Source organism: Tachysurus fulvidraco, chromosome 24, assembly GCF_022655615.1.
Source record: "Tachysurus fulvidraco isolate hzauxx_2018 chromosome 24, HZAU_PFXX_2.0, whole genome shotgun sequence".
NCBI classification, from domain to species: domain Eukaryota; kingdom Metazoa; phylum Chordata; class Actinopteri; order Siluriformes; family Bagridae; genus Tachysurus; species Tachysurus fulvidraco.
The window spans coordinates 17,005,085-17,077,173 of NC_062541.1; the positions used below are offsets into that span (position 1 = coordinate 17,005,085).

Sequence of the window (72,089 nt, forward strand, 5' to 3'; positions counted from 1 at the left end):
TTATTATATATTTATTTCTTTTCTCTTTCTTCTGTTTCCATACTTCTGTAAAGCTGCTTTGAGACAATGGGAAATTGTTAAAAGTGCTATACAAATAAATTGAATTAAATGTAATTAAATGTAATGTAATGTAATGTAATTGAATTGAATTGAATGGGGGGTGGGGGGTGGGGGGTGGCTGGCTTTGTGGTTAGCACGTTCGCCTCACACCTTCAGGGTTGGGGGTTCGATTCCCGCCTCCGCCTTGTGTGTGTGTGTAGTTTGCACAGGCTCCCCGTGACCGGAGCTGTTCGGATAAGTGGTAGAAAATGAATGAATGAATGAATGAATGAATGAATGAATGAATGAATGAATGGATTGAATTGAACCGCACAGCTGCTGATTGCTACCAACAGCTAACGATGAATCTCCAACCTTTATAAATAAAGTGTCTATAAATATCTATAAGTGAGCAAAACTACAAGCTACCAAGAATAAACAGCTAACTACATTGTGTTGTGGTTTCATTGTATTGATTTTTTTTTACTGTACAACAAAAAGCATCAAATAATCAACTGAAACTGAGAGAAATATGAGTCTAAGAGAAAAATAAAGCCACTTTTATATGTTGTCCAGGATCCAGTGGGTATGTGATGCCTGGTCATTTAAACCCTATCAGAAAGGTCAGATCCAAATCCATGTGTGTGTGTATTTTAATGTCATACTTCACTGCGCATGTTCATATTGTTGCTATGCTCTCTCCCACACATCACTTGACACACAAATTCATGTAATGGCTGCATGAACAGCAAACACTTGGTTTTTTTTTTTTTTTCATTTTCACCTTAATCATGAAATCATAAACTGCCATAACAAATAATTTTGTGATGCAGGTTTGTACAGTTTAGTTGCAACAATAATGATAGATTACAACACAAAATATTATATTTTATTTTCTACAATGCACATTCATTCATTCATTCATTCATTCATTCATTCATTCATTCATTCATTCATTCATTATTTGTCAGTCATTATTGACATAGATTTCTCCATGTATTGACATAGATTTCTCCATGTCAGGGCTGTAGTGGATCTAGAGCCTGTGAACACTGAGTGCAAGCAGGATTACACTCTAGGGACCAGACTTGTGTTGTATTTCAACTGTACTTCTTTTTCCCTTTTATTCACACTCATACACTGTGTTTTTATTCTAAGTGCACTAGACCCACAATAACAGTATTCTTCTCCCAGGACATCACACTGCTGCAATGTTCTCATGCACCTGTGGATCAGATCATTAAAGCTACTGGCTGTAGTGCAAAAATGCCTTTCTTTTTTTGCCCTGAAGCAAAGGGGTCATTGATGAATAAGGAATCTAAGAGAGCAATAAATCAAGAATATGTTTGTCAAGTGTTGAAAGTGAAAGCAATGCGGTACATGTATATATATATATATATATATATATATATATATATATATATATATATATATATATATATATATATATATATATATATATATATATACTGTATATTTATAACATGGAATGATCAGAAGTACTGCTTTTTCAAAATCACTTGGTCATGGTCTTAAAATTATTTACCCTCCAAATGTTTCCTCAACGTGATTATAAATACCAAATGTGACACTGAAACAACCTGCTTAGTATTGTGTAGGTTTCCAACTCTGAGGTATAGAGTTATGAACTCCACCAGACCTTTGAAGGCGTGCTGTGGTGTCTGGCACCAAGACGTTAGCAGCAGTGGTGTAAGATGTGAGGTGGAGCCTCCATGGATTAAATTCGTTTGTCTAGCACATCCCACAGATGCTCCATCAGATGTCAACCTCACAAGACCAGCTCTTATAGAGATGCTCTCGCCCAATCGTGGCCTTTGTCAAAGTTGCTCAGATCCTTACACTTACAGTACACATCGACTTCGGACCTTAACCCGATAGAAACCTTGTGGAAGAGCCAAAAACTGTCAGAAAACGGGTGTCTTCAGGCCCAAATGCAGATATAACTTAATAAGCAGGATTTATTAAGGAAAATGAGAAACACAGACAGGGAAAGAAAAATCACAAGAACTGGGGAGAGGCACAGTAAATATCCCCTAATGGTCTGACAGAGAATGTCCAAGCAAAGATCCTGGCAGCAGTTTGTGTAATACAACAAACCAGTGATTCTGAGATGTTTTGTAATGAGGAATGGGCATAAATTCCTCCAACGCCTTGTGCAGGATTGGCAGTAACAGGAAACCTTTGCTGTTCAAGAAGGTCACAGGATTTACTGAATGCAAAGGTTCACATACCTTTTTAATGTTGGATAATTTAACTGAGTAAACAAATGTAAAATATTGAATGTTTTTTCCTCTTTTGTTTAAATGGGTTCTCTTTATCCAGATTTAAGGTCTAATCACATATCAGATCAAATTTAATCAGAAATCCATGCAATTCTAAAGGGTTCGCAAGCGCACTGGACATTATCTGAGAGGTACTAGATATGTATTATGTCTTATAATGTCTGTATTTTTTTTTTTTAAATAAAAAAATAACTGGACAGAAAATGACCGCCTCAGACGACCAACACCAAGGTTTTTAATCTGTGTTGTTTACATACGACCCTTTATGTAGACATCCTGATGTCTTTACTTTCATTTGGTCAGATACTGTATAGCCAAGCCATGTAATTCTGACTATGTCATTCTGCGGACATTTTATAATGTAATCATTCTGTTGCCTGAAAGATTAAACGCAGCTGAAACATCTGCCAACTCTTACATATGCGCTCATATCTACATTCTTATGACGGAGGTCTTGTCCTGCTACTGTGCTAGAAAAGTATCATAGTTCCTAAACAGCTTTGCTCTGACCTTAATTACCAAAGGGCTTTAATCAGCTACCATAATGAGGCCACAGCCTGGGCAGGTGAGAGACTTTTGGCAACAGAAGCAATGCATCATGGGAAAATCAGAACCGTCTTTGTCGCCAAAGAGGAAGACTTTGAAGATTACAACAGACAGTCATGCTGTTGATGTGATCTTACCTTCATATCTAGGTTAATACTTCAGTGTCTGATGCGAAAAATAGCACTGCTTCAGGACAAAAGTGTTCTTTTACTTAAATATAGACTAGATTTCACAGCTCATCCAGGCCTTTGGTTTGGATCAGGAAAGAGAAATGCTGTTATTGACCAGTCTCTCTACAGCACAGCACTTCAATACACTTGATGGTAATGACAGGAATCTGTGTGCACATGACCGCAGTCAGACTCCCGGTAGGATGTCCTGCCCCTAAGGCTTCACAATGCTACCTAGTTGGAAAAAATAAAAATCAATTTGCTCCGTCTGTCTGAAGAATTATCTAGAATGATCAATAGAACATCTCACCTTTTGCTCAGATATACTGTACATTAGAGCTAATACTTTCTATTTACAGATGCTGTTTATACAAATTCAATATGCTGCTTCAGTCTTGCTCCATTTTTTTTGGCAAACAAACGACTACTCGTTTTACAGGACAGTTGTAGTATTGTCCCCATACCTAGAAGGTGAGACGATTTCTTTGCTTTGCTTAATTAACCAATAACAGCGATAGATAATTAACATCAAATTAACTCCAAATTATTATAGCAAAACAGGGAGCTGTGTATTCTTCAACCCCTAGCATAAACTGGTGTAAATTAGCATCTATCTGGGGCAGTGGTGGTTTGGGGCAGTGGTGGTTTGGGGCAGTGGTGGCACAACTGTTTAAGGCTCTGGGTTGTTGTTCAGAGGATCGGGGTTCAACGCCGAGCACAGCCAAGCTGGGCCCTTGAGCAAGGCCCTCAACCATCCCTGCTCCAGGGGTGCTGTATCATAGCTGCCCTTGCACTCTGACCCCAACCTCCTCAGTTGGGGTATGTGAAGAAAAGTATTCCACTGTGCTGTAATGTGTATGTGGCCATAATAAAGCCTTCTATGCCCCAGTTCCTATTTATACACAAACACAGAGAAATGAATAACCTGACTTCAATTTGACAAACAAATTCACAGAAAGTTGAGAAGACAACTTTATTGTAAAGACATATTATAACTGGAACAGTACAACAGGGCTTTATTAAACACATAGAAATGGTACATGTATTATTGTAAAAAAATAAATAAAATAAAGGCTTACATTCTGTATAGAACATGGTAGGATTAGCTAAGAAGTTTTATGGTTCCATGATTGTCCGAGTTTTCCAATCGTGAACACGTTTAAGACAAAAGAAGAGAGTGAGTTATTAAATCATGGTCAAACATTTGTAACAGACATTGATTACATAATAATAGTATTCCATTATAGTACAGCCAATTACATAGTCTGGGTCCACTAACTGGTTTGTGTTGGTTTATTGTGTTGCCTACTACTATGTTTACTCTCGACGCTTCTGTTACTGAACTATTCTTCAAATAGCATCACGTTTGATATATAAATTACAAAACAGACAACTAAATTTGACAGTTAACGCTGTTTAGCAACCATTAAGCTACTCTGTGGTGTGTATTTACTGTATCACTAATCCATTTTTTATCCGTTATTACTATACAGTATTTTTTTACATATTTATACTTTGCACAGCCAGCGCTTTTTTCCGCAACCATTACCTGAGATATAAAACCATTTGCCATCTGTCATTGTACAAACTTTCTTTAGTGTAAATGATCCACCAAGAACTGGGTCACAGATCTGGTATCCTGTAGAAATATCAGCCCTTTTGTACAACATCATAATACGGAATCGATCGCATTAATATCGTTAATGTTCGTACTCTTCTGGCTTCAGAAAATAAAATAAGACCTGATTAGTAGATGAAATTTGTACAATATGTGATACGTTAACCTGGCGGATCCTCTGGGTTGTGGAACTGTTTGAGCTAATGAATGATAATGAATGCTAAAACATTCAAACACAATGCAATTAAATGATAATCAGCTTTCACTGGAGCTGTTTGTATGACCAAAGAGACTCTTACCTTTTAGCTAACAAGTTTTAACCTGATTACTTACATTAGCAAGGACTGTAAAACATTTTTTTTTCTTTTGTATTAAGAATACACATGTCCCAAAAAAATTGCAGTATAATACTTTTCAATTGGTTTTGTCCAAATCATCAAATGAGGACTTTTAAAATTTGATGCTCCTTGTCATTTGGTCACCATTCACAATAATACGTTTTAACAGACATTACGTGGACTGAGTGAGCGTCAAACCAGCAGCCATTACTGTACTTCACCTTTTCACAGTCGAGGTGGCAGTGACGCAGATCTGAGGGATGAGCGGCATGATGAATGATGAACACATGCAGTTAAAATGTTGGCCAGACGTGCATCATTTGGCAGGATGGCCGTAATGCAACACATGGCAAATTGCATAAGTGTTTCTTTATATAACATGGGAAAACATTTGAACATGTGGAACTCATCACAGGGAGCTTGTACTGCAAGCACATACTAGGTAAATACAATGAAACATCGTATTTCCACACGAAATCATGAACATTTAGCTCACTGTTTTTTTTTTAAATATATATATATATATACACACATACAAAAATAAAACTACACAGTCTTCAGATTTAGAGTCTAAGTGCTAAAACTCGTGAGTTGGTAGTACTTTGGGTGACTTTTCTAATCTGTGGTTCTAATATTTTAATGAATAGATGGAGACTATACACAATGTCATTACACCTCATATCATACATATATCATTCATTTAAAAAAAAATTATAATCCAACTTCTCCAACTCCAACTTCTAACAAACAAATGTAGTCAGTGATCCGTATAAGTCAGTGATACAAAAGCATCTTTAGATCGAATTACTACATTTTCTCTGGGTGATGAATATTTAGTCCAAAAATATTGGCCTACCGGCCCGAGGTGTGAGGAAGGATACATATGAACGGAGAATGCAGTTATAAGGACGGTCCTATAATACGAGCATGGACTAGATATGAGGTAAAAGATTTTGTTCACAAGGAGTTTTCTGAGGTGGTTCGACAAAATCTTGAATATAAGTTGAAGGGACTTTATATTCCATTCATTCCAGCTGAACACAACATCAACTGCTTGAATGGGCCAAGTAAAGTCACGCCAGACCTCAAGTCTGCTGTTGGAAACATTGATTAAAGAGACATTACCCACTGGTAATTTAACACGTTAATTAGATTAATTAATTAATTAATTAATTATGAGAAAAAATAACGCGTTAATATTTTTAACGCATTTAATGCACCCCGCCCCTCCCCACACCTGTACCAACGACTACACATCTTGCAATAAGCTGTAGTGGCGAGTTAGTCAAGCACGATGCCAAACGATCTGCCTGGCTTTCTGAAGGGCAAATTTAAATTCAAAACTCTTTCCAATGGAGCCACTGATAAAAACCAAAGTCCTTTGCGTTCTCTGCAGTAAGGAATTTGCATACCATCTAAGTTAGTCTAGCATGAAATACCACCTGAACTCAAACCATATTGCGAGCTCTGCAGTTAGCACAACCCCGGATGCTGCAGGCAAACCACGCTGACTGAAAATCGCCGCAAATTACAGTAAGTAAGTCGTCCGCAGAAACACTAACGAATGCAATATCTAAATGGATTGCAATGGACTGTAGTCCTGTTAATATTGTGGAAGACAAGGGGTTAATGGATGCTTTTCGAATTGCGATGTTACGGCCATTGTAGCCTAAGTGATAGGCTTGTGTTAAATAAATAAAAAGGTTCAATCTTTAAATCTCCTCAAACACAATCATTTTAAATGACATTTTGGGGGAAATTCTCAACTAATATTTATGTGCAATTAAATGCGATTGATTAGATTAATTAATCACCACATCATGTAATTAATTAGATTAAAATTTGTAATCGCTTAGTTTGGACATTAAATACGGTGCATTATATATGCAGTAGTGTATAGACAATAAAATCATTGTCTGCTATGGTGCACAACAAAGGAATCTACAACAAATAGCAAGGAAATGTAGACTTTTTGCTCAAATCTCAACTGACTCTCATTCTGACAGCTTTATAAATGTCCCTAATGAAACAAACAAACAAACAAAAAAACAAAAACAAAAAAAAAAAAAAACATACACACGATGTGGTTGTGGAAGTTCTACAGTATATCTTTCTGCCATCAGATACAGAAACAGATGACAAAGACATAGATGATAATGAGTTACACTAATAAACTGTGTGGATGTGGTATCTCAGTGGTTAAGGTGTTGGTCTGATGATTGGAAGGTTGTGAGATCCAATCCCAAAGCCTGCCAGTTGCCACTCATGGGCCCTTGATCATGGCCCTTAACTCTCAATTGTTCAGCAGTATTAATGAGATAAATGTATGACGCTCTGGATAAGGGTGTGTGCCGAATGCAGTAAATGTAAATAAAAGAAATGTTTTAGGGCACAAGATAGATGGATATACAGTATGTGTATTGCAGTGGTAGTAACAATCAGCTCAATTATAGCAAATAAGTTTTGTTTTCTCTGTTCGATTTTATGATATATATTTCTATGTAATGTTTCATTTAACAAGTCAAAGTATTAGTTTCTTCACAAAACACAGTCTCTTCATCGTCTATGTCCTGTCGGTAGGATTATGTAGAGATTCTGTATCTGGAATATAAAGACAAACTTTTCACGGTGCATCTAACAGCTTGTGTAGCACAACACAGGGCAGAAACATACACTACAGAAACCACTGAGCTTTCAGCTATGAAAAATAGAGTTTATGTGTCGTTGCCTTCAGAAATGTGTCGTGGCAAATTTTATAATGTCACACGAGCACAAGCTACATTTGATCATTGCAGCAAGGGGGCGCTATAGTCAGTTTAGAGCAATGGCAAGGTTTCACCCTGACAAATGTCACGGTAGGCCGGCAGTTTGATGGGAGTTCATATTCACTCAAACAAGAATATATGTGATGTGTCATCGGCTCTGTACTCCAATCAAACAGCAATTGAAAATGTCTGGCTAGAACTGTGTGTTTTTTTTAGTTCTGACATAAAAAATGTCAAGAGGAAATGGAAAAAGCTTCTGAGCAAAGAAAAGGTTGAATGTTGAATGGTATCTTGTTGCAGCGATGCTGCAAACAGCTCCAGCTATCCTGTGATTTTGGATGCTTGGATGGCCTTCATATTTTTTTTGATTACCATGATTTAGTAATTAAAGTTTTTTTTTTCAGCCCTGAAACATGCTTCACAAGCGATTTCATTTTACTTGTCACGTACTAACTACGGCAGAGTCGTATGTCCTATTTCATCCAGTCCAACCATCAAGGCTAAGCTCTAGATATTCTCTGGTGCATAGAGCATCAACGAAATAATAAAGCAACAGACAGACATAGCATTTGTTTTAAATACTTTCACACCATATCACTGCTTCTTCTTTTATATACTTGTCTTCATGGACATATCCGACCAAATTATTAGATTGAGTTATATTGTGCAGCTTGTGACTATTGTTGTAGCCTCAGTTTATAAAAACTGCGATGGACTCCTGTTTTCTTCTTCCGTTACTTCCGACCACAGTGAGTATACCATAGTCATTTCATATGTGTTTGAGGAGTTGTGCTGAGATACTGTATGTTAGATATTTGCCCTCTTGCACTGCTGTCTGGTCTGTCTTAGCAGTGCACATGTTTACTCTGGGCAACGGGATAGAAGCAAGTGTGTCCAGCATTTCCCTCACCTGGGCTATTTGCCCCTCTATCATGTTGTTAATGACAGCATCCTCATCTAAGTAAATACCACCCCTTAGCTATGCATGTCCCTAAGGTCCACTGGAGGTATTAGCACAAATAAGGCAGGGCTTCAGCATTTCTGTCAACTGGACCCCAACCAAGTAATTCACCTTGGAAACCTCCTTTTTTATGGCATTTATTGTATTATTATTATTATTATTATTATTATTATTATTATTATTATTATTATTATTATTATTGTTATTTTATGGCATTATTATTGTATTGGAATGTATTATCTCTACATTCACTTTCCCTAACTAAGCACGAACTGATAGCTCAGTGGTTAAGGTATTGGACTACCGACTGGAAGGTTGTGTGTTTGAATGGCAGGTCAACCTATCTGCCACGGCTGGGCCCTTGAATACGGCTCTTAAGCCTCTTTTGCTCAGTTGTGTAAAGTAGGTTAAATGGAAGTTTCTCGGGATAAAAGCATCTGCCAAATGCCATAAATGTAAACCTCTGCTTTTGGGCTGGATTCAGCTTTTGGATCTGTGGGCAATGACTACAGTGTAGCTGTCACAGAAACTAGCCTAAATACTAAGGCCCCTACAATTTGGGGCTTTTTATGTAGAAACTTCCAAAAATGTTATGTGCGCTATCAACTGGACCTAGTGCACTTTAGTGCATGGCTTGCTGGTTATTGGCCATCTATACTAAAATTTGTACGTATGGGCCGTTTCAACTAACCGAATGAGTGAATAGCACCGAACCGAGTGAATAAGACCTCCACCTCCATACAGTACAAGCCTCCATATGACACGCTGCTCTGTAATTGGTATGACACATTTTTTTTCTGAAGATCACCAGAAGAAAAAGAATGGAAAACTCCATGTCTAGGTGATAAGCTCAAGCCAAATGTTCTGTTGTCCAGGATATATCTCATGGTAGTATATAAACCACAAGGCAAAGTCTATTTACATTTATTGCATTTGGCAGACACCCTTATCCAGAGCGACCATTTTAACTATATATTTTACTATACATATTTTACAACAAAGCAATTAAGGGTAAGGGGCAGCTTTGTATTTGAACTCACAACCTTCCCATTGGTAGTCCAACACATTACTGACTGGGTTACTACATCCCTCCAAAGAGCATGTGTGTTCCTTAGTCTTCCCCAGAGAGTAATGCAGTGGGTAATGCACATGTAATGTAATGCAGTGGGTAATGCACATGTAATGTAATGCAGTGGGTGATGCAGCTTAGTCTTCCCCAGAGAGTAATGCAGTGGGTAATGCACATGTAATGTAATGCAGTGGGTGATGCAGCTTAGTCTTCCCCAGAGAGTAATGCAGTGGGTAATGCACATGTAATGTAATGCAGTGGGTGATGCAGCTTAGTCTTCCCCAGAGAGCAATGCAGTGGGTAATGCACATGTAATGTAATGCAGTGGGTGATGCACATGTAATGTAATGCAGTGGGTGATGCACATGTAATGTAATGCAGTGTGTGATGCAGCTTAGTCTTCCCCAGAGAGTAATGCAGTGGGTAATGCACATGTAATGTAATGCAGTGGGTGATGCACATGTAATGTAATGCAGTGGGTAATGCACATGTAATGTAATGCAGTGGGTAATGCACAAGCATTTTTTTGGACCAGACCATTTTTTTTTGCCATCCACCACCATTCATTTATAATCCTCAAAATAGCAACAGTTAGCAAATGAGAGTTTTGTGCCCAACTAAAATGCAAACAAATAATCAAATTACACTTACATTTGCATGAATCGAAGCCCTATATATTAATTCTTGACAAAACACTGGAATTACCTTAAAACAGCACAAGGTATTAGATGCTGGGACTAACAGACAAGCCCACGTACAGTACAGAGGTTTTGGTACATGTTGTTCCGAGACAATATCAAAATGAAGTAAGCAAGATTAAGGAAAATTAACTGTCCAGCATTATTGGGCTTCTGCTCCATTTAAGCCTCAGGTACACTGACACTGCTGGCTATGTATCCCAGAAGAGTGCAGCCCTGTATACAGCATTACAGACTTACTGAGCAGAGTGGCACTATTCCCACAATGCACTGCAGATAAGTATAACTGCACGACAAGTTTATAGTCTGCTGGACAGTTTGTTTGTATCATAAGCTTATAACTATAATGTTGAATTGCAATGCAGACATTACAGAAACTGAAATGAAAATATACCATTGATAGCTCCAGAATGAGTTCTACACCCTTCTTTTTCATGCACAGTCATCCCTGCAACAAAGGAAAGTACAGATCCTACACATGGGGCCAAATCAGATACTCAGATGCATCTCTGTCAATGCCTGGCCATAAGGAAACCATACAAATCTCTGGGAATCATTCTCTCCCTCTTTGATTGCTCTAGTCTGGCTCAGGTCAGCTGGCTGTGTCATACATTTCACACAGTCACCTCAGTCTTACTGTTGCTGATGTAGTATGGGTGGGGAGGCAGGTAAGGCTGGCTCGGTGAGCCCAGCTCATTGACCTGCTCCAGTAGCGTGCTGTGCTTTTTAGGGGCGTATGTGTGGCGACGCCCAAGTACATCTGATCCCTCCCGGATCCTCAGCATACCTGGGGTGGAAATGGTGTTGGAGCCATAGGGCAGTGGATGTGAGCCCGACACCTTAACGCTCTTCACCTTGTGTCCATTTTGTTTTTGGCAAGGCAACTCTGGGCTATAAGGGTTGGTTGGCTCCGGCTCAAGTTGCACCGAGTGCAGGGGTAACGTGCCTTTGGTCGTCAATTCCACCCCATGTCTCCGATTTGTGTAAAAGTTCTCATTAGCTTTCTCAGCTGAAAAAAAACAAGGAGAAACAAATAATGGATGTTCAAAGTGAGCCGATAAAATCTGCCTTATATGCAAAACCCTGAGGTTATTTTGGCCTTGTGGTAAACAAGCTGTAGTTTGCTTTTCTCCAATGAGGACTTAATTGGAGGCAGCTATACACACATTAAATTCAGTCCCTCTGAGAAATATAGTCATAACAGGAAGGCTAAAAAAACTATTTTATGTACATCCTTACAATCAGGAATAGCTATGGGAAAATAGTCTTAATATGGCAATTGGCCTGTGTTAGGATTTGAAGGTATCTAAATGGTCTGAGATTATAAAATATGTTTAATTATACATTTGGCCACATAATGTTTCTAGTTATTTTTATGCATCCATAAATAGCATCTATTCATTAATCGTTGTTCATCCTGGTAAAGGTAATAGTGGAACCCAAGTCCATTCCAGGCACATTCCAGGAAAACCAGAGAAGCCTGGGCAAACCGGCATGGAAAGAAAATGCCAAGCTCAGCACAGACAGTAATGGATTAAACCCTTGGAGATGGTAGCATTCTTTTGGGTAATCATATAGCATTGTTAAACCCACCTAAATCTGTTGATGCAGTTATATCAAGCAATTTTCTGTGATCATCATTCTAGAGATGTTTTGTGCTTTCATTTTTTTTAGCCTATCCCCAGTGAACCATGGTGAGATGCAAGTTTTCCACATTTCACACACTGATATCACCTTCAGCTGTAATTGGGACTATATATATATATATATATATGCATGTAGTCTATATGATATCTTAGAATGCTTAATTAAATATCCTTCAGGTGACCTTTTTAACCTTCACACCATCTTCAGTCCTTGCTTGCTTGGAACTAACATTAGCTACAGGCAGATCAGCACACAAAACAAGGCAGGCAGTAGAGACAGGAGGGTCGCCTGGGAGAACAAGGCTCATTCATGTACATCAATAGCCCCAGATTAGCAAATATCTGGCTCTGAGCACCATGTTGCTGTCAGCAACGGGCCAAACATTTGAATTCACTTTAGACTGCTGTCTTCTTTTTGGCTTGTTTCCTCAACAGTCCATCTGAAAAGCTAGCGCTTAATGGATTACCTGGAGGAAAACCTCGGTTGTGATTGAGTGTGTTGGCAAAATATCCACCGGGATGCATGTACTTTCTGCCAGCATCTGTCCTCAAATTCGGAAAGTTGTCTGCCAACTAACATTCAATGAGCGAGACCTCGATGCATGATAATTTATTTGACGTTAAACATCCGTGTTAAATTTTATCAGGGAACTTACCGTCATAGATTTCAATGTTGTTTAATTTCTGATCTATTTTTCATTTCAAATATTAAGCAATTATCCGACATTCGAATATTATTTCAACAAACTACAACGTTTATTTGTTCATTTAGTTTTAAATCGAAAATATGTGTTGAAATATGAGTTACAGAATTATGGTATCAACAGAAGCATAGAATCTTTCTCTCTCTTAGAACTGCAACAAACAAATTCTTCTACGATTCATTATTGTTCGTTGTAACATACTGTCAGGACTCAGCCCGGACTTTTGGCCACGTGCCTTTTGTTTATCTTCCTCGTCACGTGTCTGCCCCGCCTTCGTCCGCCCCTCCCTGTCTCCACACCTGATCCTTATTGTGTCATCGTGTCTTTTTTTATTTAAGTGAGCCGCGTTGCCGAGTGCAGCGCGGAATCATTAGCTACGTTTACCCCTTCGTTATGTCTAGTCTTTGTTAAGTGTCATCATTTGTTTTGCTTTAGTTATCGTCTTTTATGTCTTTGTCTTCATTATTTATTAAACCCCTTTCATTTGAAGCTAGCTATCCTGCATACGGGTCTGTCTCCTTCCGTCCTCGGTTGTGACACATACGTTGTTGAATATTTCTCCTTTTAACTGGATCAACTGAATGTGAATTAGATGTTACTGATAGTTAAGTGAATAAAAATCGGATGAATTTTAATTATCGATGATCATAACTTGTCCATTTTAACTGATACTGTATAACTAACACAAACTGATTCTGACTGGTGTTCAGTAAGCTGTACAATCAGCATGTCAATTTCTATTTTATTTCTATTCAGCATGTCAACTTTCTATTATGACCTACGGCTTTTAACCAACTTCCCGACTGCAGCAAATTCTTGTACGGTATTCTTACTGGTTCAGGTTAAGTACTTAAGCACGCTTACCTACTGCTTTCAAGGATGCATATTTGTTGAGCTCTTTGACAGGCTGTGGTTGCTCATAGGTGTGAGAAACCTGCCCCAGTGTGGGGTACTGGGTCATTGCCTGCATTAGGCCTGGTCCTGGACTCGCATTGTTGATCTGGTTGCTTTCTGTAATGAAGAGAAGAGAAAAGCCAAGTGGATAAGAAACAAGACATGCTTCTTTCTATGAAAATATTGAACAGAATTTGACGTGAAAAGTGTGTATATACAGTAAGAGAGCCAGGATTTACAAGCTCACGCACACATACACATTGTCTCCTAACCACTGCTGTAATAACAACCTAACCTGTGTGTATCTGGTGATGATAAATATAAAACCCATAGCCAATTGCTGGACATTATTATGTGTATTAATTTCTATTCTAGCCTTGTATGATTCAGAAGGTTATCTGTGGTACAGTACTCTAACTAATATGAGTACTGCTGAGTTCTAGCCCTTAGTACTACATATTGAGGCAGCGCTGGCTCAAGTGGTTAAAGCTCATGGAAGTTTTAGGTTTGGGATTGGGGTTCAAGCCCCAGCACTGCCAAGCTGCCACCAGCCCTCACTGCTAATGTACATGTGTACTGTATCATGGCTGACCCTATGCTCTGACCCCAATCTCCAACACTGGGATATGCGAAAAGAATTTCACTGTGCTCTAATGTATATGTGACAAATTTCCCTTTGTTTTTTACTATTGCACATTTTTGTCACCTGCTTACGCATCATCACCACAAATAAGCTAAATCTTGCTGAACCAAGCAGTCCAAGCATTTACTGTTTATCTGAACATGTATATCTAGCAACCAGAAGCAGAAGAAGAAGAAGAAGAAGAAGAAGAAGAAGAAGAAGAAGAAGAAGAAGAAGAAGAAGAAATATCAGTTAAGCAAGTATTATGATATGAATTGATTATGATATTTGATTATGATAGAATTGTCGGAAAGTTGGAATGAAGTCGGCTATAGGTGATGAACAGTAAATAGTTTAGTGCAGTTGTACGGTGTGTCATTTTTGGTTTCACTGGAACATAAAGTCTTATTTCTTGTGACCTGAACATCCTTTTAATGGCTTTTTATAAGTTCTAAGTGAGCGCCCATGTGCCTTTTACTGAGTAGTGTAGTGTTTCTGTATGGCCAGTCTACCATAAAGGGCTAGTTCAGTGGAGTGCTGCAGAAATAGCTGTCCTTCTGGCAGGTTCTCACATCTCTACACACAACCTGTGGAGCTCCATCTGTCCTACCTTTGGGTCCATTCAAAGTAAAGCACTTCTCCCCATTTTTAAGTCTAGCTCTGTGAGTCTTGATGGTGGTCCTGAACTTTTTCTGAACATTTTTTCACAGAACAGAAGAGGGGAATAAATCTGGATTGAGGTGTTTAAGGACTTATGAAAGCAAATTAATAATAATAAAAAAAAAACATAATGCGTATGCAGGTCAGAGCTTCAGTTAATGTTCACATCAATCATCAGAATAGGGATAAAGTTTGTGACTTTGATTGTGATTTTTCAGACGTTGCTGATCTCTTGGGGTTTTCATACACAACAGCCTCTAGAGTTTACACATGAAAACCTAAAACATTGAGCGAGTAACCCAACGGTTCTGTGGGTGGAAATGCTTTGTCCATAAGGGAGATGAGAGCAAACTGGTCAGCTGCCAAGAAGAATAAGGTAATGATTGATTATGATGACAAATAATGATTCTTTACAACAGTATTTAGCAGGTAGGCATCTCAGAATGAAAAAAACCTTGAAGTGGATGAGCTACAACAACAGAAGTTCACATTGGTTTCCACTTCTGTAAGCAAAGAATAAGAATCTGAGGCTGTCATTGTCATTGCGTCTGTGCCAATGAGAGCATCAGGTTCTTGTTCTCAGCTGACAGGAGCAGAACCTAACAGAAGTCTTCAGCTGTTGTAGTTCATCCTCCTTAAGCTTCGATTTTCTGTGCATTCTGAGACGCTTTTCAGCTAACCACAGTTGTACAGTAGAGAGTTCATTTGAGTTACTATAGACATCCTGTCAGCTCAGTCCAGTCAGTCATCCTCATCTGATTTCTATTATCAACAACATGCTTCAATTCAATTCATTTCAATTAACAATTCACATTGTCTCAAAGTAGCTTTACAGAAGTATAGAAGCAGAAGAGAAAAAAGAAATAATAATAATAATAATAATAATAATAACAATAATAATAACAATAATAATAATAATAAGAAGAAGAAGAAGAAGAAGAAAAATACATAATATAATATATACATTTACAGTTTAAAATTAATTTAAAAATGATCATTTAAAATTTTAAATACGATATATATATCTATCCCTATCCCTAATGAGCAAGCCGGAGGCGACGGCGGCAAAGAAAGACTCGCTGAGACGAAATGAGGAAGAAACTTTAAGAGGCTCCAGGCTCAGAAGTGAACCTCATCCTCATTTGGGTGACAGTAAATAATGTAAATGTAAATAATGTCATTTCAACAACTGTATATAATGCAGCCGAGAGCTCCTGAGGAACTAACGGGTCAGTACAAACTCTGAGTTCAGCACAGACCCAACACTAATTCCTTCCTGTCAAAGTCTTGAAATGATTGTTGATAAAGACCAGACCATACAGCTGACTGACACAACATTGGTTCAAAGAAGGCATGACAGTCTCTGGGTGGCTCCATCCACAACAATCCCATGAGTCACTGACTGACTGACCATGCAGGTCAATCCCTGGCAGGGTGACCACTGGGCCACGAGACCCCAACCAGCCTGGTTTCAGCCTGCAGACTCTCTGTACACAGGATGTTTTTACTATGCATAATAAATACTAGCAGATTCTGAAATACTGAACCCATTTAACAGCCATGCCATTGTTATTCTCACTGTTAATAGACTTTTTTCTATCTTCTGATGTAAACATGGCTGAATGATTGATTATATGACCGATTTTATGCATCGTACTGCTGCCACTTGATAACTGCATAAATAATCAGTTCCCATATATATGAATAATGTGGTAGCCTAGTGGATAAGGTCCTGGGCTACCAATCAGAAGGTTGTGAGTTCAATCCCAGGTCCACTAAGATGCCACTGTTGGGTTCCTTAGCAAGGCTCTTAACCCTCAATTGCTCAGTAAATGTAGTGACAGAATTCTAAGAAAATTCTTAGAAATGTGGGCGTTTCCTCTAGTAAAGATAAAAGTTATTCCTAAAGCATATTAACCCTTAAAAGAGCTCATAAGGTCAAAAAGTGTCAGGAGTCATGAGGAGGACTTTTAAGAGGCGTACGAGTTTCTTTATCAGAGGAGAAAATGACTGAAAGGTGAAAAGGGAGAAGAAATGTATTGTGTACAATATTTAATAATGATAGTGAGTTAATAAAATGACACAGATTAGATCGTGTAGAGATTATTTTTGTGACCAATCACATTAGAGATTGTGACCCGCTGTGACATTTAGAGATACGCTAACGTCTCTGAAACAGCTGAAATTCCATAGCAGCAGAAATGATATACTGTAGTTTGTCTCTATGACATTTCTGCTCTGTGTCTGAGATGCTTACATTTACATTTATTACATTTAAAACATACAGATGTTAGAACACCACAATATGATGATAATATGTCACAGACATAATCCCTACACGATTTAACCTCAAATATCTTTACATAGAGACAAAGCGAAAGTTTATAATAGACCAGATATTAAAAGTGCTTCTATTCTTGTTTATTGGACAACCAATCACAGACTATAAAAGAATGTGTCATACCTAGTGACAGGTTAAGGCCCGCCTCCTCTCTAAGACAAAAGTTGTTGTATTTTCCTTGCTCAGAGTTGCTCTGAGATTGATCCTGAATCACTTTGAAGATTTCTAGTTTTAAGCTAAATTAGAAGCTCATGGAGATCATTCTGTCAATATTTTATTAATACAGGTCCAGATGTACAAGCGTTCCTAGTGTCCAGTGAAAGTGTGGTGTATAGGTGTGTGGTGTATAGGTGTGTGGTGTATAGGTTTGTAGTGTATAGGTGTGTAGTGTATAGGTGTGTGGTGTATAGGTGTGTGGTGTATAGGTGTGTAGTGTATAGGTGTAGTGTATAGGTGTGTGGTGTATAGGTGTAGTGTATAGGTGTGTGGTGTATAGGTGTGTGGTGTATAGGTGTGTGGTGTATAGGTGTGTGGTGTATAGGTGTGTGGTGTACAGGTGTGTAGTGTATAGGTGTGTGGTGTATAGGTGTGTGGTGTATAGGTGTGTAGTGTATAGGTGTGTGGTGTATAGGTGTGTGGTGTATAGGTGTGTGGTGTATAGGTGTGTGGGGTATAGGTGTAGTGTATAGGTGTGTGGTGTATAGGTGTGTGATGTATATTTGTGTAGTGTATAGGTGTGTGGTGTACAGGTGTGTGGTGTATAGGTGTGTGGTGTATAGGTGTGTAGTGTATAGGTGTGTGGTGTATAGGTGTGTGGTGTATAGGTGTGTGGTGTATAGGTGTGTAGTGTATAGGTGTGTGGTGTATAGGTGTGTGGTGTATAGGTGTGTAGTGTATAGGTGTGTAGTGTATAGGTGTGTAGTGTATAGGTGTGTGGTGTATAGGTGTGTGATGTATATTTGTGTAGTGTATAGGTGTGTGGTGTACAGGTGTGTGGTGTATAGGTGTGTGGTGTATAGGTGTGTAGTGTATAGGTGTGTGGTGTATAGGTGTGTGGTGTATAGGTGTGTAGTGTATAGGTGTGTGGTGTATAGGTGTGTGGTGTATAGGTGTGTAGTGTATAGGTGTGTAGTGTATAGGTGTGTAGTGTATAGGTGTGTGGTGTATAGGTGTGTGGTGTATAGGTGTGTGGTGTATAGGTGTGTGGTGTATAGGTGTGTGGTGTATAGGTGTGTGGTGTATAGGTGTGTGGTGTATAGGTGTGTGGTGTATAGGTGTGTGGTGTACAGGTGTGTAGTGTATAGGTGTGTGGTGTATAGGTGTGTGGTGTATAGGTGTGTGGTGTATAGGTGTGTAGTGTATAGGTGTGTGGTGTATAGGTGTGTGGTGTATAGGTGTAGTGTATAGGTGTGTGGTGTATAGGTGTGTGGTGTACAGGTGTGTAGTGTATAGGTGTGTGGTGTATAGGTGTGTGGTGTATAGGTGTGTGGTGTATAGGTGTGTGGTGTATAGGTGTGTGGTGTATAGGTGTGTGGTGTATAGGTGTGTGGTGTATAGGTGTGTGGTGTATAGGTGTAGTGTATAGGTGTGTGGTGTATAGGTGTAGTGTATAGGTGTGTGGTGTATAGGTGTGTGGTGTATAGGTGTGTGGTGTATAGGTGTGTGGTGTATAGGTGTGTGGTGTATAGGTGTAGTGTATAGGTGTGTGGTGTATAGGTGTGTGGTGTATAGGTGTGTGGTGTATAGGTGTAGTGTATAGGTGTGTGGTGTATAGGTGTGTGGTGTACAGGTGTGTAGTGTATAGGTGTGTGGTGTATAGGTGTGTGGTGTACAGGTGTAGTGTATAGGTGTGTGGTGTATAGGTGTGTGGTGTATAGGTGTGTAGTGTATAGGTGTGTGGTGTATAGGTGTGTGGTGTATAGGTGTGTGGTGTATAGGTGTGTAGTGTATAGGTGTGTAGTGTATAGGTGTGTAGTGTATAGGTGTGTGGTGTATAGGTGTGTGGTGTATAGGTGTGTGGTGTATAGGTGTGTCATGTATAGGTGTGTGGTGTATAGGTGTGTGGTGTATAGGTGTGTGATGTATAGGTGTGTAGTGTATAGGTGTGTGGTGTACAGGTGTGTGGTGTACAGGTGTAGTGTATAGGTGTGTGGTGTATAGGTGTAGTGTATAGGTGCGTAGTGTATAGGTGTGTGGTGTATAGGTGTGTCATGTATAGGTGTGTGGTGTATAGGTGTGTGATGTATATTTGTGTAGTGTATAGGTGTGTAGTGTATAGGTGTGTGGTGTATAGGTGTGTAGTGTATAGGTGTGTAGTGTATAGGTGTGTGGTGTATAGGTGTGTGGTGTATAGGTGTGTGGTGTATAGGTGTGTGGTGTATAGGTGTGTGGTGTATAGGTGTGTGGTGTATAGGTGTGTGGTGTATAGGTGTGTAGTGTATAGGTGTGTGGTGTATAGGTGTGTGGTGTATAGGTGTGTAGTGTATAGGTGTGTGGTGTATAGGTGTGTGGTGTATAGGTGTGTGGTGTATAGGTGTGTGGTGTATAGGTGTGTGGTGTATAGGTGTGTGGTGTATAGGTGTGTAGTGTATAGGTGTGTGAGTGATTATGGCTACTTTAAGTAGCATGTACAGTAATGTGGCATATAATGATTTTTTGAGTTTTTGACAGTGACATATCATCCCTTTGGCATGTTCATTACTCACATGAACGAATCACATAGTTCTGGATTATTAAAACTGATGCACAGAGACAGCATTGAAAAGGCACCGATGTGATTTCAAATTGATTCACCTTATTAATATTAACGTTGCATGTATTCCCCGATGTCTCGTCATTTACAAGCTGCAATCACCAGGTTCTTATTTGTGTGCAGAAGCTCATTTATGTAGTCATGTATTGATCACGGGATCATTTTTCCAATATATATCAGCGATCGTGGAAGATCAAGATGTGTTTGTACACAGCACTGATTTGTGGAAAAGATAAAGGTTCACATAATCGTATTGCCCCGATTCTCCATCTTCTCCTTCTTCTTCTCCTCCTTCTATCTCTCTCTCAGACACACACAAGATTCTCTGTCACAACTTATTTTCAGTTTTGTATAAAAAGTTCTCCAACACAATAAATCCATGAGCCTTTCCTCAACCATGGAACTTAAGTGAAGCCTCAGAACTTAATGACTGTACAGTACTGTGACTTTATTTCCATTTAGGGCACATAGCTGAATCTGGTTAGAAACCTGGTTAAATTCTACTTGTGTAGCATCTGTTTGTAAATCACTTGAAATGTTTAGCGACTGGCCAAATGGCAGACAAAGCTGTTCAGATTTGGGTATAAATTATTTCTCAGGTGACAAAATCGAGCGTCGGTCTGACAGAAATTGCTGTAATTTGTGCCCGGCTCTTGAACAGAACAGGCATTTGTCCTGTTGAGAGAACATGTCAGCTATCACCAAAATGTCACCCGGGCTTCTTTTCCCATCATTCTCCCCTGGCACACTCTTTGATTGGATTTTAAGCCATTTCTGCAGACAGAAACATAATGAATATGCCAGCATTAGTTACACATGCTTCCCGGAGTTCGGTTCTGCAGACAGCACATTTCACACAGCCTCTATGCAGTCCTATTACAGTCAAGCGTCAAGGCCAGGAGTCAGGGTTTTACAAACAACACTATAGTACTCATTACTGAGAGAAACCCATGTAGCTCTGATTCCTGTTGGTGTAAAGAGAGCATGTCGGACAGAAAAAAATCATCAGGCAGTTAACAGTTACACATGCCATTGGAGAAATGTGGTGGCTCAAGTAATTAAGGCTCTGGGTTGAGGGTCATTGTTCAAGCCTCAGCACTGCCAAGCTGCCACTGTTGGGCCCTTAGAGCAAGGCCCCTATCCCTCACTGCTCACAGGGTGCTGTATCATTTATGACGCTGTGCTCAGACCCCAACCTCCAATGTTGGGATATGTGAAAAAAGAAATTCCTGTCCTCTAATGTATATGTATTATATGAAGAAATTAGTGTTAAGTCTGTAATGAACTCAGTAATGACTCTGAGATTGTTAGTTCCTCAGGAGCTCTTGGTCACACAATTCCACTCGACTATAAACTGTTGCAGAAAGGACATTATTTACATTGACATTATTCACATTGACATTATTTACATTGACATTATTCACATTGACATTATTCACATTGACATTATGTCCTGTTCAGTGTCACCAAATGAGGATGAGGTTCACTTCTATGTCTGGTTCCTCTCAAGGTTTCTTCCTCTTATCATCTCAGGGAGTTTTTCCTCACCACCGTCACCTCAGCGTTGATCATTAAGGATAAATGTTAGAGATAAATAGTAACTTAAATTTGAAACTTAATCGAATCTTTATTCTGTTTTTGTGATTCTGTAAAGCTGCTTTTAGACAATGTGAATTATTAAAAGCAATGTACAAATAAACTGAAATTGAACTTAAATTGAATATGTGAATATGGCCTGCTGCTGCAGCCTAACGATTATTTACAGATATATACAGTATTTTCCGCACTATAAGACGCACCTAAGAGCCTTAAATTTTCTCAAAAATCGGCCGTGCGCCTAATAACCCGGTGCGTCTTATGTGTGCACTGAGTTCCATAATCTGTAAAAATGTTGTGTGACTTTGGTAAGCGCTCAGCTTGATTGACTGTCGGACCATTTCCCGCTGACACAGGGACGTAATACATACACTACGTACGCTGGCAGCGATAAACCAATCAGAGGACATTGCGTAATACGTACAGTACGTACGCTTACCTCCGCCACGCCTCCGGTAGGTACAGTATAACTACCGGTATGTTGCAGAACAACATTTGTTTCTTCCTAACCATTATGCGCTCCACACTCCAGTCCAGTAAGTGGCGGTAAATGCACCTTAAGTTGGTTTGCCATCCGCCAATAAAAATCAGATGCTTACGAGGCACAATACAAACTACAGGCTATCAGTTACGCGGCTGTAAATGGGAATAGAGCAGCTGAAAGAATTCAACATCAATGTAGCTATGGTTCGGAAGTGGAGGAAGCAAGAAAATGTACTGCGCCGAGTTAAGAAGACACAGTAGACGAGGACTTTGGTGGATTTGTGGGAGAAGATTGATTAAAAAATAATGTGTGTGTGTTAAATAGTAGAATAATGTTCAACTAAACTCACTGTTTTGTTTCTGTTACCTTTTTTGTAGACCGTATGTTTTAGCATGCGCCTTATAATACGGTGCGCCTTATAATACGGTGCGTGCGCCTTATAATACGGTGCGCCTTATAATACGGTGCGCCTTATAATACGGTGCGCCTTATAATACGGTGCGCTTTATAACACGGTGCGCCTTATAACACGGTGCGCCTTATAATACGGTGCGCTTTATAACACGGTGCGCCTTATAACACGGTGCGCCTTATAATACGGTGCGCCTTATGTATGGGTTAAGTACAGAAATAGACCCGTAATTGAGACTGCGCCTTATAATCCGGTGCGCCTTATGCTGCGGAAAATACTGTATGTGAGCTACAGAGTACTGAGTAACAAAGCACTTATGTGTGTGAGGGTCATGTGTCCACAAAGTTCTGGCAATTTAGTTTAGCTACTAAATTTTATCCTGTTGTCCTCAAGGTCAGTAAATGAGTTCATTTTCTGACATATATCTGCAAATGCCTTTATTTATACATCACCATCATTTACCATCGCAGAGTACAAAGTAGAGATGCATCCATCCTTAAAGACCCCACCACGAACTGTTCACACTCCTACCCTCAGGACGGAGGTACAGGAGTATAAAGTGCAGGACAACCAGACTAAAGAACTCCTTCTTCCCTTCAGCTATTAGACTCTTAAACAGCGACCCACCTCAGTGAATAGTCAGTCCAACTGTTCACCTCATTTGAACATTGTAATTCATACTGCTGCTATTACCACCACCATTATTCATTCATTTGTTCATCTTCTACGGCTTATCCGAACTTCTCGGGTCACGGGGAGCCTGTGTCTATCTCAGGCGTCATCGGGCATCGAGGCAGGATACATCCTGGACGGAGTGCCAACCCATCACAGGGCACACACACACACACACTCTCATTCACACACACAATCACACACTACGGACAATTTTCCAGACATGCCAATCAACCGACCATGCATGTCTTTGGACCGGGGGAGGAAACCGGAGTACCCGGAGGAAACCCCCGAGGCACGGGGAGAACATGCAAACTCCACACACACAAGGCGGAGGCGGGAATCGAACCCCCTGACCCTGGAGGTGTGAGGCGAACGTGCTAACCACTGAGCCACCGTGTCCCCCCCCTCACCACCACCATTATATACTGCTAATATTATTCATGTAGCCCCATTTTAATTCTGCACATCTGTTATTGTCATGGCTGCTATTGTTATACTATTCGCACTTTCTTGAAATACTGTATACATCTCCATCTCAATTTTGCACATCTATTGATGTTATTGCTGCTTTAAATACCAGGGTTATTCCTGCCATTATTACAGTATATTGCACTCACTGCAATGTACAGTGTGTATGTACAGTCCTGGCGTTCTTGTGGAGGGCAGAGTAAGAATTTCATTGCTCAGGGAAACCTGCTCTCCTCACTGGGTATATGACAATAAACGTTTTGAATCTTTGAATCTTAACAAAAATAATCTGTAAGTGGTTTTATAGTGAGGGAGGTATTTAAAAATTGGCGCCAGGATCAGCCAATAAGCTTTGAGCTAGCAATTCCCGTGGTTAGCATTAAGCTACTATCTGAAAGCCTGGTCTGAACTCTCTGGTCTTTTTTTTTCTGTAACTTGTGACTGGTGACTCAAACAATCAACAAAGGATCACCAGGAACCACTAAGCCCCTTATGCCAAAAATAAATAAATAAATATGCTTTTCTAAATTGTACATGTAATCAGGTGGTTCTGTTTGTACAACAAACGCATTAGCTGCGATATTCATTATGTTTTGTTTGCTCAGCGTCTGCGGCGCACTACAATGCTGAATCCTGGGCCAATCAGAGAACGTTGGAACATCTGCTGTTATACTCACATTGAAATATCTCTTTCTGTTGCTCGTAAAAAAATTGCACATGCAATCAGCAGTTTGATTTCCATTCATCGGTCACTTTAATAGGAACATGATCCAATCAGCCAATCATCTGGCAGCGGCACAATGCATAAAATCATGCCGACAAACGTGAAGAGATGCCGTTAATGTTCACATTAAACATCAGGATGTGAATTCTGTGCCTTGGACTAGCATGTTGGACTAGCATGTTGGACTAGCATGTTGGACTAACGTTGGACTAGCATGTTGGATTAGAATGTTGGACTAGCATGTTGGACTAGCATGTTGGACTATCATGTTGGATTAGCATGTTGGACTAGCATGTTGGACTAACGTTGGACTAGCATGTTGAATTAGCATGTTGGACTAGCATGTTAGACTAGCATGTTGGACTATCATGTTGGACTATCATGTTGGACTAGCATGTTGGACTATCATGTTGGACTAGCATGTTGGACTAGCATGTTGGACTAGCATGTTGAATTAGAATGTTGGACTAGCATGTTGGACTAGCATGTTGGACTATCATGTTGGATTAGCATGTTGGACTAGCATGTTGGACTAACGTTGGACTAGCATGTTGAATTAGCATGTTGAATTAGAATGTTGGACTAGCATGTTGGACTAGCATGTTAGACTAGCATGTTGGACTATCATGTTGGACTATCATGTTGGACTAGCATGTTGGACTAGCATGTTGGACTAACGTTGGATTAGAATGTTGGACTAGTATGTTGGACTAGCATGTTAGACTAGCATGCTGGACTAACGTTGGACTAGAATGTTGGACTAGCATGTTAGACTAGCATGTTGGACTGTCATGTTGGACTAGCATGTTGGACTAGCATGTTGGACTAACGTTGGATTAGAATGTTGGACTAGCATGTTGGATTAGAATGTTGGACTAGCATGTTAGACTAGCATGTTAGACTAGCATGTTGGACTAGCATGTTGAATTAGAATGTTGGACTAGCATGTTGGACTAGCATGTTAGACTAGCAAGTTAGACTAGCATGTTGGACTAGCATGTTGGACTAGCATGTTGAATTAGAATGTTGGACTAGCATGTTGGACTAGCATGTTGGACTATCATGTTGGATTAGCATGTTGGACTAGCATGTTGGACTAACGTTGGACTAGCATGTTGAATTAGCATGTTGGACTAGCATGTTAGACTAGCATGTTGGACTATCATGTTGGACTATCATGTTGGACTAGCATGTTGGACTAGCATGTTGGACTAACGTTGGATTAGAATGTTGGACTAGTATGTTGGACTAGCATGTTAGACTAGCATGCTGGACTAACGTTGGACTAGAATGTTGGACTAGCATGTTAGACTAGCATGTTGGACTATCATGTTGGACTAGCATGTTGAATTAGAATGTTGGACTAGCATGTTGGACTAGCATGTTAGACTAGCAAGTTAGACTAGCATGTTGGACTAGCATGTTGGACTAGCATGTTGAATTAGAATGTTGGACTAGCATGTTGGACTAGCATGTTGGACTATCATGTTGGATTAGCATGTTGGACTAGCATGTTGGACTAACGTTGGACTAGCATGTTGAATTAGCATGTTGGACTAGCATGTTAGACTAGCATGTTGGACTATCATGTTGGACTATCATGTTGGACTAGCATGTTGGACTAGCATGTTGGACTAACGTTGGATTAGAATGTTGGACTAGTATGTTGGACTAGCATGTTAGACTAGCATGTTGGACTAACGTTGGATTAGAATGTTGGACTAGCATGTTGGATTAGAATGTTGGACTAGCATGTTAGACTAGCATGTTAGACTAGCATGTTGGACTAGCATGTTGAATTAGAATGTTGGACTAGCATGTTGGACTAGCATGTTAGACTAGCAAGTTAGACTAGCATGTTGGACTAGCATGTTGGACTAGCATGTTGAATTAGAATGTTGGACTAGCATGTTGGACTAGCAAGTTAGACTAGCATGTTGGACTAGCATGTTGGACTAGCATGTTGGACTAACGTTGGACTAGCATGTTGAATTAGCATGTTGGACTAGCATGTTAGACTAGCATGTTGGACTATCATGTTGGACTATCATGTTGGACTAGCATGTTGGACTAGCATGTTGGACTAACGTTGGATTAGAATGTTGGACTAGTATGTTGGACTAGCATGTTAGACTAGCATGCTGGACTAACGTTGGACTAGAATGTTGGACTAGCATGTTAGACTAGCATGTTGGACTATCATGTTGGACTAGCATGTTGGACTAGCATGTTGGACTAACGTTGGATTAGAATGTTGGACTAGCATGTTGGATTAGAATGTTGGACTAGCATGTTAGACTAGCATGTTAGACTAGCATGTTGGACTAGCATGTTGAATTAGAATGTTGGACTAGCATGTTGGACTAGCATGTTAGACTAGCAAGTTAGACTAGCATGTTGGACTAGCATGTTGGACTAGCATGTTGAATTAGAATGTTGGACTAGCATGTTGGACTAGCAAGTTAGACTAGCATGTTGGACTAGCATGTTGGACTAGCATGTTGGACTAACGTTGGACTAGCATGTTGAATTAGCATGTTGGACTAGCATGTTAGACTAGCATGTTGGACTATCATGTTGGACTAGCATGTTGGACTAGCATGTTGGACTAGCATGTTGGACTAACGTTGGATTAGAATGTTGGACTAGCATGTTAGACTAGCATGCTGGACTAACGTTGGACTAGAATGTTGGACTAGCATGTTAGACTAGCATGTTGGACTATCATGTTGGACTAGCATGTTGGACTAGCATGTTGGACTAACGTTGGATTAGAATGTTGGACTATCATGTTGGATTAGAATGTTGGACTAGCATGTTAGACTAGCATGTTAGACTAGCATGTTGGACTAGCATGTTGAATTAGAATGTTGGACTAGCATGTTGGACTAGCATGTTAGACTAGCATGTTGGACTAGCATGTTGAATTAGAATGTTGGACTAGCATGTTGGACTAGCATGTTAGACTAGCAAGTTAGACTAGCATGTTGGACTAGCATGTTGGACTAGCATGTTGAATTAGAATGTTGGACTAGCATGTTGGACTAGCAAGTTAGACTAGCATGTTGGACTAGCATGTTGGACTAGCATGTTGGACTAACGTTGGACTAGCATGTTGAATTAGCATGTTGGACTAGCATGTTAGACTAGCATGTTGGACTATCATGTTGGACTAGCATGTTGGACTAGCATGTTGGACTAGCATGTTGGACTAACGTTGGATTAGAATGTTGGACTAGTATGTTGGACTAGCATGTTAGACTAGCATGCTGGACTAACGTTGGACTAGAATGTTGGACTAGCATGTTAGACTAGCATGTTGGACTATCATGTTGGACTAGCATGTTGGACTAGCATGTTGGACTAACGTTGGATTAGAATGTTGGACTAGCATGTTGGATTAGAATGTTGGACTAGCATGTTAGACTAGCATGTTAGACTAGCATGTTGGACTAGCATGTTGAATTAGAATGTTGGACTAGCATGTTGGACTAGCATGTTAGACTAGCAAGTTAGACTAGCATGTTGGACTAGCATGTTGGACTAGCATGTTGGACTAGCATGTTGGACTAGCAAGTTAGACTAGCATGTTGGACTAGCATGTTGAATTAGAATGTTGGACTAGCATGTTGGACTATCATGTTAGACTAGCATGTTCGACTAGCATGTTAGACTAGCAAGTTAGACTAGCATGTTGGATTAGAATGTTGGACAAGCATGTTAGACTAGCATGTTGGACTAGCATGTTAGTCTAGCATGTTGGACTAGCATGTTGGACTAGCATGTTGGACTAGCATGTTGGACTAGCATGTTGGACTAGAATGTTGGACTAGCATGTTGGACTAGCATGTTGGACTAGCATGTTGGACTAGCATGTTGGACTAGAATGTTGGACTAGCATGTTGGACTAGAATGTTGGACTAGCATGTTGGACTAGCATGTTCACTGTTGCCTGGCTTAAATTTCACACCCGATGTCTATAGAGTTTACACACAGAAAGACGAGAAATACAACATCTGGTTCTGCACCTTATTGATTAGAGATCAGAGGAAACTTTTTACACCATTCGTTACATCCACAGTGAGCAGAAAAGCATCTCAGACACCAAACAATGCACCAAACATTGAAGTAGATGAGCTATCAGACCATACAGTTATCCACAAGCTCACCAATACGGGACAGACGATGTCTCGTAATATTATCTATCCTCTGTAGTGCTCATCCACAGGGTCACGGGGAACCTGAAGTCTGTATAGAGCACACTTCTACCACATAGGGCAGAAGGCAGGGGACACACTGGATAGTCACACACATAACCCATTCACCCATCGAGACAGTTTAGAGATGCCTATCCATATACGACACGTGTGTTTGGATTGGGACAGAAAGTTCCTCAAACAGAGAGGAGGTGGGAATCAAACCCCAACCTCGAAAGTGTGAGGTAAATGTAATAACCCCCCGATTACCCCCTAGCCACCATGACCCCCCAAATATACAGGAACTCATAATCATCCTATCCATTATTTCTGGCCTGGTGCTTTTGTGTGAGAATCTCACTGCCCTTCTAATAGTCCAACTGCATTGGTTTCAAGATCCCAAAATACTGCTTTGCATTTTTCATGAGCTCTTGACGGGTGTCTGTATCTCTGGTTTCAGCTCACTTAGGACTCGTCTCAATTGCTGGAAACAACCTTTGTGTCCTTAGCTGCTACAGTTAAGTTCTTTTCTTTTCTAGCATTGTTCTTTTTTTTTTTTTTTAAAGAAATTCCACATGGTAAGTGGCCCGGAGGTAATATTTTAATCACCTATTATACATTAAAAACAGTCTATACACCCCTGTTAAAACATGTTAAAACATCTTGACTTGGCAATATTTTCAGTTTCAGACTACTGTTATGATTTGTTTGTGTTTTTTTCTAGACAAATACTACATATTGGTGATTTTATAAATCTACAATGTTTTATCAAATAATTCTGACTCTTTCATGGAAAATAAATTGTTTTGAATACTGCACGAATGTCCTAATAAATAAATAAATAAATAAATAAATAAACAGTATCTGTAGCATTAATGTTTCCTAATATGAGGAAGTTAAATTAAAAATAGCAAGTAGTAAATTCATAAATAATCAATTCATTATTTCTAAAATCTTTTTCACATCTTTATTATATCATTTCAGAAGTTTTGTAGGGTCACGAGTACTGGAAAAGTGTAAAAAAAAAAAAAGATGTAATCCATATATCTACTTGAATAAGAGAAACAAGTTTAAAAGTTGAATTATTATGAAGTTCATTCATTTTCTACCGCTTAACCGATCTCAGGCGTCATCGGGCGTCATTGGGCATCCTTAAAGACCCCACCCACCCCAACACGAACTGTTCACACTCCTACCCTCAGGACGGAGGTACAGGAGTATAAAGTGCAGGACAACCAGGCTAAAGAACTCCTTCTTCCCTTCAGCTATTAGACTCTTAAACAGCGACCCACCTCAGTGAATAGTCAGTCCAACTGTTCACCTCATTTGAACATTGTAATTCATATTGCTGCTATTACCACCACCATTATTCATTCATTCATTCATTCATTCATCTTCTACCGCTTATCCGAACTTCTCGGGTCACGGGGAGCCTGTGCCTATCTCAGGTGTCATCGGGCATCGAGGCAGGATACATCCTGGACGGAGTGCCAACCCATCACAGGGCACACACACACTCTCATTCACTCACACACTCACACACTACGGACAATTTCCCAGAGATGCCAATCAACCTACCATGCATGTCTTTGGACCGGGGGAGGAAACCGGAGTACCCGGAGGAAACCCCCGAGGCACGGGGAGAACATGCAAACTCCACACACACAAGGCGGAGGCTGGAATCGAACCCTGGAGGTGTGAGGCAAACATGCCTACCACTAAGCCACCGTTCCCCCCTTATTATGAAGTTATATAATTAAAAAGAAGATGCATGGTACTTTGTGTGGTGATGCAGAGAAGGGCATCATTAGTAAACACACAGAGAAAAAACCCAAGAGCCAAAACAACAAAACAAAACAAAAAAAATCTCCAGATTACAGATTTCACTTAAATTAGGGTCAAAGGTTAATCCATGAAAAGGCAGATAAACTAGAAAAAGTAAAATCTTTTATGTTCTCTCAAAATTTTAGGTGATAAAAGGCTATGCTATGCTAATATTAGCTTGCTGGCAATGTTTGGCAGCTAAGGGTCTAAACTCCAGTTATGGAAAGTTCAGCTTCTACCTCACATAACACACCTGACTCCACTCACCAGTTAACTCCCAACACCTTCATAGGCTGCATTAAAGGAAGATAAACACATACATAATGATCTGCTCTCCCCTTCAGTCACATTTCACAACCTTGGGGTAACCATGGACAATAATCTGTCCCTTTCCTCTCATGTTGCTAACGTGACTCGCTCATGTCGGTTCCTTCTCTACAACATTAGAAGGATTCAGTAATTTTTGTCCACACAGGCTGCTCAGGTACTTGTTCAGTCTCTTGTCATCTTTAGACTGGATTACTGCAACTCGCTGCTTTCAGGTCTACCTATGAACACAATCCGTCCTCTGCAAATGATCCAAAATGCACGACTTTTTTTTAACCTGCCAAAGTTCTCACATACCACCCAGCTGCCGCGATCCCTCCACTGGCTTCGGGTAGCTGCACACAAAACACTGATGCTGGCCTACAAAGCCAAAAATGGACCAGCTCCCTCTTACCTCAAAGCCCTCATCACTCCTCGCACTGCACCCCACACCCTCCGATCTACAGCACTGCTCGACTGGTTCCACCATCTCTCAGGGTAAGAGGCAAGTATACTACAACACAGCTGAGTCACTGGCAATTTTCAAACGACGGTTGAAGACCTACTTATTCATGAAACACTTCAGCTAGCACTTCCTCCCTTGTTTGTTGTATGTATGTATGTATGTATGTACAGTATATTAAAAACCCCCACAGTGTTTTAGACTCATGGTATCTTAAGTATGTAACCCAGTGATCCAGAGTTAATGTATCCAATGATAGAGACTTAAGCACTTTTGTACGTCGCTCTTTGTAAGGGCGTCTGCCAAATGCCGTAAATGTAAATGACAATCTGCTCATCGACAGAGGTCACACACTCCAGAATATTGACTAACCCTGTGTCAAAGGAGGGGGCACGGTGGCTTAGTGGGTAGCACGTTCGGCACGTTTGCCACACACCTTCAGGGTCGGGGTTCAATTCCCGCCCCCGCCTTGTGTGTGTGGAGTTTGCATGTTCTCCCCGTGCCTCGGGGGTTTCCTCCGGGTACTCCGGTTTCCTCCCCCGGTCCAAAGACATGCATGGTAGGTTGATTGGCATCTCTGGAAAATTGTCCGTAGTGTGTGTGTGTGTGTGTGTGTGTGTGTGTGTGTGTGTGTGTGTGTGTGTGTGTGTGTGTGTGTGTGTGTGTGTGTGTGCCCTGCGATGGGTTGGCACTCCGTCCAGGGTGTATCCTGCCTCGATGCCCGATGACGCCTGGGATAGGCACAGGCTCCCCGTGACCCGAGTAGTTCGGATAAAGCGGTAGAAAATGAGTGAGTGAGAGAGAGAGTGAGTGTCAAAGGACACTTCCTGGTTATAATATGGGGGAGATGTCGTGTTTGGTAAAGATCGCTGGCCGCTGCGGAATGATAAATAGTCAAAAAAAATTCTGCGTGAGAAATACGATGTGGCCGGAGAGTGTGATAAAAGACCGAAATGCGTGACTGTCACTCTCAATGCCTGAGACTTGACAGCCCTGTCTTTATATAGCATAAATTATTATTACTATTACTGTCCCTTGACCATGTTTTTGCCTCAAATTTTCTCAATTTTTGTTCTTGGGTTTCTACTGTGGTTAAATTCTGCATATGAATTCTTTGACTTCAGTGTCAAGGAGTTCATTCCAATAAAGTTTTTGTACCATAAGAAGCGGGACTCAGTTCTGCTCAGTACATTTCTATTTAGCGATGAAAGCGCAACAGGCTTTGAGAGACACTTTACAAAAAGCGCTGCTGATGAATTGCAAGCAAAATAATCGTCTTCACCTCATTTGCCAAATTACTCTTTTAAATGGATCTTTTATACAACTCCAAAAACTTTATCATTTCATTAACACTTAGGAAGGAAATACAAAAAAAAAAGGCATTTCTTTTATACATGACTTAACCAATAAAGAACTATTATAGCAGAACAAATTAAAGACGATACCTTAAACCGTCCTGGTACATGAACCTGACTGTCAGACACAAACAAATTAGGCTACTGGTGAAGTTAATAAAAATAGTTGAGCTACTGAAGCCTTTCCTATGAGCCCTCGAACACTTAATCAGACACAACAGATCATTTCAAGCAATTAACTCCAAAGTTATATCTCATTTGACCACTGGGAAATTATGTCCTAATTAGCACAACTTGTCTATTAATTTCTGTTTAATCATTCCATTAAGGGATTGTGGACTCCAAAAAACTGAAAGTTTTGATTCTCTCTCTTTCAATCCTCAGCCTGACCTGGAATTCTCCCTGCTCTTCACTTGATTGAGAGCAAAACTACTGTGTAACGTGCTTAATATCTCCATAGCCACCGTGTCCTTAACGTCGTCCGGGTTCGGTCTGGTCTATGTGTTCTGGATTTCCGTTGAAGATTCAGTGGTCATTATTAAGTCATTGCTTCGTCTTGAACCTAAGTCTGAACCATTTTTGTCCTTATTTCAAGTTACACTCCCACAATCCAGAAGCAAAACTTTGCCTTTGTGACTGCGGTGCAAACCGACAAAACCGCTTTTAATCTACAGTACAGGAAATAAACACATGACTATGATAAGCCCTTAAACCCAAATCTATTTCTGCCAGATTTGTCATTTTTATATGCAGGATATTTTTTGTCATATATAATGTAATAACCTCTAACAATTTGTGTATGAAATTGAAATATCAAAAAGAAAGACGAATTGCACATGCAGTATACAGTACAGTATGCTTACGACAACATCACACCCAGCATGGTGAAGCATGGTGATGGGAGCATCATCATCATACGGAATGGGTCGTCTTCTCTGCTAAAAGCATTGTTGTTGTTTTTGTGGTTCTGTTCTGCTGTCAGCTTTCTGAATTTGATGTTGTGGTTTAAGTTGTGTTACCTCTTGTGCACTAAAGGTCACTGTATAAAGAGGAAGAAGAGTTAAAATGTCAGGTCTTTGATTTTTATGCTGTTGTGCACACACATGAAGGCTCAGGCAACTACACCAGCACTCATCATCCTCACATCTCTTTGACTTTGAGTGCTGCATCGTGAATACGACTTTATATTCACAACACTTGTTGTGTGTATAGTCTGGTTTAACATCCAGCAACCAGAGACCTGAAAAGAGGCTCTTCTGAGACATAAACTTTGGGTTGACAAATCTGGTAGTATGTTGAAGATGAAACGGAATCTCACCTTTCAGCATGACAATGAACCAAAGTATGCTTCCGTATCGACAAAGGAACGACCAAAAGAAGATTGGTGTTTTTGACAGAGTGAGCCACTAATCTGTGACGTGACCGGAATTAGGTCATGCACAGGACATACTCTTACAATCTGTACGATCTAAGATCTGAAATATTTTTGCAAGAAAGAGCAGGGAAATATTGCCAGGTCAAGATGTGTCACGATGATAATCTCTTACCCACAAGCACTCAGTGGGGTAATAAAATTGAAAGCTTTAACAAAGCATCGGTTCAGGGTTGTGCGACTATGGTGTGAAAAGTTCGGACACGATTTCTCATGGTTTAGAGATTATAGGATGTGAACTACCTGGGAATCATGTTGTGACGGTGACATACAGTAAACCACGCCAATAAAAGCACCACTATGCATATGTTATCAGATCAAATGTAGAAGTAATATCAGTCATGTGGTACAACTGTACTGTAAAAATAGCCTGAAAAGTGCTAAAGGCGATTGTTTTTGTTTTTTTTAAAAGGAAAATCGATTGTTGCAGGAAATGCAAGCCCACCTACACCACGCAGTGTACCTGACTGCCACCGCACATGTCATGGCCAACTTTACCATAAAGGGAAATGTGCTGTGCTGTAACAAATAGGCTTCTAGATAGTGACTGGTCAGGAAATGAGCACTTTATTGCTTATTATTAAGTTTACTGTGCAGATGCTCCACAAGAGAGAAAAAAATCCTGAATCAATTGTGAATAAGAATCAAGAATCAGAATCATATTCAACTATATGAATTCAATAGAGTAGCTTCAACTGACCATTCAATGAGCTGCTTGCACATCGATTACTGGATATTTACTGTATGACCTCCCGTTTCCAGTCCAGTCCAGTTGTGAGAAATTTTTAAGCTTTGAAATAGAATCTTCCATTTTTGCTGATAAAGCAAAAATCAAACTAAGCTGCCATGCACTCATTTGTAGCTACCATACTGGTGCTTGCCATGGATTTCCATGGATTTCAGAACAGCGTAACGGATATTGCATCATCGGGTAGGCGTGGCCTATTTGATAATCTAACCCTAACTCTAACCATAAGTGTAGTTTTTGGTTGTTTATTTGTTTTCTAAAATAAATCTACCTGTATGAACTTATGCTCTTTTTTTCACCCCTGGAATTTAGTGAATGCCGCTTGGGGGCCATGTCTGTGGAGAAGAGCAACAGCAGAACAAGTAAAAACCCTCTGGGATCACACACGCCCCCTAAAGGCTGAACCCGTTGCTAAATCACATAGAGTCCTTCCTCTGTTTTTGAACAAGAAAATAGCAAATTCAACGATTTTGCCTATAAAATGATTGAAATGATCAGAGCCATACAGAAATGACATTTATAGCACAAATGTCCAATGTCTAATTAATAATTATTTAATTTATTACCATTATTTGTGTTTAATTTTTAGGAAGAGAAGTGAGGCAGTGCCTCAGAGCCTCACCTGCGTCCCCTGACCACACGGCCCTGCTCTAAAAAAGTTATACAAGTGGAATAAAACACTTGTGTGTTGCTTCAGGCTGAACTGTAACTGATTATAGGATAGACTATGACAGCCGTTGCTGTTGAGTTTTATTCCTATTAGGACAGATACAGTCGAGTGGCAATTTAATGTCAGATGGAACAGTTTAGCAATGTATAGTGTCACGATGAGTCAACAGAACAGCTTCAGTTCATCTTGGAACAGACTTTACAGGATTTTACTGGAACTGTACCGAAGGGATGGACACTGTTCTTCCTAAAGATATTTCCTCATGTGGTTTTGATGATAGCGCTGGTGAGAAGCACAAGCTATCCTGTCGGTCCAAAATAATCAAAACATAATTTCCATAATGTTCAAACTCATCGAACCATTCGGTAAGCCCTCGTGCCCTTGTGATTAGGGACGTTGTCATCCTGGAAGAAGCCACTCCCATCACGATGGACATGTTTCATCATGAGATAAAGGCGATCGGCGATGTTAGTACCTTTGTATTGATTTGCAGTGACTTTTCTCTGTAAGAGGACAAGTCGAGTCAAAACATTGCAGCAGAATGACGTCATAATGCATCAGAGCCACACACTTTTCTTTCATTTGTTACATGTCCATGTATCGTTTCTTTTTTTAGGTTATATATTATTCATAAATTATTCCTGCCATGCATTCAATCTCAGCTACAATATACAGTATCAAGCAATAGAGGTCTGCGATTTAAGACCAAATTATGTTCAGTGACACTAAACAGAAGCCGGTTGTCGTGTGGAAAGGTCCTGCAGTGCTCCTGAAGATGGAACACATGGAGCCTGAGATACATGAGGTTAATCCTCCATCAGAACCCATGGAGATGACTTTGGACTGCAGTCGATATGAACAGTTTTACACTGGAGCCTCCATCAGTGATCAGTTCTTCATCACTTCAACAAGACCGACTTCATCTTCAAACTAAAATGAGCTCCACTTTCTCATCATATAGGGCACAGTTGTAGAAGGGAAATGATTTATAATCTCTCTCTCCATCTGCTCTCACACACGACGATGGAAGTTTCTTCCTCATATCATCTCAGGAAGGTTTTCCTCACCATCTTCACCTCTGACTTCCTCATTTGATAAATCGATCAATTTAAAATCTGCTTTGTAACAATGTCCATCGTTAAAAGAGATATTCAAATAAAACTGAACTGAATTAAACTCCTTTCCAAGTTATAGTCTAAAGAGACACCAGCACACACGTTAGAGTCAACTGATGCACGAGTAAAAGGTATTGTGATCAAGCTGCTCAACATAAACCTGTACAAACATCATATTCAGTGCATTTAATTCTTGACCTTGTACTTTTTAGCAAAGTGGATTAGTATATTAACTGATAATGTGACAAACATAATAATAAAGGCTGTTGCTTCGAATAAGTTCATGATGATACAATATCTGTTATTAATACACATGTAGTGTTGAGGATGGATGTGATCGTTGATTAATAGTCAGAATTAAAGGGGTATATATTTTCTGACCATAGTTTCATTAACAGTTTAAAATAAAACAGTTTTGCATGTTAGAAGTGAAACAGATGAATCTTCATGTTTGAGGTGAATGACTCTCTCTTTGCTTTAATGAATGTCCTGCTTGTTGGTAGATAATCTGGTGTTTTAACCAACTCGACAAGGTCCATGTTTTATGATAATTCTATTAAACCCCCAAAAAGCTGTGAATTTTAATGGGCAATTTTGTGATCATGGTCATACTGCATTATTAAAATGTAATATGACTCCTAATGTGCTATGAACTAACAGGCACTGAAATATGGATGCGGATAAAGGCTATAAACAGAGTAAGTGACAAAGATCTGCTAGACAAAGCCGGGTTATGTTTAGTGTTTAATGTGGCAGTAAAATCTGCCATTTAAAACTCGAATGATTTTAACAGTTTATGAATGTGGAAGTCGATGTTTTCCCAAGAAATTCTTAAAAAAAAAAAAAAAGTTGGATTCACCACCACAGTGATACAGTCTCATGTGGTTATTATAAATATTCAGTGCTGTGCCTGAAATGCTATAAATATTAATGAACAAATATTTCCCAAAGCTATTACTCAATACTGCTGTCAGGTTACTGGCTGGAAGTGATTTTGACCAGCAGTTTCCAATCCTGATCCAGACAGAGCTCTAGGCTGAATCTTCTGTTGCTGTGCCTGCTTTAACATGAATTACCCAAGTAACTCGATAAAAATCTCTGTCTATCAGAGATTGGTCTTAAATGAAGAAGGTGCTTGAGGTTCTGTAAAGAACCCTCCGGTTCTGGCCGACAGAACCCTTGGAGAGCAATGAACCTGTTGTGTTAAGACATTTCTATAATTTAACATACATTCAATTCGATTCAAATTTATTTGTGTAGCACTTTTAACGATGTATACTCAATTATATTAAGGTTAATATAACACAAACCTTCAAGATTAATATTCTTAATAGTCTGAGGTGACTGAGGCGACTGTGGTGAGGAAAAGCTCAATTAGATGGAAGAGGAAGAAACCTTGAGAGGAACCAGACTCAAAAGTGAACCTCATGCTCATTTGGGTGACACTGGAGGGTGTGATTATATACATACAGTCTGACAATTGTGTATTGATGAAGAGATCGTCGTCCTCAAAGGCCACATGGAGTTGACATCTTCTCTTAGAATGTCCAGATACTTCATGAAACGGAATCCAACTGGAGCTGGAACATCTCTAGATGCCTCAAGATCCTCACAGGTTTGGCCTCATCTCAACAAAGGTCTAAAAATCTTCATGACACAAAACACAACTGGATCTGCTACAATCTCTGGATGCCTCCAGATGGGTAGAAAAAGAGGAGCAGGTGTAATCAAAGTAGTTATAGTGTTCATTCACAGAGTGGAAGGTTGTGAGTTCAAATCCCAGATCCACCAAGCTGACTCTGCTGGGTCCCTGAGCAAGACTCGTAAAATTCAATTACTCAGTTGTATTAAATGAGATAAAAATGTATGTTGCTCTGGAAAAGGGTGCAAGTTAAATGTTCTATAGATAAAGCCATGAGAGGTTTTGAAATGATGTGTTTATGAATGACCTATTTTAAAGAAAGATCCAAAAGTTATTTATTAAATTGGTGAAATGATTCAAAGTGAAATGATGAAACACTTCAATAGGAGGGAGAAGTATCAAAACTACAGATATAATAATAATAATAATAATAATAATAATAATAATAATAATAATAATAATAATAATAATAATAATAATAATAATATAGCGGAAAGTGGACCAAGGCCAGGAAAATAGTAAAGGACCTCAGCCATTGGACAATCTCTGTCGTGTTCAGGGAAGCATTTCCACACCTTGAAGGAGAACACAGAGAGAATGAGAAGGAGCTTCTAGAGAAGAACATCTAGAGCCTGGACTTTGCACAACACCTACTACCTCAGCCTTAGCACAATTTGAGCTACATGCACATTAAGAAGCAATTAACTATTTTGTACTGTGTTTGACTGTGTATGTGACAAGCTACTGTGTGTTCGCAGCTAATTTTGCTGCTTTCTAGAAAAAACAATTAAAATTACGCAAAGTATCTCCCAAAAGAAATAAGAAGGAGGTAGAAGAATAAAGACATCAAGATATCAGCTCAATAATTTACAATATATTTAACTAAGTAATACTTAATAGGATAAAAGTTCTATTTTCAGATTTTTCAGATAAATCCCATTTATAAGTGATCATCACCAGATCTCTTAAATTGCCCCGTGCTCTTGACTTATTAATTCAGAGTGACCCTCCTATCACCCCCAAAACCCCCCAAAACCGGTTCTAATTCATAAAATGCTTGCATTACATTAACCTTTCAGTGACATTCAGACTCAAGCTACAGCCGACGATGCAGATGCACAGTGCAGTCGGTGGCTTAAATCCTCCTCTTAAGTTCATGTCGATAGATCCGTTGCAGTGTAAAAGTCTAAGAATCTGTGCTCATTGTTTACAATTAAACAGAAGCTTTTCACATTTATTCCACAAATATTTACAACTAAATAAAAAATTAACGGTCAATAACTTCAATATTTAATCGTCAGGATTATGCACTATTTCTAGCTCCCTGTTACCTTTTAAATGTAAGCAAGTGTGTCATATTGATCATGTTATCTTCTCTGTAGAAAAGGTCAGATTTTCCTCATGTCTAATCTCTTCAGCTGAAGCACGTGATCAGACAACACTCATAGATTTGATCTAAAATCTATCATAAGATATCGTCCGTGCCAGCTCAAGTACACACTCTGAAACTCAAGAAAATATTTCAGAGATTCTCATGTTGTTGTGAAAAATATCATTTGTAATGAAATTTCTTGTATGAAATATGAAGGGCAAATCTTTATTTATTTATTTATTTATTTATTTATTTATTTATTTTACTTAACAAAATTTTACTTACTAAGGCTGTAGCTTATGGGAAAGATTTTTTTTTCCCCTCCTGATTTGATGTATAATACGTAATAACGCAGTATTAATGAAGGAACATTTCCAGCTTTCCTTATCAGGGAACTTCATATCCACCTCAATAGTCTGTGCTGCAGCAGGAAGGAACCGAAGGTGTCGCAAAATATTTGGTTCTAGCTTTATCTCTAGATGCAGGAATGAAGTCTGCAGGCAACACAATCATAGGAAGGAGAAAAGGATCATTGTTTGAAAAGGATGCTGAGCACTTTAGTGGGCTCCTTTGGTTTTAAGACAAAGCTGTTATTATTACCAACTTTGATGTCTCCTGACAGGCTGTTCATGTTATTCAGGTACTGAGAAAGGATTACATGCTTCTGCAGCACTGACACCATAATAGCAGCTTTTTTTATGCTGCCATGTTGAGAGCAGATCTTCAGAAACACTTCACAGTTTCTGAACTGCACCACTGTAATGTGGACAGGAAAAGAAATCTAATTTGTCAATATGCAAATATGGGAATTGGCACGTCTTTACATCTTTTCAGTCAAAACCTCTTTTCTACTTGTGCAGCATTTAGCCTTGATGTATTCACAGAAAATGTTCAGACCGCATCAGATTTGCTGTGTTACTTTATGCTGTAGGTTTCATTTCAAATAGATTTCATTTACTTTTTATCATTAAAACTGTACAAAATATTTTAGACTGACATCTCAAACTATTTTTAATCGTTTAAGCAAAATTAAAAAGTAAATGCATTCGGTCCCTTTGTTCAGGGCCTACGATTTCAGCTCGGGTTTGCTTTGGCTGCATTGAGATGTCAGACCAAGATGTCAGACCAAAAACTAAGACCAAAAACAGACCAAAAACTAAATCGGTAACTGGGCTAAAAGGGCTTTGGTCAGAGACATGACCAAGTACGGTACACATATCTCTGGAAGTCCTCCACAAAGATGGGGATGTTTTTGAAAAAGTTTACCAATGTCAGAAAAGCTACATCAAACAGGACTCAATGGTAGAGTAGCTAGAACATACATCATCTTGTAAAACCTGCTGCTGCTTATCGACTGGATAAAACCATCTCAATGATGGCAGCATCATGTTGTAGGGATGTTTCTGAGTGGCAGGTATGAGTCAGAATTAAGAGAAGAAAAAAACGTTGCCATACAGTACACAGAGAAAACCTGCTTCAGAGTGCATACAACCTCGGACTGAGGCAAAACCTTTCAGTATGGCCGAAAAAAAAACTTTCATTCCCAACAGTTTCTACAGTATCTACATTCTAATACTGCTGTATCTGAGGGGCTTTTTACACCTGGTCACTTCCTGTGTTTTCTGTGATCCGATATCTACCCGACGGTAAAAAGACCAGGTCTAAATGCCCCCCGAAACGGTTTTGTAGACGGATATAACCCCGATGGTACAAACCCCTTCAGGAGGAGGTCTGGGACGCGTTTCAGATGAAACTGGACAAGTGTAAATGAATGTGGTCGTTCGAGCCACATACGTCAGCGCTATAATCCTCCCAAACGGAACTACGTCACTCGCAGGTGACTCGCGAGTCGTGCATCGCGACAGAAACACCAGTTTTCTCACCAGTGCTGCGCCGATCTTTCACCCAGGCGTCTCGTTTGGTCTTAAATTGCACTGCTGCTGCCAGCGAAAATACAGCAAACAGTAAACGCTGTTTTTTGTAGCAACTGCATACACCAAAGCGTGTTCCATTACAGTTACCCTGGAAATGAGGTCAAATATATCAGCATTTTGGGCGGGAGCAGAAAGATCGGATCGATATCCCATTCGTCGAGAAGCGTTTATGTGGCCTGATGTAAATGGAACAGTTTTAACCAATCAGATAGCTATCGGATCAGAGACAACACATGAAGTGACCGGGTGTAAAAGGGCCCTGACACTACTGTCTCTAACACTACTGTCTCTAACACTGCTGTCTCTAACACTACTGTCTCTAACACTGCTGTCTCTAACACTAATGTCTCTAACACTGCTGTCTCTAACACTACTGTCTCTAACACTGCTGTCTCTAACACTACTGTCTCTAACACTGCTGTCTCTAACACTACTGTCTCTAACACTGCTGTCTCTAACACTAATGTCTCTAACACTGCTGTCTCTAACACTACTGTCTCTAACACTGCTGTCTCTAACACTACTGTCTCTAACACCGCTGTCTCTAACACTACTGTCTCTAACACTACTGTCTCTAACACTACTGTCTCTGACACCGCTCTCTCTGACACCGCTCTCGCTAACAACCACTCTCTCTAACACCGCTCTCTCTAACACCGCTCTCTCTAACACCGCTCTCTCTGACACCGCTCTCTCTAACACCGCTCTCTCTGACACCGCTCTCTCTGACACCACTCTCTCTAACACCGCTCTCTCTAACACCACTCTCTCTAAGAACCACTCTCTCTAACACCACTCTCTAACACCGCTCTCTCTAACACCGCTCTCTCTGACACCGCTCTCTCTGACACCGCTCTCTCTGACACCGCTCTCTCTAACACCACTCTCTCTAACACCGCTCTCTCTAACACCACTCTCTCTCTAACACCACTCTCTCTAACACCGCTCTCTCTAACAACCACTCTCTCTAACACCACTCTCTCTAACACCACTCTCTAACACCGCTCTCTCTGACGCCGCTCTCTCTGACACCGCTCTCTCTGACATCGCTCTCTCTAACAACCACTCTCTCTGACACCGCTATCTCTAACAACCACTCTCTCTAACACCGCTCTCTCTAACACCGCTCTCCCTAACACCGCTCTCTCTAACACCGCTCTCTCTAACACCGCTCTCTCTAACACCGCTCTCTCTAACACCGCTCTCTCTAACACCGCTCTCTCTAACACCACTCTCTCTGACACCGCTCTCTCTGACACCGCTCTCTCTGACACCGCTCTCTCTAACAACCACTCTCTCTAACACCACTCTCTCTAACACCACTCTCTAACACCACTCTCTCAAACACCGCTCTCTCTAACACCGCTCTCTCTAACACCACTCTCTAACACCGCTCTCTCTAACACCGCTCTCTCTAACACCGCTCTCTCTAACACCGCTCTCTCTAACACCGCTCTCTCTAACACCGCTCTCTAACACCGCTCTCTCTGACACCGCTCTCTCTAACACCGCTCTCTCTAACACCGCTCTCTCTAACACCGCTGACACTCTGACAGTACTGCACTACTACACACTACACTGTAACGTAACCATGACAGAAACATATGATGGAAAACTGACCTACTGACATTTTTTTCATCACTACAAATAGCTAAGTTTTTTTAACTAAAGCTTGAACTATCGGCTCATTTTTCCTAGTACTTTATTAATGCTGGTTGCTGTGATAGAGGCTCATCGTGTGGATCTACTGATGTCCTTCATCTTAAATGTTTGTTAACATACTGAGCAAAGTCAAAGAAAAAACACTCCAGGTTCTGTTCCACTTACATGCAACTAAACTCACAGAGTTTCCTTTTAAGTGAACATCCAAAATAGTATCTAGTAGCTCTCAGTAGATCACATGGGGATCTGTTTGCCTACAATCTTCCCTAATCGTTTACAGAGTGAGCAGAAGGAGTGTTTGACTGATGGCCCTCTCTGACCCAGTAAAGTCCGCTCGTCCTGCTGGCTCACAGCTCTCCACAGAGCCACATCACACACTGCACCACATGTATCCCTTTTTCTGCTCTCATCTGTGAATGTCAGCTTCAGAAGTGTGAAGATCCACAATCTGCGCTCCACTTTCCAAAGCCACTTGCTATTTATGCCGTAATGCTAATTAATGCTTATTTATATGTTTGTGATTTCGTGCGTTCTCGTTTTTTTTTCTTTCTAATAGCCGTCCTGCGTCTGTGGTATTTGTGAAACAGAGTCCAGCACACTGACTGCCAGCCTCTAAAGCCATCCACCTGAGCTACCACAGCGCACAGCCACCTACCTATCAGCAGGGCTGCTGGCAGGAAATGAACTGCTAATTATTCCAGGAGGAGGAGGTAGAGAAGAATAGGAGAGGTCTCTGTTTAAAGAAAGATGAATGATTGATCTGCCAAAGCTCTCTCCTTCTCTGCTTATAAATGTTAATGAATTTAGATCAGTAATTTCAGGGAAAAGACAGAGGCTGTACTACATCATCCAAAGCATTCCCAGGCATGTCAGGTGTCTATGAGATCTGACACCTTGAAAAAAAAAATGCTTTTAAACTCTGATTACTGTACCAGGAGTTGTGACATTTTCATGAGTCAAGGATCTGTGGGGATCGTGAGAGTGTGAGTGAGTGTGTGCGTCAGATCGTTTATCTCTGTAATCAGCTAAATTCAGTACTCTCTCACTTCACAGCCAAGCAGATGTCTTAAACATCTGTTCAACACACTTGGATTAATCGTGTGACGGCTTTATTTTATACGGAAGCTGTAGTGGTATATCACAGGGCTCTGATTGATTAGGCACCGTTCCAATAGTTAATATAAAGTACTGAGATAAAGGAGGGCACGGTGGCTTAGTGGTTAGCACGTTCGCCTCACACCTCCAGGGTCGGGGGTTCGATTCCCGCCTCCGCCTTGTGTGTGTGGAGTTTGCATGTTCTCCCCGTGCCTCGGGGGTTTCCTCCGGGTACTCCGGTTTCCTCCCCCGGTCCAAAGACATGCATGGTAGGTTGATTGGCATCTCTGGAAAACTGTTAACGTCTGAGATAGGCACAGGCTCCCCGTGACCCGAGTAGCTCAGATAAGCGGTAGAAAATGGATGGATGAATGAATGAAGTACTGTATATTTTTGACAAGGTCACTAAAATGTTTAGTTGGATTGAGTTTTTGATTAAATAACTATCGAATTTAAAGAATAAATGGAGCTCTCATTTAATGGTTTTACTTAAATTATTGCTTCTGGTGCAAATTTGATCATCATTATAGCAAAAGTTGTTTTCTCACGACAATGAAAATTGTTTGCTCAGGTTTCTCAACAGCACTGTTATACATCAGGCAGCTCCTTAACAGGAACCTGCTGGTGCAGTGGAAGGGTAACGGCCTTATAGCTCCAAGGTTGTGGGTTTCACCTTGAGCTCGGGTGACTGTTTTTCCACTTTGGGATCAATAAAGTAAATCCATCCATCCATCCATCATCCATCCATCCAACCATCTAACCACACCTTTTTCTCAATACTTTACACCTGGTCTAGCACTTGACAAAGATAAGGCTTGATGGATGGAAGAAGCCTTTATTTTGTCACATGTACATTTCAGCACAGTGAAATTCTTTCTTCACATAACGTAACTTTGGAGGTTGGGGTCAGAGCACAGGGTCAGACATGATACAGCATCACTGGAGCAAACCACTTGAGCCTCCACTGCCCTGAATTAATAGATTAATAGTTTAATAGATGTAGCATATCATTCCCAGATGGGCAATTAGGAAAAATACAAATGAATAGAAAAATTAGAACGCTTAGAAAAATATATTGATATCTTAGGGACAACATCTTTATGCATGGCCCTTCTGGACTTATGTACTACAACTCTAAAAAACCTACTAGTATCTTTAGAGTCATTTTCCTGCTGTAAGATGAAATGCCTTCTCCTGCTCGGGGTTAGATTTGAGCCAGTTAAGGTGTTTCTATACTCTTAGGAATTCATTCAGCGGCTGCTGTTGCCAGCTGTCACATCCTCTGTAAGAGACTTCTGGCAGATCTACACGGACAGAGCATTACGTTTCACGAATCAAATGGCAGCTGGTTTTTTTTTTTTTTTTTTACCTCAAGCCCATTTCCACTGTGGTGCAGGTTAAAGGAACTTTATAAATGTATCTTTGTCCCAAAGCTCAACAATCACACAATTCAGGAATCAGAACGGAATGGGCACAGGGCTGAGCCTTTGTGAAAGTAGTCCATCGTTAAAATAAACCTTATTCTAGCGTGTTATAATCTTCTTAATATTTGAAATAAACATCTCGTCTCATTTGCTCTGAGCTGATAGAACATGTCTCAGGTGAGAGGTAGGACTTGTCGTGACCTTCTCCCAAAATGATAAAGAAAATATTGTCCAAAAGAATAGAACGGTTAAACAGCACACACACACACACACACACGCGCGCACACACACACACACACACACACACACACACACACACGCTCCTAGGAGAATTAATTACAGTGTCATTTGCAGTCACCACTTGATAAGCTGCTCTTCACAAGGACAATGTGTAGTGAAGCATGATGTTAAACGCCAAGGACATGCTGGTGGTACAACATCAATGGATTATGTAGATTAATACCACTATAATCATCTAATAATAATTAATATAATAATAATAATAATTTATTTTTTACTATTATTATTATTATTATTATTATTATTATTATTATTATCGTTATTATTATTATTATTATTATTATTATTACAGTTGTCAATAAAACAATTGACTGATAAGCACTGTTAAATATTATACCATTATAATAAGATAGTAAAATGATAACAACATTAAATAACAATAAAATAATAACAACTACTGGATTTAAAAGCATTTATAGAGTTTCATTTTTTTATAGGCTGTAAGGACATATTTCATAAAACATATCTTTTAACATCTGTCATAAAATGTATTACACTATGACTAGTAATATTAGCATGTGGTATAATTACTGTATAAGAGACACTGATGGTATGTATATACTGTAGATGACTTGTAGGTACACGGATTATTTAATAATAACTGCATAAGCTTCCATCGTGATTTACAGCATATATATTATATGCTATAATATGAGCAGTCAGCAAACAAAACCGACTGGCACGTGGCATAAATAAATAAATAAATAAATAAATAAATAAATAAATAAATAAACAAACAAAGCCCTCCAGTAAATACATTAATGTGGCTTCGTTCACCATCTTCAAAATAAGGAAGACGGCTGTCTTTCTCCTCTCCTACATATGGGACAGCCCTTATTTTGGTCACCCAAATGCTGCTTAAACCCAGTGTGCTCTCAGCTGTTTTAATAAATAACTAGATGATGGAGCCGAATGTAAGTTTGCACGGCAGTAATGAGTTCTCGGTCTCCGTCAGGGCTCAGCTGACTGCTGCTTGAGGGACAGAGCATGGCACACACCAGCTCTCAGGAGAATTAATTACAGTGTCGTTCGCAGTCACCACTTGGCTAAGCTGTTCCTCACGCTGACACATTCACTGTAACCACTGAGTAATACGTTTTAAAGCACAGCTTAGGAGCTACTGACCCGGCACACCTGGCTCCTGTGTGTGGGGTACCATGAGTTTATTAGCGTTGGTCTGAATAATGGGGTTCATTTATAATTGTAATAATATAATAAAACATAATACTATCTAATGAAGATTGAATTGATGTTATTTTCTAAAATAAATCAGAGAATTGGTTTAAATTAAGTAAATATTATATTATACAGTACAGACCAAAAGTTTGGACACACCTTCCAAAAGTTTGGACACACCACCTTTTCAACAGGACAATGACCCCAAACACACCTCCAGGCTGTGTAAGGGCTATTTGACCATGAAGGAGAGTGATGTGGTGCTGCACCAGATGACCTGGCCTCCACAGTCACCGGACCTGAACCCCGATCGAGACGGTTTGGGGTGAGCTGGACCTCAGAGTGAAGGCAAAAGGGCCAACAAGTGCTAAGCATCTCTGGGAACTCCTTCAAGACTGTCGGAAGACCATTTCAGGTGACGACCTCTTGAAGCTCATCGAGAGAATGCCGAGAGTGTGCAAAGCAGTAATCAGAGCAAAAGGTGGCTACTTTGAAGAACCTAGAATATGACATATTTTCAGTCGTTTCACACTTTTTGTTATGTACGTATATAATTCCACACGTGTTCATTCATAGTTTTGATGCCTTCTGTGTGAATCTACAATGTTCATAGTCATGAAAATAAAGAAAACTCTTTGTATGAGAAGGGGTGTCCAAACTTTTGGTCTGTACTGTATAGCAACAACATAAAATAATGTACATTTAGATTAGATTAGATTAGATTAGATTAGATTAGATTAGATTAGATTAGATTCTTTATTGTCATTACACATGTACAAGTACAAGGCAACGAAATGTAGTTTAGGTCTAACCAGAGTGCAATAGCAGTAAGTGCAGGATGTACAGTTTGTACAAGACATAGTTAAGTTAAATAAAGTGTTAATATGCAAATAATTTACAGATGTATGTGTACTATGAACATAATATACAGATGGTTATAATTATAACTGAAATTTACTGAAATTTACAGTAGGATATGTGCTGCAACAAAATATATGGCCATTACTATAAAGAGTAATTTACAGATGTGTATGTACTAGGAGTATAATGTACAGATGAATATATATGTACTACGAGTATAATGTACAGATGAATATATATGTACTACGAGTATAATGTACAGATGAATATATATGTACTAGGAGTATAATGTACAGATGAATATATATGTACTAGGAGTATAATGTACAGATGAATATATATGTACTACGAGTATAATGTACAGATGAATATATATGTACTACGAGTATAATGTACAGATGAATATATATGTACTAGGAGTCTAATGTACAGATGAATATATATGTACTAGGAGTCTAATGTACAGATGAATATATATGTACTAGGAGTATAATGTACAGATGAATATATACAGTATGTGCTATGAACATAATAGACAGGTGGCTATTACTACTGTATAAACTGAAATTTACAGAAGGGTATGTGCTTGATGGCAGGATGTTTTTCTGTTAAATGCTTCATATAGTTTTATAGCAATATAACGACTGACCTACTTTTATGGCCTGTTTTCATTGTGTAACCTGCTTTATCCTGCTCCGTGTTTTATTTGGATCAAAATGTCCCATTTCTTCATGGTTTTGTTCATGGTTTGGATTTTCCACATTGTGTTTTTGAGGTCCTGGTTCATGTTTACATGATGGTTGTGTGTTAGCTGTATATTCTTGTGAATTCCCTAGTGTTCATTACCAGGCCCTATTGGTGCCAACAAACTTTCCCCACACCATACCACCACCAGCACCAGGAACTACTGCTATCTATCCCTGAAGGCAGGTTGGGTCCATGGCTACTTGCTGCTCACACCAAACTCTTATTCATGTTCTGACTGCTCACTATGGTTGTAATAAGAAGTTTTTATTTTTTTTCATTTGAATTTCTGTAGCTGTCATTCTCCTCTCGCCTTCATTAGAGCCCACAGAACTGAAGCTTACTCTGTATAAATGTTATAGATTGTTCCGTGTCTAAGAAAATGTCTCTAAAATACTCACACCAGCTCATCTGGAACCAACAACCACGTTTTCCATATTCTGATGTGGGACGTACAGTATGAGATAGCGTACATGCAGGATTTTGTGCATTCTGCAGGAGGTAACCTGGGTGAATGGTCCATCTGTTGCTAAGTAATGGACAGAATGTAAGAAATATCATAATGGTCTCTCTCCCTGAATAACAACCCCCTCATTTCCTCGTTTCTCTGGTGTATGACATTGTCAAGTGCCCAGAATATGAAGTGTGTTACTGCTAACCCATATATTGTAGCCAAGTGCAGTTGTTTATATACTATTTACAGTGGATTAAAAAAAAAGTTTACACATCCTTCTCAAAATAGCAGGTATTTGTGATTATATACCAAGAAAAGGTTTTCTACCCACAATGAATAAAAATTAAGTAGAAAACTTTACAATAAGAACCTTCATTCATTCATTCATTCATTCATTCATTCATTCATTCATTTCCTACCGCTTATCCGAACTTCTCGGGTCACGGGGAGCCTGTGTCTATCTCAGGCGTCATCGGGCATCGAGGCAGGATACACCCTGGACGGAGTGCCAACCCATCACAGGGCACACACACACACACACACACTCATTCACTCTCACACACACACACACTACAGACAATTTTCCAGAGATGCCAATCAACCTACTATGCATGTCTTTGGACCAGGGGAGGAAACCGGAGTACCCGGAGGAAACCCCCGAGGCACGGGGAGAACATGCAAACTCCACACACACAAGGCGGAGGCGGGAATCGAACCCCGACCCTGGAGGTGTGAGGCGAACGTGCTAACCACTAAGCCACCGTGTACCACAATAAGAATATGATGAGGTGGAAAAAATATATAAATATATATATAATGAACCTAGTTGTGTAGGCATGCACACCACTAAACTAATCCTTTGTTGAAGCACCTTATAATTTTGTTACACCAGACAGTGTTTTGGGGTAAAAGTCTATCAGCGAGACCCATCTTGACTGGAATCGAGATAAGAGATGTACCTTTATTAATCCCCTATAGGGGAAATTCAAGACTTCTTTTGTGCACAGCATGCTTCAGGTCACAACACAGATTTTTAGTGTGGTTCAGGATTAGATTCTGCTTCACTCAGTCAAAACGACTGATCTCCTTTTGTGTAAGTCGTTCCTTTGCGCATGTATGCTTTGGGTCATTCTTCATCTTGCTAGCAGAGGCCTGAAGGTTTTGCACTAAAATGGACTTGTATTTGTAGCTAGTTATGATTCACTCCAGCTTATATTCTCTCTAGGAATATGAGAGATTGTTGTCAGATACACAAAAGACATTCGGGTTTGAAATTCAATGTGGAGCATTAGACAACAGATCAGTTCAGTTCAATTCAACAGATCAGTTCACTTCTCATATACAGTACAGACCAAAAGTTTGGACACACCTTCTCATTCAAAGAGTTTTCTTTATTTTCATGACTATGAACATTGTAGATTCACACCGAAGGCATTAAAACTATGAATGAACACGTGTGGAATTATATACGTACATAACAAAAAAGTGTGAAACGACTGAAAATATGTCATATTCTAGGTTCTTCAAAGTAGCCACCTTTTGCTCTGATTACTGCTTTGCACACTCTCGGCATTCTCTCGATGAGCTTCAAGAGGTCGTCACCTGAAATGGTCTTCCAACAGTCTTGAAGGAGTTCCCAGAGATGCTTAGCACTTGTTGGCCCTTTTGCCTTCACTCTGAGGTCCAGCTCACCCCAAACCGTCTCGATCGGGGTTCAGGTCCGGTGACTGTGGAGGCCAGGTCATCTGGTACAGCACGCCATCACTCTCCTTCATGGTCAAATAGCCCTTACACAGCCTGGAGGTGTGTTTGGGGTCATTGTCCTGTTGAAAAGGTGGTGTGTCCAAACTTTTGGAAGGTGTGTCCAAACTTTTGGTCTGTACTGTACATCTAGATGTGGTTAACAACTTGATACTGTTGTACCAAGGTACAGGGTCCTGTTGTGAGCAGACCACCTGACTGTGAGGTGAACAAACATATTGGAAGAGTCTTTAATTGACATGGCAGTGTTTTAAAGTTCCTTCTGATTCATTTGGACGCATTTCTCTGTAAACTGTCAGATTCCTCAATTCATACCATCATGAGCTCCATCATCGATAAAGATTAGTGAGAACGTTCCAGAAGCATCCATGCAAGCCTAAGCCATGACACTACCACCACCACCGTGCTTGGACACTGAGGTTTTTAGGGTTTTCTTCAAAGCTCTTACAATATTTCTGTCATTTGTTGATCCTTTCCTTGGCTGACCTGCTCCGTGTTTGATTGTTTAGTGCACCGGTGGTTTCTATCTATAGCAGAAATAATTGTATTGGCTCTGCTCAATGCCTGTCCAGTTTTCCCTCTTTTTTTTTCCAGCTTAAAATGGCTTGATTTTCTCCCATAGACGACTCTCTGGTTTTATGTTTGATTTTTTTCTTTTTAACAACAAATACATTCAAAGGCAAAACCCAGAGCTCAAACCAAGTGCTGACATTCAGAGTTATTAAATGTTTAAACAATCAAACCAACCACGTAGGGCGTGTGGTAGCCTAGTACTTAAAGTGTTGGGCTTCCAATCGGAAGGTTGTGTGTTCGATCCCAGGTCCACCAAGCTGCCATTGTTGGGCCCCTGAGTAAGGCCCTTAACCCTAAACCTGCTCAGTAGTATAAAAATAACGTAAGTCGCTCCGGATGCAAGTGTCTGCCAAATGCTGGGAATGAAATGCATAACTGGGCAACAAGAATCACCTCCTAGTCACAGGTTCCAATATTTCTGAGCACTTGAAAATTATGGGTGAAAAAATCAAAAGCTGTTTCACGTATCTAGATGTAAATATCAGGAAATGGAAGCTGAAATGCTCGTCCATAAAAATCTAAATGTTTTCGGTAAATATCAATAACAGAAGAACTGGTCTTGATGTTAATCCCCTTTCAGACGGCAATGGTCAGGTAAGATGGTCATTTGTCCACAAACTTTTGGCTATATAGTGTATATTGATCTGCACACCTAACATAAGCCTCAAGGAGACTCAACAGAACAAAATCCACTAGTGCCATGGCAACATTATTTATACCACATCAGATGGCATTTGTAGACAAAGATTAACATTTGCACAATAAAGCTATAGACAGAAACACGAGTTTATTGCTTTTCTTTGTATTAAAAAAATAATAAACTGTGACAAAAAAAAAAATCAAATCATCAGTTTGATCCCTTCAAGCTGGTTTAGTGGGGGAAGACCAGGAGGGGTGTACACTGGGAGCAGCGCAGCATGAGCAGCTCGCTATCATGGTGATTAGAGTCCTTCTTACGTATGCGTTCACAGCATGCGTCTGAATGCATGTGTGTAGAAAGTGAGAGAGATAGAGCATTGCTATGTGTATTAGTCAGCCAAGGCAATTACCACCCCAGCGCATTAAATGATCACTGTAGATGTAAGTGGTGCTGTGGCCCACCGGATGTGCCAAAAATGGCCTGCTGTAACAACTTCCCTTCCACAACGAAGGCCAAGTCAGAGATCTGTGCCCCTGTGAATAGCTATAGGACCTCACAGCTGCCTCTCTGAGGTGAATAATCCACAGCTGCTTCTACCAGTTTCTCTTGGGTTCTGTTTGCTCGATCAAATTCACAGTGAATCGATCGAGACTTGACCGTGAATCAGCAGCACCTTTACTCTGAATCAAACTCACCCAAGTCAAAACCTCACTTCTAATCCACCCTAAAGAAAAAAACATGCTGGGATCCACCAAAGACCATAAAGACTGCCTGAATATACATATAAAGGCCAGGAATATACAGAATCTTTTAATACACATTTAACTCCTTTCAAGGGCCCGAATGTTTTACAGTAACCTGAAACAAAGGAGCCAAGTTGAAAAGCCATTACAGCTGATTACTACCTGAGGTCTGTGATTGACAGGTATCCTATAAGATCTGATCTAAACATGCCGTACACAACAGGGAAGCTTAACTGAAATTTAGCACAGAGTCTATTTCATTACGGTTTATAACGCATGTATACTCACGGAGGTTATTTCCTGTAGTCCGGGCCTGCAGGTTCTCGTACGGCTGTCCGTGCACAGCCAGGTTCTCCTCGCGTTCCTCTACTCTCGTCTGCCGCATCACTTGCGCCAGCGCTCTGCAGAGACACACACATCGTTACAGCAGGTCTCACCGCTATTAGACATGGAGCACTGTGCTGCTTTCTTGATGTCTTTCAAAACCGACAGACACACTGTCAGGAAGTGTGTTCTGCTTTTACATGAGCATGTCAGTATGTTCAAAATCAAAAACCATGCACGATGTGTATTACTCCTAAAGTGCGTCCTTAAAAATAGCCGTGTGAAATCGGGGTGTGTGAAAATAATTGACCTGATGTGATCTAAATCGATCTGTACGGGTAAACACGAGAAAATGTATCCTGAATAAAAAGGTGAATAATCGCTCGTTTAGGAACATGACTGGCTTTAATTGTAACAGTTGATTATTTAGAAGCTTCCTAAATCAAAAGTCTAAAATGTTTCCGTCTCTCTACTCCAGATTTATCTTTAGAGACAGTGTAAATGCATGCACACCATGTTCATCTCGCACTGTCACATCCGTTATACCTGTTTTTTTTTTTCACAACACACACTTTCAAACACATTTCATTTACTGTTACAGTAAGTTCGTTTGCTCATAACGTTTATACGGTGCGTTTAACGTCAGGAGTCGTCGATCTTATCCGGAAAGGTCCGGGGAGGCTTCTGGTTTTCACTCCAACCTACAGTAGCAGGAGCCACTCCTGATTGCACTTGTTTATTCAGTTCATCTTCAAACAACTATCAAGTGTTTGTCTGTGATGCCTGCAGTCACACCAGCCCTTTGTTGATATAACTGAAGACCCCTACATTACATATCACTGTTACCTGTTTATGTCTCAAGCCATGGTTTATTTGAGGATCGAGCTTTTTCCTCTTGTGTGATTGTTATGATTTCTGACTCCATGGGATGTCTGGAGTCAAAAGAAAAACTGTGTTTAAAAACCTTTAAATGATTATTGTGGATATATGGGCTCAATAGTGTGTCCATGCTGTTCGTTCGTCTGTCTGTCTGTCTGTCTGTCTGTCTGTCTGTCTGTGTCTAATCTATGTGTCCAGGTGATAGTGTTAAGTCTTCCCTCGGGTCACCCACCTAGACATGTTTTCTCGGTGCGGTCGGTGTGCCTTCTCAAGCCCGAGTTTTGTGAAAATCCCGACCAGAGCCATGATGGCGACCACTCCGCATATGATGTACACGATTAGATTGGTTCTATCCCTCGTGGGGTCGTGCGCCGGGTCATTCTTTTTGGGTGGCGGTCTGCCGGTTATTGACCACGGCGGTGTGCCGTCGTTAGTGCACGCGCGCTGGTCCAGGCGCGACTCCTTGAACTCGCAGCAGAAGCGGAAGCCGCACGTGCCGCAGCAGTACAGGTAGCTGCCCGTTCGGCAGACAAACGGCGGGTCCCACTGGCCCATCACGTCGTAGTAGCCCCTGCATTTATCCTCTGTGTGCGGAGGCTCCGACAGACCGCTCTCGCCGTCTCGGGACTCGTTGGAACCAGACACGGACACCGACCCGACTTGTCTGGCGTTTTCACCGGTTACGTCGCACGCCACAACTTTCACGAGAAAGTAGGCGAGCAGCAGCTCCGTGCTTCTCATCCTGCGCGCGCGCTTCCGCTTTTTTCTTTTGTACCCACTTCCACTCTGGAACGCAAAACAATCAAAGCTCGCGCCTCATGAAGTGGCGAAAAGGCCGTTTTCCGCGAGCGCGTCGCCGCCGTCCGCGTTTCCGCTCATGCTGGACTGACGCTCTCCTGGCGCAACAGTCGGTTGTCGGGGAATCACGAGCAACTTACGGCGCCTCCGTTTTACTCGTGTCGTTGCGCGCAGCCACCGAAAAATACATTGCACATTTTAAAACACCAAAAAAAAATAAAACCCGCCCTTTGCGCGTTACATATGTCCTCTGTTCACTACGACAGTCTACATCACTTCGCATGCATCACTGCTCTGTGTGTGTGTGTGTGTGTGTGTGTGTGTGTGTGTGTGTGTGTGTGTGTGTGTGTGTGTGTGTGTGTGTGTGTGTGTGTGTGAGAGAGAGAGAGAGAGAGAGAGAGAGAGAGAGAGAGAGAGAGTGCAGCACGCGCGCGAACGTTGAACAGGATCAAGTGCGTAATGAGAGAGGAGGAGAGAGAGAGAGACACTCGAGTGTGGGAAGGTGCGAGCGAACAAAGTGAGAAACAAGTAGGTTCCTACAGAACCATATCTATGGACCTACTAGTAACTGATGACGCTTGCTGACTGACAACAAGACAGATGTTGCGTCCAAACCTGTGTGCCAAGGATCAGGTTGTCAAAAGTCTCGTAAATTTAAAATCTATTGCGCATGAAGTCTCATCCATAATCAGCCCGTCTTACTGTTTCTAGTCACTCATCAACATTCGTTCAGACCTCCTCACTCATTACTATCACACAAAACCTCTGATTTTAGTATAAAGTTTACTGGAACTGTACCAACATAAGAAGCTGTAACTTGTGTCGACAGTTGGTCTGTTTTTAAAGTCATATTTTTAACCTTTCTGCCTAATACTACATATTATCACAGTGAAGATAATTCCATTTAAAAAATACTCTAACAGTGATGATGATGATGATGATGATGATGATGATGGAATTTCAGTGCTGTATTCAAGACTATTGTTAAATAATTATTACAATCAAAACACTTTTTTTATTGTACACACATTTAAATGAAACCTTTATTTATTTGATTACATTTAAATTTCAGTAGGGGGGGCACGGTGGCTTAGTGGTTAGCACGTTCGCCTCACACCTCCAGGTTGGGGGTTCGATTCCCGCCTCCGCCTTGTGTGTGTGGAGTTTGCATGTTCTCCCCGTGTCTCAGGGGTTTCCTCCGGGTACTCCGGTTTCCTCCCTCGGTCCAAAGACATGCATGGTAGGTTGATTGGCATCTCTGGAAAATTGTCCGTAGTGTGTGAGTGTGTGAGTGAATGAGAGTGTGTGTGTGTGCCCTGTGATGGGTTGGCACTCCGTCCAGGGTGTATCCTGCCTCGATGCCCGATGACGCCTGAGATAGGCACAGGCTCCCGAGGTAGATCGGATAAGCGGTAGAAAATGAGTGAGTGAGTAAATTTCAGTACAGTGAATTACTTTCTTCACATATCCTAACTTTAGAGATTGAGGTCAAAGCACAGGGTCAGACATGATACAGCACCACTGGAGCAGAGCGTGTCAAGGGCCTTGATCGAGGGCCCAACAGTGGCAGATTTTTAGTGCTCGGGCTTGAACTCTGATCCTCTGATCAACAACACAGAGCCTTTAAAACCTGAGTGGCATAGGCACATATCAGAACTCTTGATATGAATCTTTAAAAATCATTTGAATCACACAACTGAAATATTTCTAATCCCTTAAATTTCATTCCCACAATGATGAATATGGCGTGTGTTGTCTTGAATTGTGACTGATGGGTATCTAGGTACTTCAACCTGCTAGCTTGATGTTAGTTATATTAGTTAATTAGATACCAATTACCTAAGCTACCACCCAATGTCAGTCTTCAAAACCACACTCATTGGCCAATTTAATAGGAACATCTGTATATTTATGAAGTTATATGAAGTTAGAAAATGATCTCTGAACAAACGACACATACTGTAAATCCTCTCCTGTCAGCCTCTAATTCAACTCTATAGTCTTGGGGTGTTTGTGTCATAACTGCTGACCAGGTTGGTTACTTTGTGGGGTGATATTTCCTGTTGGATAACCTGTTGGATTCATTTTGTATGTAGAAAAAAAGCCCCCGAACCAGTGCTTCATACATATTTAATGTTATCGGTGCTCACAGGAAACCGGTTTTGTCAGCGGCAATTTCTCCAACTGCAGAGATCCAACAAGCCTAAGTTCTAACAGCGCTGGCTTTTGCTTTTCAAACATGATTCATGTCTGCCAGGCACAAATCAATTGCGGCACCTTGTTACAGCACGTATATTTGGACCAAGCTGATTTCAGCAACGAGGTTGAAATCGGGTCAGGAGCAAAAAAAAATAATTATCATCATATAGCCAAGCAAAGTGATTAAAAGTTTCATATCCTTCTCTTCTACATTTTTAGATTCTTGGATTATGATCTTTATTCACACCACTGATGAAACTCCACAAGAAAAAAAACTGCTTAATCAGTGTTTGCGTGACTTAGTTAACTTTGTAGACAGAATCTAGGTGTACAAGATACAGTAAAAAAGCCTGATTTATTCCAGAAAGACATGATGGGTGTCCAATCAGCATTAGTCAGCATTATCCAACAGCAGGGTGTCATACTTCAGCCATGAGAGCTACATCACTGCAGACTTAATCATTCTACTTCACTTAAAAAACCTGATGGATGGATGGATGGATAGATGGACGGATGGATGGATGGATGCACGAGTGAATGTATGGATGGATGGATGGAAGGTTGCAAGGGTGGATAGATGAACGGATGGATGGATGGAAGGTTGCAGGGGTGGATATATGGAGGAAGGGTGAGAGGAAGGTTGTATGGATCAATGGATGGTCGGATGGATAAGTGGGTGACAGGTTTGACTGATACATAGAGAGATGGATGGTTAGATGGATAGACACAAAAACACAACAGCAAATCATCCTGTGTTTTCTGCTGACCGAATACATAGGTGTTGTTTTGAGAGAACGACAACAACCAGCGATATGGAGGATGGATAGAGTAAGAAGAAGCATGAGCCAACATGCAAGCACTGATCATATTATTCATGCTTGTTATTATCTGACACATTCGTATGTATTCTGTTTTAACACTATTAAGTCTATCGTACAGGAAGTCGGATAGATCAAATGGAAACATCACGGATGGAGTCAGATATATCTCATATGTCCTATGAAAACATAATCCTAGACATTTTTACTGTCTCCGTCAGTAAAAATGTGTGACTACACAAACACCTAAATACTTAAACATACAAGCTTTCCTTTGTGTCTAATAGTGCAAGAAGATTTTTACAGACTACAGCAAAGAAAAAGAAGCAAAGGAAAAGAATTTTATCAGCTATTTATGCCAATAAAAACTTATTTCTTCGTTTTTTACTGAAAAGAAAATAGAATGACAAAAAAAACGTTTTTCTTTTCTTTTTTCAGTTTTCAGCTAACGCTGTAATTTTTTTTTCTTAATTTGCTCAGTCTGATGAAACACTGATCAGAGAAGTTATAGCAAGGAGTTATACAGGTCACAGATTTCACACAGACATTCAGACATGTGGTCAGCCATAAAGCCGTCCAAAAATAGCGACTAAAAAGAACAATGGCTTTTGGAGAAGTAGTCTTAGATGAGCAGATTGGCACAGAACACACACTGATACTTTGGGCAGATGTATAACAATTTAGTAAAGCATCTGATATTTTTAGAAACCGAACATATGCACATCAGCATGAGAATCTCTGAATTTAGAATTTTTTCATTAATCATAAAAACGGTAGGTTAGTCAGTAAGTTTTCAGTTACGTTCTGAAATGTTTTTTATAAAAATAAATATCTTCGGTCCTCGATATGACGTCAGTGTCTCGAATTAAGTCTGAAGTTACGTTTCTGATGTCAGAATGAAATTACTTTGTGGACCTGATGTTACAGTAAACTGGTTAATAGTGTGATATGTATGTATTTAATATTGGTCTGAAATCAACTCTAGAGCTTTTGAGTGTATTTACAATACAGTCCATGAATGTCCATAGTTTCATAAATATACTTTTTTATGTACGAAATATTGTGATGCACTTTATCAAGGTGAAAGTGCAGAAGAAAAATGATGCCTACAGTAAGTCTACGGTCTGTGTAGCCTATGAATATGGGCCAGAAGATTCATGGGTAATGTCAGTCAGACCTCTGTGGGCGTGGCTTGATGTGACGCATAGCACGATTTAGTGTATTTTAAGTAAGTGGGGATGATGCCACCACCAACCAGTCTACTCCTTATTATTACTCATTGGTATGCATAAAATACCCTTAAAATATACTTTAAACAAGTAAGAAGCTACAGAAGAAACAACTTTGTTATCATGGTTTTGACCCTGACGTGACCCTGTTTGGGTTAAAATCTAATCACTAATCATATACATAAACTCTACAAGCCTTTAACTACTCTCTAGTGAGATATCACTAGAATCTCGGATGGATGGATTGAAGGATTGGTGGACAGACAGATGGATGGGTGGACGGATGGATGGGTGACAGATTGGATGGATGGATGGATAGATTGATAGATGGAAGGATGGATGGATGGGTGAAATGAGGGATGGGTGACAGGTTGAATGGATGGATGGATGGGTGAATGGATGGATGGATGGATGGATAGATGGATGGATGGGTGGGTGGAAGGAAAGGTGACAAAAAAACATAGAAAAAAGACCTTGACTTTCTGAGCACGAACCATTTAAATAACTCTTTGTGAAAAATAGATAATAGAAGCTATTTGAGAAAAACTCCAGACGTTTGACCTTGTTGTGACCTTTAACATGTTCACATCATTTCCATGTGCGGGTCACAGTGATAATTCTAGATTAATCCTATAAACATTTAACCACTTATTCTTCTGACATCAGGCTAATGAGTGTCATGAACACGGGGTAAAACGGACCCAAACGCTGGATAGCAAAAATAAACGGGGTTTAATAACAAAATGACACAAAACATGACAGCAGACAAGACAGCGGTAGATTCCGCGCTGCACGAGGCAACGTGGCACAGTTAAATAGACAGGGTAATCACAATGGGAAACAGGTGTGTAGACAGGGAGGAGCAGACAAGGGCGGGGCAGACACGTGACGAAGAACATAAACACATGCACGTGGCCAAAGTCCGGGCTGAGTCCTGACAATGAGTATCTCAGACAAACACATAGACAGACAACATAAAAACCTAAAAAATACTCATTACATTGTTATTTTGCAACATTTCAACATTTCGTTCTGGCAGGATTGTGGGTGATGAAATACCTTTAAGCTCTTTGAGCTACACAATAAAAAAAAACTGAGTTTCAAATCTCAGTTATCACTCCAACACCCAGATCTTTGTAAGTGGATTTTTCTTAAGACTGGAGGACTGGATGTCAAGGTGATGATAGTGCTCTACATAAAGTAACGAAGCACGGCTTTGACAACACGTAGCTTATATCACAACACAACTGAACATGTACTACGCTGTAAGTCAGTTTGAGGCTAACTACACGTTTACCTTTTGACTCCTTTTTGCCCTTTTTCTTCCGTCAGTGGAAAGAGTAGAAAATGAATCCATTATCTCAGAAAAATAAGAGCATCATATGGGACTGTGCAAGTCTACCTTCACTAACTCGACTACTCAATGAACACAAAGAGAAGGAGACAGAGAGAGAGAGAGAGAGAGAGAGAGAGAGAGAGAGAGAGAGAGAGAGAGAGAGAGAGAGAGAGCAATGGGGCCAATTATCAAGCAGCATGGGAAATACTTTTAGGTTAGTGACAGAAATTATACGTATCCTGCAATTAATCAAAGTTTTGCTTTATGATTAACGAGTCCTTAACCATCGCCATAATATTATTACAGAGATTTGTCAGCTTTTGTGCTCTTTACCTGCCTCCACTGAGTAATCTTGACATTTTTGTACTGATTGCAGTCTTTTTGGATCACTGCCATCAAGTGGAATCGTATATTTAACTCCTGACTGACGCAAAATCGACCGCAGCTGACCATGAAACACCCCCCACACATACCATACATACACACCATACACATGTACACCAAACATACCCCAACAATAAAACCCAGCACATACAAACCCACACACGTGCAGGAATATACTGCATACAGTGTGTTTTTCACCGGATGGTTGGTAGCGTAAGCTCCACGCTTGCTTGCATGATGCAGTCTGTTCATCTCATGTTGGCAACACTTAGCCATGTTAACCATGATGTGAGCTCTTGTGCGCTGGCTGGGTGACGTACTTTCTCAACTGTGATTCAGAGAGATAAGATAATATTAGGATCTCATGGCCTCCCAGAGACATGCAGGCTATTTTCAGGTGGAAGTGGTGGTGTAGAGATTCAGACTGACAAATAAGCGTATAGGTAACATGCAATTAAATAGGTGGTACTCGGTCTGTACAGGTCAGCTTTATTGTTACATTACACCTATCCTAAGATAATTGTAGTGAGGGTGTATAAACAAAGCTATTCAACACACGGAGACATCTCATATGCACATAACATCTGATGATTGCTAAGTAAAAGCAGTAGAGTAACTTATTGTCTAGATCTACTGCAAAATAAAAACACTACCTTTTTTGTAAGGACCTTGAAATTGTTATTCATGCGCTCGTTTCCTCTCGGTTGGATTACTGTAATTCCCTGTATCTCAGTCTGCCTCAGTTCACCATGTCTCGGTTGCAGATGGATCAAAATGCAGCAGTCAGACTGTTAACATGAAGAAAGAGAAGGGATTATATATTAAATTTAGAGTTGATTGTAAGATTCTTCTCTGTGTGTATTAGGCCCTGAACAAAATAGTTCCTGAATTTTCCTGTGATCTCCTTCAGCCGTGTTCAGACTTCAGGTCTCTGAGATCATATAGTCAGCTTCTTTTATCTGTTCCTCGTTCAGGTTGTAAATCTTTTTCTGTTGCTGCCTCTAAACTCCAGGAACGGTCTGCTTTTTTTTTTTCTTCTTTTTTTTTTTTAATATACACATACAGCAAACAGAGAAAAAGTGCAAGTTGAAGTGTTTCAGGAAGAGGCAGGTCTTTACCTCCCTCTTACCCTGAGAGATGGTGGGATCAGTGGAGCAGTGCTGTAGATCTTAGGGTGTGAGGTGCAGTGTGAGGAGTGATAAGAGGTTTGAGGTAAGAGGGAGCTGCTCCAAGCAGCTTTGTAGGCAAGCGTCAGGATTCTGATGTGTTCAGCTACTGGAAGCCGGTCGAGGAGAGCAGCAGTGAGGTGGTGTGGAGAACATAAGCATGTTGAAAACAATTCATGCACCTTCTGATGTTGTAGAGAAGAATCCAACATGAGCGAGTCACATTAGCAAGGAAAAGGAGAGGAAATGCTAGGAAAAGAGCAGTTGATTGTCCGTGGTTACCTCAAGGTTGCGAGCTGAGACCCAACGGTAGATCAAATGATTGTGTACGGATATTGCAAGATCCTGACCTGGGGATGAATCACCTGGCATAATCAGCAGTTCAGTTGTGCTGGTAGGTTTCAACTGGTTAGCCGTTCTCCACGATGATATGTCTTCCAGACATGCTGAGATCCGAACAGAAGCTGTGGTAGGTATCTGAGGTTGGGGAGGAGAATAAAATTTGAGTGTTATAAGCATAGCAGTGGTAAGAGAGCCCATGTGAGGAAAAAAACTTCACCAAGAGAGTGGACTAAGTACTAAACCCTGTGGGACACCAGGGGAGTGTCTGCATGGAGCTGATGTGACCACCCTCCATGTTACCTGATATGAGCGACCTTCCAGGTAGGCAGCAAATGATTCCCATGCTGATCCGCCAATTCCAAGACTCCTGAGGGTGGACAAGAGAGTCTTGGGGTTGACCGTATCAATAACTTCCGAAAGGTCGAGGAGGATGAGGACAGATGACATCTTGGCTGATCTATGAGTATGTAGTTTCTGATAGACATCCAAAAAGACGGTCTCTGTAAAATGTGCTGCTTTAAAGCCAGACTGGTTGGGATCTTGGAGGTTGTTCTGTGAGAACTAGATAGTTGATTATACACAATGTATTCAAGAATATCTAGACTCTCCAATACTGAGAGTCTGTAAAGCTAGTCATAAATCTTATTTTAATTGTAGTTATAATAATATTCTGTAGTTCTCAACAGTAAAGTTTGAAAATATCTATAATGTTTGCATGTTTGTTAGAGAAATGTTCCCCGTACAGCCATGATAGATTCAGGCATTGTCCTGGTGGAGCACACCGAGCCTGATGTAGATGTTATAACAGAGGAGTTGGAGAACAGTTCAGTTGTTACATATTCAGCCCCTGCCCTAGACCAGTGGGAGTTTCCATCTCGAGGACTTCAGGACTGTCCTCCAGTGCTGCATATGCCACTCCCAATCATTACTGTAGATCAGCTATGTCAATATGCTGTGGCATACAGTAGGCATCATTGGGCCACAGAATGCAAAATGAAGCCAGCACCTGAATAGAAGAATGAGAGATTGATATAACCTGAATACTGCAGTGAAAGACATTTTTCATTGAAATTTTGGTGACAAGAGAATATTGCAGGAACTCATGGTGAACGGTGGAATAGAGGAAAAAAACAGTCATGCCAAATCAATCAAGGAGCTTGCCAATGCGAGGTATTGGATAGGCATCAAATTCAGAAACAGTGCTCATCTTGCAGAAGTCCTCACTGCATCTAAGCACCACATCCAGCACAAGCACCATCAGGCTGCTCCTATTACTGCCAACAGTAACAACTAGGAATTCATTTCATGGGGAATAAAGAAATGATCACTACAATTAAATAGCAAAATTTTACATAAATAAGAACAGACCTAGACATTGAAACTCAATTACTACTATAAGAGATCCACTGGGAATAACATACACACACACACACACACACACACACACACACACACACACACACACACACACACACACACACACACCTCAGCAACAAGAAACAACTGTTAGTCACGTGTTCTAATATTTTGGATCATTTGACAAATTGGTGAGTTCAAAGGCTTGACGTCTAGATGCGAATCTCAGGAAATGAAAGCTGAAATTCTCAGCTATCATCTCATTTATCGTTTCATCTCGAACATAAAGCGTACAGAGAAAACAAAGGAATTATAGTTCCTTGTCGTTCCAATACTTTTGAAGGAGACTGCATATGCAAGCGATCTGTTCTAACATTCCCCTGAGCTTTAGTGTAGATAGATCAAAGGTTATTTGATGTCCTCTTTCCTCCTCAGCGTCTCGACGCTGCCGAACGGGATGTTCTGTGAAGTAAAAATGTCTAGTGAGCAATATTTCTGCTGAGGATCTATTGTCGTAGTAATCATACAGTGCGTTTTATTTCTCTGTAGTGATCATTTTGGTGTAAAGCGGTGTAATAACAACCTAGCCTCTTGGTTCAGACACTGAATGAAGCATCAGTCTTTCACTGTAAAATCTCCTCACATTTTCTCACAGTGCATCAGTGGTCCACATTTCCATGGTTTTCTCCGCATAACGATATCTGAGAAAATATTACTGTTATCTCCCTTTTTTGCATGTAGTGACACAGCGTTGTAATCGCCTGCCATTTTATTTAATAGCACTTAATTTAATTGAATAACAAATCCAATCCAAGTCGTTCAATCTACAGCAGTCCTACGGGTCACGGGCTGTCCATGCAGATCTATCCCAGAAACTTTTAATAGGGGTGGCAAGAGGAGGCCACAGCAAATCTTGGGGTGGCACCAAAAAAATAAATAAATAAATCAGTGTAGTAATGACAAGATGGAGTGGGGAAGGGGCAGCGAAACAGCTACTCTGGTGGCACCAATCAATCTATATTCTTTTTTTTTGTGGCTGCAGCGTGTGCTTCATTTTATTTACTTATTTCTTTATTCTTCACTTCATGAACTATTGTGAAATTTCATTATGCATTCAAATTCAAATTCCTGCTAGGGGTCGCCACAGGGGTGGCCAGAGTTTATAGCCCCTGGAGACAATCAGGTGTAGAGCATCAGGATGGATCAGGTAGGTCCGGGAAGAAGAAGCGGAATAAGCTAAATAATGCTTACGCTTATGCTTATGCTCATATTAAAAAATGTGTCTATACAATAGTGCTTAATTAATATTTTCATGCCACAGCTACAAAAGGATATCTAAGTAGAAAGAAATGATGCTATATATTCATCTGAGGGTATTTAAGCTGATAGTATATTCAGGATTGTTGTTAATATGCTTAAATATAAATATGCTTCGATGTGTATACGGGAAGGATGAATAAGACACTATTATCTACTACTTCATGTAGCTGGTGCTTTTTACATGAACCAAATTACATACAAACATACACTTTTATACATACTGTAATGGGAGCAGTGGAAGGATAGATGCCACCACGTATGACAGCCAATAATTAAATATTCTTGACAATAATTTATGTATTGTGAGACCCCTGTTGGTTCCTTGTAAACAGCACTCATGTAAAGAATTTTAAAATATCTGTACTTTATTTTTGATTTCTGGTGCGGTGTATTTTGTTTTTGTTATTTGCTGTTCTGAATCTGAATAAAGTCAAGCTGAGAATTGCAGACCAGCATATGATGATTTGGTTATGGCTCTAAATGAAAAATCACAGCTTTACGCCAACATGCATGTCCACAGCAGATTAGTTGATCCCTGGGTAGTAAGTGTTCCCATTAAAGTCCACTAAAACGGATTAAAGCATCCATTCAGGTCGCATACTTGCATACTGCATGTAACTGTAGTCATTTGTGTCTGTAGACTATACACAACCTTGGGAAATGTTAAAGAATGAGGTGTATCTAGTGAAGAATCAGATATTCTGTCATCATCTTCAAGGCATTATTTGAGTAAAGGATGTGAAGATATCCTCTGAGAGAAGGCTTTCATGGGCTCCACTTTGATCAAAGAAGAAAAGAGATTTCTAACGGTAAGGACCCATAAAACAGTCCATTGTTACTGACATGTGCTAATAAGAAGGGAGAAGGGATTTACGCCTCACCTAAATCTGTGCTTTATCTGCACACCAACACTGTATAGAACGAGTAATACATTTACGGCTGAACATCGTGTTGGTCAGTTTTGTGTTCGGGTCTTTATCAGTGAACTTTTGACATCTTCTGGTAGAAAAGAATTAGCAGAATTAACATAAACACAGAGCAGAAGGTAAACATAAGGAATAATAAAGGAAATAACGAATAATAAAAGAAATAAGAATTAACAGAATAAAAAATTCTAGATTATTATTAGATGTATATAGTTCACAGTGTGTATGTATTTATTCCCCTATGAGCGAGTCTGAGGTGACTCAGGCAGCAGTGGCAAGGAAAAACTCCCTTAAGTTGGTAAAGGAAGAAACCTTGAGAGGAACCGGACTCAAGGGGAACCCATCCTCATATGGGTGACACTGGGGGTGTGATTGTAATATACAGTCAGATAAATGTTGTATTGGTGTAAGGATCATGGACTTCAGAGTCGGCCTCGGCTCAGTCGACGTCCAAAGGATTCGTCCCACAGAGGACGTTGGGAGCTGGTACAGTGTCTGGATGCCTCGGGATGGGTACAAAGAGAGAAGCAGTGGAAAGGGATTAACATATCTGCTGTTCATAAAAATGTGCAGGTCTGATGTACTTGTGCATGATATTATGGGATGTATTATGTGTACGCCTGACCAAAGAGATGAGTTTTTAATCTACATTTAAACTGGTAAAGTGAAAGAGTCAGAAACCCAGTCAGATCTCAGGTCTAAATTCTACCAAAAACCTTGAAGAGAATGATCTGAAGAGGTCTGTTCGCAGAAGCCCCTCATAATCTGGAGCATTATTTAATGAAGAGTGGTATAAATCGGGATGTTCTATGTTTGTAGACTCTTACCTGAACTGAACTGAGAGGTGAATAACAAGCAAAAGGTGATTTGACACAACAGTAGTTTAGAGATGTGCAGACATTTATAGTCAGGTTATTGTACAGCTCTGTTTCTGTCTTTTTCTTAAATGTTTCTGTTTGTGCGTGCACAGTAGTCTGATTGGCATCTCTAAACTGTATAGTGTGTGTGTGTGTGTGTGTGTGTGTGTGTGTGTGTGTGTGTGTGTGTGTGTGTGTGTGTGTGTGTGTGTGTGTGTGTGTGTGTGCATATCATGCAATGGACTGGCACACCATCCCCCAACACACCAATGGTAAAGTGTCCCCCGTCTTTTGCCTCGAATCCCCTGGGATAGACTCCAGGCTTCCCATGACCCTGTGGAGGACAAGTTGGTAAGAAAATGGATGAATGAATGAATAGATGAATAGATGGATGGATGGATGGATGGATGGATGGATGGATGGATGGATGGATGGATGGATGGATGGATGGATGGTCTATGTATGAATGGATGGATGGATGGATGGATGGATGGATGGATGGATGGATGGATAGGTAAAAAATGAATAAATAGATGGATGGATGAATGGACGGATGGATGGATGGATGGATGGATGGATGGATGGATGGATGGATGGGTAAAAAATGAATAAATAGATGGATAGATGAATGGATGGATGGATGGATGGATGGATGGATGGATGGATACATTTTACTAATGAACTCATCCCTATATGCAGCCCTCTCACTCACTTGGGATGTCCGACTTGCCAAATCCAGAATTTAAATGTTTTCTCTATTTATTTTTAAAGTACCACACAAATAAAATAAATATCTACAAATAAATCACCTCAAAAAGCCTAAAATAAACCTATAATTCATTTCAATCATGAATAATGACTGAACAGTGAATAATGAAGGTCCATATGGTATATATAATGATATAATGGTATATATATATGTCCATATGGTATATATATAATGATATAATGGTTAATGGTATAATGATGCTATATGGGAGCTGTACCACTTTTTAGGTGGGTATGTCATCTAGGCGAAAATCATGAAAATGGGGGGGGGGCGACAGGTAAGAGGTTAAAACAAAAAACACACTTTAAATGAAGTGAAGGACATCTGAAGATTTCTAAACAAGTTCGACACTAACAAACGAGTTCTTCATAAATACCCCAGCGATGCTATGAAAATATCTTATGCTAAAATGAGTAAATACTGAGTTTAATGTAGATTATCTACTGTTACTGTTTCTCTGAAGGTAACCTGCATTTAAATGATTTCCACTGAGAGAATCATAACACCAGTTAAATAGCTAGTGTGGTGTGTATCATGTACTGCTACACCGTGTGCACCACAGATACGTGGCTCAGCAGCTGCAGCGCTGTCATCTATACTTCTTACTTTTTACACTCCCACTTTTCTTTTTTTTCTGCTGTGTGTATTGGTTAAAGGTTTAGATGGCTCTCTGGTCTAACTATAAACCTGTACTTTTTTTTTTCACGAGACGAGCCTGGAAGCTGACCAATCAGGAATATTGTAGGGTCCCACTCATTGATCTCATTGCCTCCTTCATTGTTAGGCAGAGGATGATAAGTGTGTGTCTGTGTGTGTGTGTGTGTGTGTGTGTGTGTGTGTGTGTGTGTGTGTGTGTGTGTGTGTGTGTGTGTGTGTGTGTGTGTGTGTAGTGTAGTGTGTGTAAGAGCAGCTCAGAGCATAGCTGCCTACAGCCTACACTGCAGCAAGTAAATCTAAGTTGCAACGCTAACATTAAATGTATTGCGTCACCTGCCCACGGCTCACTGGGAATTCTCACGGTTCTCCTGATTAGCCACTCTGGCATTGACAGGAACGCTTCACACTTCTCCTAAAGTTTTCACACTGCAGTCAGCTTGATGATCCATCTTCAGGTGCACATGGATAGCTGTAAAGTCGACTACACTCTGTAGACTGAGAAGGTCACCACAGGCGACGAATTAAACTCGAATGCATGTAAAACTGATATGTAAATATATAGTTTGTAGATGAGAGAAGATGGGACTTTGAGATTTGTAATGAGCACTTTAAAAAGTTTAAGTAAAAACTATAACGAGTACATTCATTCATTCATTCATTCATTCATTCATTCATCTTCTACCGCTTATCCGAACTTCTCGGGTCACGGGGAGCCTGTGCCTATCTCAGGCGTCATCGGGCATCAAGGCAGGATACACCCTGGACGGAGTGCCAACCCATCACAGGGCACACACACACACTCTCATTCACTCACACACTCACACACTACGGACAATTTTCCAGAGATGCCAATCAACCTACCATGCATGTCTTTGGACCGGGGGAGGAAACCGGAGTACCCGGAGGAAACCCCCGAGGCACGGGGAGAACATGCAAACTCCACACACACAAGGTGGAGGTGGGAATCGAACCCCCAACCCTGGAGGTGTGAGGCGAACGTGCTAACCACTAAGCCACCGTGCCCCCTTGTAACGAGTATATCCCCAATAGATTTTCTGAATATATCCACAAGCTAATATGTAGGTATAGCAATAAAGTACAATTACTCATGTATTCTCCATCTGTGTGTGTGTGTGTGTGTGTGTGTGTGTGTGTGTGTGTGTGTGTGTGTGTGTGTGTGTGTGTGTGTGTGTGTGTGTGTGTGTGTACAGTATACAGGTATTCACTGTATAGAGGTTTTTGTTATTTAATATACTTTCAGTGTTTAATCCACTTCAGTGTCTGTTGACTTGTAGTGCACTAATTAGCCGTGTAACTGAACACGAATACGTTGTGTGGATTGAACAGATAAAGCGTCCTACAGATAAGAACAATAGGTGGAGTATTCATTCTCTTCTTATTATTTTTTTAAGAAAACTTGCCAGCTTCAGGGACTGGGATCTCAGGGGATGAGACAAAAAAATCAGACAAGCATTTGAGCATCACAAAGGCTTTGAAGAAGCTCTCTAAGCTTGTGAAGAGAAGTTGCCTGGTTTCAACCGAATTCCCACTACAGTTACATCTGAGAAACCACACAAAGAAGAAAAAGTATAGGAACATTTGACTTCTTTTTGTCAGTATTTTTCAGCAAACACGTTAACAATGTTAGGCTTTTCAGATACTCGCAGTATATGATAGGTGGACATTTGTCTAGGACGTATGCAACCCTGCTCGTAGTAAACAGCATGTTAATTAATATGACGTTAAATGAATTATGTGCTCCAAAATAAACCAGCTTTCTACTATATTTCTGTGCAGACAAAAGTAATATACTTTCATACATACTCTTATCAGTTAGGCATGTTTTATGTCGTTCTTTAACGATTATTCTGCATCACCATTAAAGGAAATTGTTCAATTTTTTTGTTGCTGTTGTTGTTTTTTTAATGCAATGAAGTCAAATTCAATTAATATCCAACAGTTGTTAGTGCACAATTAGACACTTGGTGTTCCAGGAGTTCTGCTATTAATTATAAGAACAATGATTGTGTCACTCGGCTTGTCTGTGCTCACTAACTGAGGAAAGAGAATCTAGATAAAAGACCAATAAACAACAAACTGACCATATGTCATATCACATAACAACCTAGACTCTTAAGAACAAACAAAAAAACAAGAACACAAACACTGCGTATCAGAGATTTATTCATAAGACATTGGCAAATGAGAGATGGTCTTGAAAGATGTCTTCGCTGCAGCCCTCCATCTGCTTAGCATCATTCAGGTTGAGTCTCCATTTGCTTCTTTTATCAGACAGCACAATACAGCCATACAGCCACGAATTCCCTTTTACTGTCACTCAGTGAATGTCTAATACCTTCTGCATGTTCAGTACAGTCTGGTTAATTCTTCCTAATTGAGAAGTTCACTTCAACCGTATTAATCATTCATTCATTCATCTTCTACCGCTTATCCAAACTTCTCGGGTCACGGGGAGCCTGAGTCTGAGAAGATGGGACTTTGAGATTTGTAATGAGCACTTTAAAAAGTTTAAGTAAAAACTATAACGAGTACATTCATTCATTCATTCATTCATTCATTCATTCATTCATTCATTCATTTCCTACCGCTTATCCGAACCTCTTGGGTCACGGGGAGCCTGTGCCTATCTCAGGCGTCATCGGGCATGGAGGCAGGATACACCCTGGACGGAGTGCCAACCCATCACAGGGCACACACACACTCTCATTCACTCACACACACACACACACACTCTCATTCACTCACACACTCACACTACGGATAATTTTCCAGAGATGCCAATCAACCTACCATGCATGTCTTTGGACCGGGGGAGGAAACCGGAGTACCCGGAGGAAACCCCCGAGGCACGGGGAGAACATGCAAACTCCACACACACAAGGCGGAGGCGGGAATCGAACCCCCAACCCTGGAGGTGTGAGGCGAACGTGCTAACCACTAAGCCACCGTGCCCCCTCAACCATATTAATCATGTCTTATTTTTCATTACAACAGTACACACCTTATCTGTAAACAGTCGAACTAAGCTGTTCATTATGATAAACACAATGCTGCGAGACATGATGTTCTGTTTCTCCAAAAAATATTGTTCCCTGTTACACTAAATTGTGCCTATGATTGCAAGTGTTCTTTCACATGAGACATATATACTGTACAGTAACTAAAAATACATGTATTACATGAAATGAAAAGTAATCTGATCCAAATGGATAGAAATAGATGTTATATGGCCAAAGGTCTGTGAACACCTCATCATCACAGCCATATGTGCTCCTCCAATAAGTTTGAAGCACTCGATTGCCTAAAATGAAGAAGAAGCAGCAGAAGAAGTTTTAAATTTATCACATATACATCACAGCACAGTGAAATTCTCTCTGCACATATCACAACTTTTGGGTAGACTATAATGCAGAACAGGGCCCAAGTGCACAACAGCTTGGCAGCTAGACAGTGCTGAGGCTTGAACCCCAACCGTCTGCTAGGGCCACTACTAACCCAGAACGTCTCTGTACGCTGTAGCTTTACAGTTTCCCTTCACTGGAACTCAGAGACTCGACCCCTGTCCCATCACGACAATGTCCCTGTACACAAAGCACAGAGCTCCATGAAGACATGGTGTGTGAAGGTTGGAGTAGAAGATCTCGAGTGTCCTGCACTGAGCCCTGACTCTGACTCAACCCCACTGAACCCTGCTGAAAAATCCAGCATAAACCAGCATGAATTCCCTGCTGGT

General features: G+C 40.3%; 1 protein-coding gene and 1 long non-coding RNA gene across 3 annotated transcripts; one reads left to right on the forward strand and one right to left on the reverse strand.

Annotated features, from left to right (window-relative positions):
• Window positions 1-4,073: 4,073 nt before the first annotated feature.
• Window positions 4,074-55,297, reverse strand: shisa9b (shisa family member 9b). 2 transcript variants are annotated; one of them, XR_007139425.1, is made up of 5 exons: window positions 54,411-55,297; window positions 53,264-53,376; window positions 13,722-13,868; window positions 10,119-11,516; window positions 4,074-10,079 (listed from the first exon to the last, which is right to left on the reverse strand). XR_007139425.1 is itself a non-coding variant. In XM_027134060.2 (4 exons), exons 1-4 carry the CDS (start codon window positions 54,917-54,919, stop codon window positions 11,122-11,124), a joined length of 1,164 nt encoding a protein of 387 aa, XP_026989861.1. In that variant the 5' UTR covers window positions 54,920-55,297; the 3' UTR covers window positions 4,074-11,121. The 2 variants fall into 2 exon arrangements, 1 of the variants encoding a protein (XP_026989861.1); XM_027134060.2 differs by having other exon boundaries at window positions 4,074-11,516.
• LOC113634874 lies at window positions 34,752-36,786 on the forward strand. The gene is made up of 3 exons (XR_003438659.2): window positions 34,752-34,992; window positions 35,122-35,171; window positions 35,399-36,786. It is a non-coding gene; the product is annotated as an uncharacterized LOC113634874 (long non-coding RNA).
• Window positions 55,298-72,089: the final 16,792 nt, after the last annotated feature.

Excerpts from the sequence above, each read along its gene's own strand:
- shisa9b (XM_027134060.2), bottom strand. The coding sequence starts at position 54,919 with ATGAGAAGCACGGAGCTGCTGCTCGCCTACTTTCTCGTGAAAGTTGTG. Across the intron at positions 13,869-53,263 it reads GACTACAGGAAATAACCTCC|AAAGCAACCAGATCAACAAT; the intron begins GTGAGTATACAT and ends TCTTCATTACAG. Across the intron at positions 11,517-13,721 it reads TGCATCCTTGAAAGCAGTAG|CTGAGAAAGCTAATGAGAAC; the intron begins GTAAGCGTGCTT and ends GTTTTTTTTCAG.